This window comes from Schistocerca gregaria, chromosome 6 (genome assembly GCF_023897955.1).
Source record: "Schistocerca gregaria isolate iqSchGreg1 chromosome 6, iqSchGreg1.2, whole genome shotgun sequence".
Lineage (NCBI taxonomy): Eukaryota > Metazoa > Arthropoda > Insecta > Orthoptera > Acrididae > Schistocerca > Schistocerca gregaria.
In genome coordinates this window covers 413,982,954-414,055,042 of record NC_064925.1, presented here as the reverse complement: position 1 = coordinate 414,055,042, position 72,089 = coordinate 413,982,954, and positions in this window count along the sequence as shown.

The following is a 72,089-nucleotide window of genomic DNA, read 5'->3' as shown; positions in this document are numbered from 1 at the left end:
TGCCTACCTCCAATATGTGAGCCCAGTATTCTCTCTCATTGTTTTCCATTGCTGCTGTATGACCTCAGGTGTGACTTTGCCCGGTGAAAGATCGCTCAAATAGCGTAAAGTAGACAGTGGAGAATTCAGATGGTATCTCCACGTCAAGCAGAGGGGTGTTGCCTCACGTATCTCGTGAAGACCCGTATCAAAGGCTGAGTTGAACCTTGGAATAGAAAAAGTCCACTAGTGCTGAGATTCTGTGTCATACATGATCAGTGCACTTTTTAAATTACTGTTCATTGTTTTGACAATAGAACGCCGAGGGCAGTACAGTAGGGTTATGAACAGAAACGCTTAAATTGACTGGACAGACATGCTCAGTACTGTCACCAACCACTGTCTGAAGGAGGGGAAAAAGTGGAGAATAGTCTAGACAACTGGCGTATGGTGAAGGCTATAGTCATTCGACTGCACGGAACCCACTTTATACACAAGGTAATAGCGTCCCTGTAGTCTAGGTGTAGCGCGCTTGTGTAGCAATCGAAACGTTCTCGGCTCCCTGTGTGAAACCCGCAACGGGTTAAATTTTGATTAATAATAAATATTGGCGGCCGAAGACTTTCGGGGTAAGAAGATCCCCTCATTATGCCAACGGCCTTGTTGAAGACGGCAGAGGAGCGGACAGATGTTTATAACCCCACTTGTCCTCGGGGTGGGAAATACCCCTAAAGGAGGAAGAATCAGCAGTGGCCAACGGCATGTGGATGCGAAAGGCAATGGAAACCATTGCATCAGATCATGTACCGCTTATCAAGAGGACACATGGCCTGTAACTGAACAAGTGTCTTGATGATCTCTTCGTTGGAAAAAGTTTCGGGAACAGTCCCCCCTCTCCGATCTCCAGGAGGGTGCTGCCAGCACTAGGTGACCATGAGAAAAAGATAGAATACTCAGATAAGGGATAAAGTTTTCGAGTCATGGCGTGGAATGTCAGAAGCTTGTTCATAGTAGGGATAGTAGAAAGTTTAAAAAGAGAAATGCAAAGGCTTAATCTACACACAGTTAGAGCCATTGTTGTGTTCTGGAAAGAAGTCATGCATTTGTGGTCATATGAGTGTAGGGTAGTATCAAGAACAGTAAAAAATGGTTTAAAGGGAGAAGGATTCGGTATAAATAGGAAGGTAGGGGAGATAGACTGTTACTGTGATATAGTACTTCCTATCACCATCGACAGCAAACCAGCACCGACAACGATAGTTCGGATATACATGCCAACGTTGCATACTGAAGATGAAGAGATAGAGAAAGTGTATGATGATATTCAAAGTGTAATACAGTACATAAATGGAGATGAACATCTAATAGTCATGCAGGACTGCAATACAGTTGTAGGGGAAGGAGTAGAAGAAACGGGTATAGGAGAATATGAGCCTTGGTCAAGAATGAGAAAGGAGAAAGGTTAATGGAGTTCTGTAACAAATTTCGGCTAGTAGTTATCGAATACTCTGTTCAATAATCACAAGAGAAAGAGGTACATTTGGAAAAGGGCGGGTGGTACCGTAAGATTTAAGTTAGATTACTTCATGGTTTGACAGAGATTCCGAAATGGATTGTAAGCCATACCCAGTATCCGATATAGACTCTGATCACAATGTAGCAGATACGAAGAGTAGGCTGAAGTTCAAGAGATTAGTCACGAAGAAACAACATGCAATGAAATGGGATACGGAAGTATTAAGAAATGACGAGATACGCTTGAAGTTCTCTAAGGCTATAGATTCAGCAATAAATAATTACACAGTAGACATTACACTTGAAGAGGAATGGACATCTCTAAAACTGGAAACAAATAGGTACAAGCACGGTAACTGAGAACAAATGATGGCTAAGAAGGAAATACTTTATCTGATCGATGAAAGAAGAAACTATAAAAGTCTTTAGGGAGAGACAGGTATACAAAGATACAAATGGCTGAGGAATTAAATAAATAGGAAGTACAGAGAACCTAAGACAAAACTGCTGCATGAAAAACGTGAAGAAATCGGAAAATAAATGACTGTCAGAAGGACTGACCCAGCATACAGGATAGTCAAAACAACCTTCGCTGACATTAAAAGCAATGGTGGTAACATTAAGTGTGCACCGGGAACTCCACTGTTAAATGCAGAGGAGAGAGCAGTAGGGTGGAAAGAGTATATTGAAGGCCCTTAACGACTCGGAAGATTTGCCTGACGTAATAGAAGAGGAAACAGGAGTCCATTTAGAAGAGATAGGGGAAGCAGAACTAGAATCACAAGGGCTCAGGAAAACTTAAGATCAAATAAGGCAGGAAGGATAGATAACTTTCTATTAGAATTTCTATGATCATTGGGGGAAGTGGCAACGAAAATACTGTTCACGTTGTGTTTAGTAGAGTCTGTCGACATACGACCTGACTTCGGAAAAATATGATCCATACAACTCCGAAGACTGCAAGAGCTGAGAGATGCCAGAATTATCGCACATTCAGCTTCACGCCTCACGCATCCAAATTGGTGACAAGAATAATATACAGAAGAAACGAAAAGAAAATTTGGGGATGTATCAGATGATTATCAGTTTAACGTTAGGAAAATTAAAAGCACCAGAGATGCAAATCTGAGATTACAGTTGATAATGGAAGCAAGACGAAAGAAAAACCAAGACATGTTCATAGGATTTGTCGAGATGGAAAAGCATTCGACAATGTAAAATGGTGCAGGTTCTTTCGAAATTCTGAGAAGAATAGGTATAAGCTATGGAGAGGGACGGGTATTATTTCATATGTACAAAAGCCCAGAGGGGATAATAAGAGGGTAACTAAAAACGAAGGGGTCGGAATAGAAAGGTGTAAGGCAGGGATGTAGACTTTCCGCCCTACTGTTCAATCTGTACATCCATGAACAAGATCGGTGCTCCTGTTGATGGTGTCCATTATAATGAGGTATCTGTTAACATGGAGGGTGGGGAGTCGGTAACTGGATATACATGAAATAAAAACCTTTAATGTTTAAATGAAATGGTTGCTCGATCTGTATATTTACGATAGTTGCGTAATGGATAGCAGTAGGACGTAAAAATGAAAGTTTTGCGAGAGAATACGTGCTCTGGTAAAAGTATCACACTTATTGAAGACACAACGGAACAAGCTAATAAACTAAATGATTAACAAATGGGTGATTAAATGATGACTAACTGAAATCCTCTGCTGCCACCAGGTGTTCTTGATACACCTCGATATAGACAGCTGACAATGTTTTCCTCGACCGGGACTCTATCCCGGAATCTCTTGCTTACATGGCAGACGCTCTATCCATCTGAGCCACCGTGGACACATATGAATAGTTCGACTGCTGCGACGTATCCCGTACACGCTTCCCGTGAGACACTCATTCCAACTGTCCACAATTCTACATACGTAATGTACCTTATAGACATTTGCCCATTCACTGGTTACTCGCACACGCCTTCTACATCTACATCTACATCTACATCCGTACTCCGCAAGCCACCTGACGGTGTGTGGCGGAGGGTACCCTGAGTACCTCTATCGGTTCTCCCTTCTATTCCAGTCTCGTATTGTACGTGGAAAGAAGGACTGTCGGTATGCTTCTGTGTGGGCTCTAATCTCTCTGATTTTATCCTCATGGTCTCTTCGCGAGATATACGAAGGAGGGAGCAATATACTGCTCGACTCCTCGGTGAAGGCATGTTCTCGAAACTTAAACAAAAGCCCGTACCGAGCTACTGAGCGTCTCTCCTGCAGAGTCTTCCACTGGAGTTTATCTATCATCTCCGTAACGCTTTCGCAATCACCAAACGATCCCGTAACGAAGCGCGCTGCTCTCCGTTGGATCTTCTCTATCTCCTCTATCAACCCCACCTGGTGCGGATCCCACACTGCTGAGCAGTATTCAAGCATTGGGCGAACAAGCGTACTGTAACCTACTTCCTTTGTTGTCGGATTGCATTTCCTTAGGATTCTTCCAATGAATCTCAGTCTGGCATCTGCTTTACCGACGATCAACTTTATATGATCATTCCATTTTAAATCACTCCTAATGCGTACTCCCAGATAATTTATGGAATTAACTGCTTCCAGTTGCTGACCTGCTATTTTGTAGCTAAATGATAAGGGACCTATCTTTCTATGTATTCGCATCACATTACACTTCGCTACATTGAGATTCAATTGCCATTCCGTGCACCATGCGTCAATTCGCTGCAGATCCTCCTGCATTTCAGTACAATTTTCCATTGTTGCAACCTCTCGATACACCACAGCATCATCTGCAAAAAGCCTCAGTGAACTTCCGATGTCATCCACCAGGTCATTTATGTATATTGTGAATAGCAACGGTCCTATGACACTCCCCTGCGGCACACCTGAAATCACTCTTACTTCGGAAGACTTCTCTCCATTGAGAATGACGTGCTGCGTTCTGTTATCTAGGAACTCCTCAATCCAATCACACAATTGATCTGATAGTCCGTATGCTCTTACTTTGTTCATTAAACGACTATGGGGAACTGTGTCAAACGCCTTGCGGAAGTCAAGAAACACGGCATCTACCTGTGAACCCGTGTCTAAGGCCCTCTGAGTCTCGTGGACGAATAGCGCGAGCTGGGTTTCACACGATCGTCTTTTTCGAAACCCATGCTGATTCCTACAGAGTAGATTTCTAGTCTCCAGAAAAGACATTATACTCGAACATAATACGTGTTCCAAAATTCTACAACTGATCGACGTTAGAGATATAGGTCTATAGTTCTGCACATCTGTTCGACGTCCCTTCTTGAGAACGGGGATGACCTGTGCCCTTTTCCAATCCTTTGGAAAGCTTCGCTCTTCTAGAGACCTACGGTACACCGCTGCAAGAAGGGGGGCAAGTTCCTTCGCGTACTCTGTGTAAAATCGAACTGGTATCCCATCAGGACCAGCGGCCTTTCCTCTTTTGAGCGATTTTAATTGTTTCTCTATCCCTCTGTCGTCTACTTCGATATCTACCATTTTGTCAACTGTGCGACAATCTAGAGAAGGAAGCACAGTGCAGTCTTCCTCTGTGAAACAGCTTTGGAAGAAGACATTTAGTATTTCGGCCTTTAGTCTGTCATCCTCTGTTTCAGTACCATTTTGGTCACAGAGTGTCTGGACATTTTGTTTTGATCCACCTACCGCTTTGACATAGGACCAAAATTTCTTAGGATTTTCTGCCAAGTCAGTACATAGAACGTTACTTTCGAATTCATTGAAAGCCTCTCGCATAGCCCTCCTCACACTACATTTCGCTTCGCGTAATTTTTGTTTGTCTGCAAGGCTTTGGCTATGTTTATGTTTGCTGTGAAGTTCCCTTTGCTTCCGCAGCAGTTTTCTAACTCGGTTGTTGTACCACGGTGGCTCTTTTCCATCTCTTACGATCTTGCTTGGCACATACTCATCTAACGCATATTGTACCATGGTTTTGAACTTTGTCCACTGATCCTCAACACTATCTGCACTTGAGACAAAACTTTTGTGTTGAGCCGTCAGGTACTCTGTAATCTGCTTTTTGTCACTTTTGCTAAACAGAAAAATCTTCCTACCTTTTTTAATATTTCTATTTACGGCTGAAATCATCGACGCAGTAACCGCTTTATGATCGCTGATTCCCTGTTCTGCATTAACTGATTCAAATAGTTCGGGTCTGTTTGTCACCAGAAGGTCTAATATATTATCGCCACGAGTCGGTTTTCTGTTTAACTGCTCAAGGTAGTTTTCAGATAAAGCACTTAAAAATATTTCACTGGATTCTTTGTCCCTGCCACCCGTTATGAACGTTTGAGTCTCCCAGTCTATATCCGGCAAATTAAAATCTCCACCCAGAACTATAACATGGTGGGGAAATCTACTCGAAATATTTTCCAAATTATTCTTCAGGTGCTGAGCCACAACAGCTGCTGAGCCCGGGGGCCTATAGAGACATCCAATTACCATGTCTGAGCCTGCTTTAACCGTGACCTTCACCCAAATCATTTCACAATTCGAATCTCCGTCAATTTCCTTCGATACTATTGCACTTCTTATCGCTATAAACACGCCTCCCCCTTCACTGTCCAGCCTATCTCTGCGGTATACATTCCAATCAGAGTTTAGGATTTCATTACTGTTTACGTCTGGTTTCAGCCAACTTTCTGTTCCTAGTACTATATGGGCGTTGTGACCGTTTATTAATGAGAGCAGTTCTGGGACCTTTCTATAGACGCTTCTGCAGTTTACTATTAGCACATTAATATTGTTATTCCTTGTTGCATTTTGCCTACTCCTGCCTTGCCGCGTCTCAGGAGGCGTCTTGTCGGGCCTAGGGAGGGAATTCTCTAACCTAAAAAAACCCCATGTGCACTCCACACGTACTCCGCTACCCTCGTAGCCGCTTCCGGCGTGTAGTGCACGCCTGACCTATTCAGGGGGACCCTACATTTCTCCACCCGATAGCGGAGGTCGAGAAATTTGCACCCCAGCTCTCCGCAGAATCGTCTGAGCCTCTGGTTTAAGCCTTCCACTCGGCTCCAAACCAGAGGACCGCGATCGGTTCTCGGAACGATACTACAAATAGTTAGCTCTGATTCCACCCCGCGAGCGAGGCTTTCCACCTTCACCAACTCCGCCAACCGCCTGTACGAACTGAGGATGACCTCTGAACCCAGACGGCAAGAGTCATTGGTGCCGACATGAGCAACAATTTGCAGTCGGGTGCACCCAGTGCTCTCTATCGCCGCCGGTAGGGCCTCCTCCACATCTCGGATGAGACCCCCCGGCAAGCAGACAGAGTGAACACTGGCCTTCTTCCCCGACCTTTCCGCTATTTTCCTAAGGGGCTCCATCACCCGCCTAACGTTGGAGCTCCCAATAACTAATAAACCCCTCCCCCCGTGTGCCTGCTCGGACCTTGCTGAAGGAGCAGCCACATGTCCACTCACAGGCAGAGCGGGCGATGCCACACGGCCAGCCTCCACATTGACCCTCCGCCTCGTGCGCCGCGAACGCCGCTGAACCCGCCACTCCCCTTGGGGAGAGGGTGGCCCAACCGCGCCCGGTACCCGCGAAGATGTCTCGACAGCAGGGACAGTGGGTGAAGCATCTAACACCTGGGGTGCACCATGCGACGCACCAGACTCCCCACTGCCGCTACACTCCGAGGCAGCAGCCTGAAGACGGCTGACCGCAGCCATCAACACGCTCAGCTGTTCGCGAAGAGTGGCCAGCTCCTCCTGCGTCCGTACACAGCAGCCACACATCCTAGCCATCCTAAGAAATCAATTTACTATAGAGTGTTAATCGGCTTTTAACTAGACTGCTAATTCACTAAAGGCGGTTGATTATTGACTAAACTGTGATTGCTAACCACTTCTTGTAGAAACAAGGAAAATAGCACTACCTGTCTCTGGACGGTATTGAAAACAAACACTAGCACTACGAGCACTATGGCTGACTAAAGGGACTCTCTGACTGTATTCGAAACACACACGAGATCTATGGAACACTTAATAGCACTCTACTATTAAAGCTTCCTAAAAGCAAAAACACGCAGAAGAAGAAGTGACAAGTAAGAAAAATACAGATAATACTTAAATTAAGATAGCTCGCTGCACAGCAGACGTGAAGCAGACGGCGGTTAGGGCCTTGGCGATTCCCGTAAGAGTTTGGGCAACCTGTGCGCAATCGCACAGACGAAGGTCAGTGGCTAGGTAGCCTTTAACTAGTAAAACAGCACGCTCCTAATCAAAATTTCCACTCACTTCGCGTCTTGTGACAACACTGACACAGATTTCCCGAAAGTACAACAGCAAACGTCAAGCAGGCAGCAGCTAATCTAGATTTCTGTTTCAAAATGAAACTTCCAAACAATATTCAAACTGTTGCTTATCTCATGATGGAAGGTGGATAATGATTCACAAAGTGTACAATGATGAGAGAGAATTTATATAAAAATATAACAACTTAACCAATTGAAATCTTGACGTATGAGTCAAACTTATTGTGTTACAAAAAACTATTATGAAAAATTTGTATTTCTTTCACTTTTCAATGAATACATCATATTCATTATAGCTGTCCTCCTGTTGCAGCTAAGCGGTCCAATCTCTGTACCTTACCGAGTTCCCCAGCAACCACCTTCCACTTCATTCCGTCATAATGTAACCCCATCTATTCTCATATATCTAATTACAGTAGTGAATATCCAGAACATATTCCTAGGGATTTAGATTAATTCTTTCCACAGACACTTTTAGTGCTCATAGAAGCGCTTTTTGCCTCGTAACGTTTATTATTTACACAGTTTCGCGTCCATCTACTTCTAGAGCTTCATCGAGATACTTGACATTCCAGTATACGATGTATGTAACGGATTTGGTTCCTCATAAATCGTGCTACATCAGTTTTCTTGGACCTGACAACTAGATCCTGTTTTTTGCACCAGTTTTCCGAAGTGTGTTGAAAACTATCTGCTGTTGCGACTTGGAAAACTTTGTCGCGGAATTTGTAAATTTTCGCAATTTTGTTCGTACCGCGTCCAGGTGGTAGAGGCCAGCCCAGGTTATGCGGCAATTAAGTAAGGCACTGGGCGGTATTGTTGACATTATGACAAAACAGTGCAGGCAGAGGGGCATTTGCGACACCGATCAACGGCCGAGCGCAGGAAACGAAGTGTGAACAAGAGTGAAGTAATATTTTATTACATTTTATTACTCGAGAACGTACGTGATACCAAAAAACCTCACACTTTACATATTTAACTGGGTCTAGCAACCATTTCTCACTAGAGAACGAGCTATGAACAGCTAACGGGAAAAGTAATATGAAAAAACTACTCGTCATCCTCCAACAGGTGTACATCGGATGCATAGCTGTAAGCGTACAAATAATCGAACTGCACTGAGTTGCAAAGGATGCAGACCTGATCTGTGCAAGGACGTTGTTTCGACCAAATTACCCACCCTCGTACTGATCAGGTCTCCACCCTCCGAGAAAAAGTTTAACATGTCATGGTCGATCGGAGGTAGGCCATCCTTAGAGAGTTTGGTCTTTGTATTACAGTAAGCTCACAGGCGATGGGACACAGCATCTCTGAGGTAACGATGAAATGGAGAATTTCCCTTACGACCATTTCACGAGTGTAGTGTGAATATTAGGAATCCGGTAAAATATTAATGCAAAGCTTCACGCATCGTCTTGTCCGTCAACAGTTGGAATGATGTGGGACCCCTGGTGAGTCTAGATACAAGTCTGACAGATGACACGTACGTAAGCATACTGTCTGATAACATACATCCCTCCATGTCCATTGTGAATCCCGACAAACTTGGGCAATTCCAGCAGGACAATGTGACACCCCACACGTCCAGAATTGCTACAGAGTAGCTACAGGAATACTCTTCTGAGTTTAAACACATTCGCTGGCACCAACCACCCCAGACACGAACATTTTTGAGTATACTTAGGACGGCTTGCAACGTGCTGTTCAGAAGAGATATCCATCCCCTGTTACTGTTATTGATTTTTGGGAAGTCTTGCAGGATTCATGGTGTCAGCTCCCTCCAGCGCTACTTCAGACATTAGTCGAGTCCATGTCGCGTCATGTTGCAGCAGTTCAGAGTGCTCCCAAGGGGCCTGCAGGATATTAAGCAGGTGTACCAGTTTCTTTTGCTCTTCAGTGTATAGGAAAGAAAAACCTCGCGCGGTTCCAGAGTGAAGCGCCTAGAATCGCTAGTTCACACCGGCCGCCAATTACCTGTGTAATCCAGTCATCTATTTCCAGGGATGTCGGCTGGACAGGACGTGACACGTTGTCAAAAGAAAATACCAAAGTATTCTTCCTGAGATTTGTAGCTAGGCTTAATACAGGGACGAAATTTCGGTTAAACACCCAAAATTCCAATTAACATCATCACGACCAGAAGGAGCAAACAGATTACAAGGAATATGAGCCAACGCGGAGATGAACTGACGGATAACACTCAACGAAGCTCAAGTACAGCGATGTAAACACGGAATTGCAGAGCAGCAAAGAAAACAGTGTCCACTCGCTATCGCAGCTGAAAGTGAACTACCACTATACCACGAGCTGCGGACAACCTCTTTGCTAAGTGATATGTGCTGTATGGGACTGGCTCTTAAGCCACACTAGCAAATTACTTTTACTCTCACAGAGTTAGATATGAAATTTGTCTTGTACACTCTCATTCACGCTTTTCATTCATCAGGTTAGATGAGGAAAAGATGTATATACCTACATACTGCACATAGATGTATTGAATATGCGTAATCGTGCTCGGATAGTTACCAAACGTTAGTTAAATGTGAAGTGAAATTAAGATTATATACATTGTAGCCACTAAAGACGCACTTAGCGGCTCAGTCTTTTTTATTTAGTTTACAGTTTGCTCCCACATTTCAGGAGCCAGATGTACGTACATTAAGTTAAATGTTAAGTAAAATGACGAAGAGGCTCATGTAGAGACCCTACAATTTGATATGTTTAATGCATGTAGATAAAAACAGTAATGGTCTTAGCCCACTGCTAAACCCACGGAAACAATTCATTGTGCTGTTTCACCCCCTGTGGTTCTAGTAAATCAAACAAGTACCATTAAGAAGTGATACAAGACTCTTCACTAGATCCTTATTACAGGCGATTTCCTCAGGCTCTATCGAGTCGAATGTTGTGTGACTTTTGCCCGATAAAGCTCATATGTGGTGCAGTTTCATCCTCCCCACCACTTAGTCCACTCTCAGAGAGCCTTTCCTTCCGTATCCATCGTGAGTTGATGTTTTATGAAGTTCCCCGTCCAGTCATGAGTTCTACCACGAGTTTGATCTGTTTCCTGTTCAATTTCGACATTATAGAACATCTCTTGAAATATGGATTCAGCAATATTGTTATGCCGTATTTCTGATTTTGAGTCTACGCACCGTATTTCTGATTTTGAGTCTACGCACCCCTTCTGATTCAACAATGTAGTTTTGATTGTACCATCGCCTTAGGTTATGACAGGTTCCGGTCCAATAAATCGACAAATCGCGCCTGTCCTGGTCTTTCTATTAGCTTGTTCATTGCCATCAGCTCCTGAGTGACCAGGGATCCCAGTAATTTTCCCCTGTTCTTTCCCCTAGTCTCCGAAGGGCTTCATTGCTTTCTGCGATGATCTTTGATATCGTTCCAGGGGCTGAAAGGTATTTCACAGCTGGTTAGCAGTCTGAATACATGAGTAACATTCCCACTGTATCTCCGTTTCTGCGTGAAACTTAGCCATACTTTAATTTCCAATCTTAAAAAAAATACTTGTTACCAACACTATTTCTTTACAAACTGTTATCCACCTTGAGCTCGAATGCTAACTTTTTACAAAGTATAACGTAATTTGATCTGAAATGTAACTGCGCTGAATACAACCTCTCTTTATATTAAATGTGCAACTGAAGTAAATAAGTGGCATGCCTGTAATCAAAATTTAAACTTACCGCACGTCTTGTGACAACACTTTTGCAGATTTCTCGAAAGTACAACAGCCAACGGCAAGCAGACAGCAGCTGAGGTAGATTCCTATTTCAAAATGAAGTTATCAAATTATATTCAAACTGTTACCTACCTCTTGGTGCAATGTGAACAACGTACAAAAGAGTACAAAATTTACAGAGAATTCTTATAAAAATGAAATAACTTAATCAGTTGAAATTTTAATTCATGATCAGGGAAGTTGGGTGGTCTTTCTCTCAGCTCTGGGCAAATGCACGACTTTAACTATCTGGCAATAATCATTTCTACAAATTAGTTGCGGAGTGCTGCAGTCGTATCTGAGACTCCTTCACTTTTAAAACAAAAAAATCGTATCCACAATTTATATTCCATTCAATTTTCATCATATACATCATACTCATCTTTGTTGTCCTTTACATTGCATCTTTCTTCATCTAAAATATACAACCACAAGTCAACACAGTGATGTACTGTTTCTACGGGGTCAATCAATAAACTATTTTCCCAACCAATTTCAATAACAAGTGACAAACAGTTATCTTTAAAGGTAATGATAAGGGAAAGGATTAATTCTCCTCAACGCTTCTCTTCAGATTTTGCATTTATTGTCACAGCCTTCAGTGTAAACAACAGAACAAGCAAAGTAACAATGAGAGAATATTTGAACTCGTAATATTTGCTATATAACTTAAGAATTATTTAATAAGCAATAGGAATCTATGATTATTCCTATCTCTAACAAACATGTTTTTAAGACCATAAACGATAAAGATCAACGGTTAAGAAAGTCCAATAGACTTGAGCAAGGATCATTTTTTCAGTCTCTAAATGAAGTCAGTAGGTGACATAGGGGATAATAGGACTTACATTAAATGTTAAACCAATAAGAATGATCACTCATTAAGAATTATAAACACAAATTAAAGAAAATCCATTTAAAACAATTAACATCAATAGCAAATAACTAAGTCACGTCTCATCAAATGTATGAAAATCAAATCTTTCAGTTCCATAACACTGTTGGTTTGTGGAATACGCCGGATTACCGACACAGAAGGCTAAAGTCTACCAAACAACAATTTCTCCAAAGCTGGAACCATCTTAATAGTGTAAAATACTTAGGTTATCCAGAAATACTATAATTCGCCTTTATTGGGCAAAACGGTGGAGTTGATAAATAACCTCTTATTTCAAGGCTCCTAGAACATTGAGCGGCAATAGACACTCGGGCAACTCTTATCCAGCGTGGCTCGGGAAAGAGGATGGCTCCACCAGCAGGAGGAAACATTTACCCGAACTGGAAAGGGAACTCGTCTAACACGAGCCACTAGGTTGGACGAAGACCAGACGGCGAATTTTAATCATTAATCAAAGCTTGCTGGCCAGAGGACGAAAATTACAGAGGCAAAGGTATCTTTATTTGTGCTCACAAGAACTGGTAACTTCTGAAAATGAGATTCCAGCAGAACTACCGCCGCAGTATCAATACGGGACTTCGGAGCTAAGGAGAGCAAGTCATAACGGTCTCCACCCAATAGGCGTAACATTTCAGACAGATCGAGCAACCGACATCAGTCGTGGCTAGGCGGATTACCAAATAGAAACTGTGGCACTACCATAAATGTAATTACATAGAGCACTTAAATGCCACGGGGTATAAACTCCTTAACACAAGAATATACGCACAATAACAAAGACTAAAGTTAAATATACCTACGTACTAAAACACAACAAATATTGGCGAACATTAACATAATCTCGCAATTCAGACATCCATATAATTAATTGGCTACAATCCTCTCTGTCTCTCCGCCAGACAATACACGGTTATTTAATATCTTACAACGTGCTTATCCAAACAGTGACCTACGCCGTCCATGGTAAAATAACAGCTTGCAGGAGGGCCACAGCCAAAAAAATTTCCTTTTTTTTTTGGTTTTTTTCTACGCGCGCTTGAAGTCAGTATTGCGTTCAAATACACGATCATGCACGGGGCAGTAACACTCACGCAACGCAATTTCCGATCACAAACTCAAAGCAGAGAAACGTTCCACACAGTTATTAATAGCTCCGACAACACGGGAGTTTGGCCCCGCCAGACGACGACCGTTGCACTAACTAGATGAAAAATCTTACTTTCAGTGACGACACAACTTTCTGGAGGTTATTAGCAGTCGCTGACGGACTTCATAGCTTCCCCAGCCCATGAACGGAAACCAAACGTTGTCCACAGATTTCCAGCCTCTTGTGTCCTCACAGCCCTGGTTTTTGGGCTCATACAGACTTAGCGTAGAGGGACCTAGAGGGACCGAGCGTCCGGCCACAGAACAGTCGTCCAAGGCTGAACACTCATCTCAACTGCCTCCTCCGCCCTCGGCACGGCACACCGCGGCTCCTCCTAGAGGGCGCGCTAGCAGCGCCCTCGCGGAGGCTCCGCAACGTCCTCTACGAGAAACTCCAAACAGGAGTAAATCAAGGGAAAAACAGGAACCGTGCCAAAGACACAGTTCACACAGCACTACGAAATACGTCCCTCACCTACCCTACTTCAAATAACGTAGCAGAGCGCGCTGAGCCAAATACTTTGCCACTACAATACCAAACATTGTTTAACGTAAATTGCTCTCTCTCTAAAGTGCGTATACAAAAATGAAAACGACATGACCACCTTACAAAAATAGGTGCTACGATCTTTGTAGCACCAACGGAAATGCTCCTCCTTGTAAACCCAGAAAACGGGAAATTTCGCCTGTGGCTATCTCCCCTCGAGATACTGCTCTCTCTGTTCTACGCTGTGCCCCGTAAATTCTGGCTCCAGAAGGTTTATCTGTTTGCGACCTTCTACCAGACCAGATTATGTCTCCTGCAAGGTATTGTGGTTCATTCTTCGACTGCTCCCTTCTTGCAGTTGTTAGAGCGAAACGTTTATGAAATAGCAAAATGTTATTGTATGGTAAGTCGGCATTTCATAGACAATTCCTATATTTATCACACTCGTTATACTGATTCGAAGTTCTCCTTATGCTAAAGGAATCAAGTTATTTCTAGTTTTTTAACTGTATGTCCCTGCAGCTGCCTCCATTGTAATCAAAAGATGCAAAGGTGGCATGTCCACCACGGTCTCCATACCAGGTAGTGGGTGTGCTGCTGATTCCTGCTTTTACAGATAACCAGTCCAATGTCTGTACATTACTAAGCTGTGCTGCTGATTCCTCCTTTTACAGATAACCAGTCCAATGTCTGAACATTACTAAGCTCCCTAACAACCACCCTCTACTTTATTCCTCCATACTGTAGCCCCATCAGTTAGAAGCTAGTTTTTACAACTGGCCATTTTAGTGCTGCAAAGAGTGCATTTTGCGCAAAAATGTTGATTCTTTACGTGAGGGACCCGTGATAGTTTCGCATCCCTCTACTCGTAGAGTTTCATCATTAACCTTGACATTCAAGTATACGATCTGTGTGATGAATTTTCTTCTTCATAAATGGTGCTACATCAGTTTTCGTGGGTCCGACACTTACATTCTCTTTTCTGCCCCATTTTTTTCGAAATGTGTAGTACACTTTGTGCTGCTGCGCTCCTTAAATGTTCGGCTTGGGATATGTGAACTGTTAGAATTTTATTCCTACCGCCTGCAGGCAGTAGAGGCCTGCCCAGTCTATGTGATAACTAAGTAAGCCACTCGACGGTATTGTTACCACTATGATAAAACAGTCCAGGCAGAGGGGCGTTTACGCCACCTATTAACGGCCGAGTGCATGGAACAGTGTGACCAAGAGTGAAGTAATATTTTATTACTCAGGAACGTACGTGCTACCAAGAAACTCATACTTCGCAAATTTAACTGGGTATAGCAACCCGTGCTCAGTAGAGAGCGAGCTAGAAAAAGCTAACGGAACAAGTAATATAAAGAAAACCTACTCATAACGCTCCGATAAGTCTACATCAGAAGCATAGCTATAAGCTTGTAAATAATTGAACTTCGTTGCTCAAAGCATTGAGTAGTGCCGCCGTTCTGCCTGAGTTTGAACCTAACAGAATGATGTGCTTTTGAATTTCAGAGTAACCACAACACACGCTTCTTGATGAAGATCTGTTGACTAGCTGCCCAATGACTGACTCATACCCTCGTTCTTCACTTCTCGTGGGCAACTCAGCATCACGGTAGCTGCCACTCATGACTCAGGTCAACAGACGTCACCAACGGGAATGGGCGTCGAAGTATTACTCGATCTTCCGTGTTTTCAAGCACAAAACGCGTCCGTGAAGACAGCTGGAATGCAGTATAAGGCTGCTTTCATAAAGATCTGTCAATACTACAATCGTTTGAGTATACGACCCCGGGGTAATCTGCCCTCTCCCTCACCATCTCACCCATCATGAGGGGCAGAGGTCAGGAATAGGCGGTGGTGGTGGTTACGGTTTAACGTCCCGTCGACAGCGAGGTCATTAGAGATGGAGCGCAAGCTCGGGTTAGGGAAGGATGGGAAAGGAAATCGGCCGTGCCCTTTCAAAGGAACCATCCCGGCATTTGCCAGAAACGATTTAGGGAAATCACGGAAAACCTAAATCAGGATGGCTGGACACGGGATTGAACAGTCGTCCTCCCGAATGCGTGTCCAGTGTGCTAACCACTGCGCCACCTCGCTCGGTCAGGAATAGGCCCAACTGTTACAGTTGGTGTCATGAATTAGTCGTTCTGCTTCACGACGCGGGTTGTCTGGGGAAATGTTCTTCCAGCGTACAAACCGTAGAGTTAGCCGAGAGAGGTGATTGTTCGGTAACACTTAAGCCCAAATAACGTTTCTTGGAGTCGGGCAGTAAGACTGGGTAATTTAGTAAATTACATCCGAGCAGTGGTACTCGTCGTATCTCCAATTCACTAGCATTGGCTCAGTACAATGGGGTGGGTTGAACCACACGTTGTTTATGTTTGATTCAGTATTTTTCTTAGTTAAGAGACCCACAACGTCGAGTACTGGATGGAACTTGATAAGGTTACGTTTGCGAATTCATGTGAATCCCTGAACTTATCATTGTTTGTTTTGCAATTTTACAGGGCACGAATTGCCATGCACTACGGGTGTAGGAGGCACATTTTTTACATGTACACGTGTTGATCATTTGGCTCTCCATAGTGCAGACTATAGATGGGTGACGACACATGAGAAAAGGTAACTTATAAGGTTTTTCATCAGTAGTGGGTTACTTGTGTTTCTGGTACTGGTAGTGGTGAAATCAAGTGCTGGTATTAGAACAGAATCTGTTGCTGCTATAACAGAGCAATTGCGGATGTTAACAGAAGAAACGTTTTACCAAAAGTACGAGGATGAGGACCTTCTTCGTAGAGTTGTGGCTGTGGAAACCTTTGAGGTTCAGTCACAGCCTGTCGGGGGAAAATAGGCAGAGTTGGAGGTATATTCTTCTCCTTTTGATCCAGCAGTAACAGCACCTATCAGTCCTTTTCCCAATAGAACAGGCAACTCCAAGAATTTTAGTCTGATGGTCCCATCGGATCTTACACTAAATCCGAAAGACCAGAACCAAGTTGAATCTCACTCGTGTAATGAAGAGTTGTATGTTTCACATTGTTTTGTATGCAGAAGCGTGGCTCACTGAGTAATGTTAATGGATAATATAAGGGTTTCAGTTAGCGTAAATAATTTTGGGAGAGGAGGAGTTAATCTGTCAAAAAGTATAATGACACTACTAAATATGAAAACGTCGATACGTTGAGTTTGGACAGGAGTCATAAGCAAACATTACGCAAGAACCTGTGTCAGTTGTAGGCCAGTGATCGCACAAATATGGAAAGTGTATTATTGAAATTTATCAACTTGTTTTGTAGATATGGGGTGTTACCAGCTACTCTAGTAACTCAGCACTGTATAAAATTGTGATTTTACACCAATTTACAGCAAACAGTTCGTACAGCGAGACATTTACAGACATTAATAGAGAAGTTCATGGAACAGAAACTACGTGATTGGATCAATAATGAAGTAGTAGTCTCTGAAGTACACATGTCGTAATCATCCCTAAGAAATCATTGGATGGAACCAAGGAATAGATGTTTTTTCTGAGATAGTAGATGATCATCCAATCGCTAATTTTACTGAAATTTTGGATAAGTGATGAGTGCCGTTACTTTACTGCATGTCACTCAAAAGTTGTCATCAGTTGGAAGTAGCACTTGAGCATATGCCAAAGACAGCGTTAACCGCATCATGCGGACATTATCAATAGAAGCGAATGTCATTTGGTTTGGAAATCGCTCCTGCTACTTTTCAGGGGTTATTGGACGGAGTTTTAAGAGGGTTAAATCCTAAGGCCCATACATGATCTATTTGAACGAGTTAATAGTGTATTCTTCGGTTAAACCAGAACATGTGAGACGATTTGTGGATGCTTTTAGTAGGTTAAGTCTGCACATATGACAAGCAGATGCAGTCGTTTGTCGCTTCGAGCTATCGTAAATTCATAAGGGATTTCTTGAATACAACTGAACATTTGAACAAATTAGTTAGTAAGTTAGATTTATGTTCCATAGATAATTCTGTACAACAAATAGTAATGATGTGTAATCAGCCATTTCACATACACTTCGCCAATTAATTTGTAAAGATGGCTACATGCTAATCATTTATAACTGTAAAATTTACAGATTTAAGCTAGTAGCTCCTGTCCACCAACTTTTACCCATTAAATATAAATTCTTTTACTGAACAGAAGTGTCAAGAAGAAACTTTTTCAGATTGTTTTTGAATTATACTTTACTGTACTGTCGGAGTGCTCAGAATGCTCAATTCCTTAAACAGATGACTGTAAGATGATCATGGGTGACCGCCACATATCATTCGTACAGTAGGTTTTTGAACAATGAAGTGTTTCTTTTTTAAAGATGAATTGCCCCAGAACATTATCCCATTTGTCGTCACTGAATGAAAATATGGGGTATATAGCATGTTACTGATTTGCCTCTCCCCGAGATTTGCAATGTTTCTAATTCCAAAAGTGTCTGAACTGTGTTGTTTTAGGAGTTCCAAAATGCACTTATTCCAGTGTAAATGCTCGTCAATACTGACACATGACAATTTTGAAGTTTCACCCTATTCGCTATTTCCTTACTACTTGTTACCTTAACACTGATGTAGTACTCATAGATATATTGTGCCTTTTTAAAATTGAGTGTGTGATCATTCGCAGATAATCAGTGCTACTTTTAGAAACATCGTTTATCATTTGTTCTTTTTCTTGTGTATGCTTGGACTGGTTACACTACTAGTGTTATGTGCAAAAAGAATTATTTCTGCTTGTGGCGTATCTGACCACAGATCGGTTACATATATATAGGGAACAATAGTAGGCCTAATACTGAACCTTGGGGAATCATGTCCTTGGACTATACTGGTTGACTTATTTAGTACAACTTTTCGTATTGATTTGGTTACATATGACATTATCGATTGATTTTCTGTGTCTCCAGTCTCATAAATCTGCAATATATCTAGGACTGTACTGTGATTCACACTGTCAAACGCCTCAAACAGGTCGCAAGAAATGCCAAATGGTGCTATTTATCATTTAATGCTTCTTAAATTTGGGGAGTTAACGTGTAAATGGCGTTCTCAGTAGAGTAAGTCCACTGAAAGCCATACTGTGATTTGCTAGGGATATGATTATTTCTAAGGTGAGATATTATTTCACAGCAAATCACCTAATGTAAGCAGCGAAACAGGTCGGTACCTACTGACATCTCTCTTATCATATTTCTTAAAGAGGAGCTTAAGAACGCGATATTTCAGTCTCTCTGGAAAAATGTCTTGAGTTAGTGTCGCATTGCATATTTCAGATAAGGCCGAACTCATTATAGGGAAAAAATCTTTATTACTCTATCGGGAACACCATCAAAACCAGATAAGATTTATGTTTTAGAGAATGTATAATTTTCTTAATAGGTAATTCACAAAGAGAGTAATGTTTCAGTGGACGCGGGGCATAAGACACACAAATGATGTTACATTAAGATGCAAAACAGCCTTGTTTAGTGTTTTGGGCAAGAGTTTATTGGAACAGCAGGGTGTACAGGCAGACGATAACGATTATCAAGCCTTTAAGTTACAGCCGCACGCTTTAATACTTGAAGATTTGTTGTACAGACTTCCGAAATAGGGGCCACCTATTGCGGTCCCGAGAGTTCTTCAAAAGGAGCTGATATAACAGGCTCATGACCAGCTGTTATCAGTTGTTGATTGCCGACGGACAACAGACAGGCTTATTACGGAATGGTTTTGGTGGAGGAATAGGAAGCGTGTCAAAGAATGTCTCCCATGCCCTGAGGGAGGGGATATTTTGCACTAGAGAATCCCTTGGCTTAGGTCAACAGAGGCGTCGAATCCATTTTAAATGCTTCAGCTCGACATTTACTATCCACAGTACACCTGTACGCATGTGCTTACGGCTATAGACCTCTTTTGCGGGATATAGTAATAATATCAATTCCAGATCAACAGGCCAGTACAGTGGCACTAGTATTATATTGGATATTGGAGATTTTAGTTCCCAATAATTAATTGCCGACCAGAGAACGAGCTTAGTTTTGGAACCTACGAAGCAGATGTGTCATGTATTGCGTATTCGGATGTTACGAAAGAGCCCCTTCCACCCGCAAACCAAAAGTTGAATGGATCACCACCGTAAGACCATTTTCAAAATGCAAAGCCTTAATGATGACTGGGATATCTATTTGCAACTCGAAGGTCCACATGGTAACAGTCATGTCTCTACCTGAGCCAGTATACGGGCCGAAAATTCCGTCCCACTTTGAGGCTTTAAGTCCTAAATTAGGCGCCAACAGCGAACCAGTGAAGAAGTTTGTGAGAAGAAGTCGGGAGGTGTGGAAAAACGTACAAAAGGCGAACACGAAGGCCATGGACCGCCGAATAGGCCAATGGGCAGACTACCACGGTACCGTGTACGGCAGTGGGAATTGGTCGCTAATCCCAGTACACCAGAAGGAAAGACGAAGAAAATCTTGATCAAATATCGTAGACCATATCTGGTGGTGGGGATGAACACGCCGGTTAACGGAAAGGTACAGGTTCCTACCAAAATGTATGTCGTGCACATCAGGCTGGTGAAACTATTTGAAAGTATTTTGGATACTGTGCCACAGTTACCTGTGTCCTTGGTGGGATAGTCTGGAGAAGGCAGAAAGTAGGAACCTCGTCCGTTAGACAATTCGAAGCACTAGGATGCCTAATACCTTGAGGTCACGTAATTAATAATGTTGTTGGATTATTTAGTGTGGTATGTTAGTGTTAAATTTATACTTGATATTTCTCTTATGTATACTTTTTGCATTGTCTTGTGTTCGGGTGGATTTAGTGTTTTCGTATCATTGCAAGATATATTTTTCTTTTATTACTATACTATTATTGTCAGGTAGTTGTTACTATTGTTTTTTCTTTCTGCTTGCCGTTAGTTCTTGTCTTTGGAAGGAGAGCGATGATAGACTGTTTCTTTCCTCAGGTGACGATTTTGTGATGTCATCCTGAATGATGGAATGGTCCTGGGTATGTCATACATTATCGGGAGTGGAGCAGAACGCTTGGTTGACGGTCAACAACTGGTATGATTTGTGTTGTTCTCTAGGCAATCGGATGTCTTCCTTATGAGGTATCAGCGGATATTGAAATGTGGAATGAAATTCGTAGATTGAAAGATTTTCTTTCGGAATTGTTTAAAGAGATACAGAGAAGTGACGGTTATTTTGGGACTTACAAGGGAGCTGTGTTAGTCACAGTTTATCTACGGTAAATTATGAGCATAGTTATCACAGCTGGCAGATATTGTATCACTTACTATAGTTAAGAGGAAAAGAGGTTGGTTAATTGGGGGAGATTATTAATAAAAATATTGTTTTTCACACTAGAAGAGGCGGATGTTCCGAAATTGAATTATTCACTTGGTCATATTCAAAAAGCGGCCGATTCCAATGACGAGTGCCGTGGAATGGAACTCAACTCGGGGCGGATTTCCCTCTTCCGTTTACACTCACTGGTATGACTGTCATGACACTGACGCGGAATTACTGTATTGGCCGGAAGAGCCATTAAGGGCATTACCCTTCGGGAATTTAGCTCACCTTAATGCCTCCCTCAACCCTGAACTTACGCGTTCGTTAGACAAATTTATGGAATGACAGGAGGTGTAAATTTTAATAGAGGTGATATACAAAATCGTAAGCACGAGGTTATATCGATAATTATTTCATTTACCAGTTGTGCCTGCTTCTACTAGGTATTTGTCTACTTTATTTCTGTAGCAAATGCAGAAGGGGACACAGTTTACAGACAACCGCCACACCAGATTCCAGCCAAATGGTTAACCGTCATAGGCCATGGAACAACTGACGGGAGTAGAATCTCTATACTAGGAAGCATAAACATTAGACTGAGGACTGTATTGTAGTTAGGTCCTCGAAATCGCACTTTGAGAGTTAGTATATAAAGGAGAAACTCACATAGATCATCTCAGGACTGCATCTGGGTGTTGCAATCAGCACAGCACAGAATTCTTTTGGTTAACGCTAATTTTAATTGAAGATTCGTCTTGCAAGACACGGGAGCTCTTTCGAAAGAAAGTAGGTGTGTAGCAGCCGAAAAAAAAGTTCGGTACCCCAATTGTGAATATTTTAAACGTTTTATTTTAACAAGCGGCCAGTCTGTAGAGGCCAGCCCTGCCAATGTGCTAATCGAGTAAGCTTTTAGACAGCACTTTTGAAATTATGCTAAGACTTTCTGGAAAAAAGGCTTGACACACTAGACTTAGGGGAGTCACATTGAACCGTAAAATCCTCAAAACGTCGTGACCACCAGTAAAATGATGTATTATATCTACATCTACATCTACATGGATACTCTGCAAATCACATTCAAGCTGGCACAGGGTTCATCGAACCACCTTTACAATTTCAATTTTGTATAGCGCGCGAAAAGAATGAACGCCTATATCTTTCCGTACGAGTTCTGCTTAAAGGCGTTGACAAACGTCAACAGGGACAGATGAAAATTTGTACCGCGACTGGGACTTCAACCCGAGATCTTCTGCTTCTAAGGCAGATGCTCTATCCATCTGAGCCACCGAGGACACATAGGATAGGGCGAATGCAGTGATTTATCTTTGGAACGCCTCCCGAGAATCGCACATTTTCACATAATTTTCCCACACTTCATTCGTAGTGTCCCCTACTTTTATACTCATTATTCGTGGCGCGTTGCCGATTCTCGTAAAAGTTCGAGTATTGTTCTTGCATCCGCGCAGAGGAAGAAGATGGTCAAGTGGCCAGTGAGACTTAACTATATATATACTAAGATGCTGTAGATTCTTCCAAATTTGTGATATTTCTCCTTCACTATGTGACTGTCAATACAATTTCAATCACAGCTTTATCTAACACTGGACTAAGTGCCACTGAACAGGAAACAATAAAGAATCAAAGGGAAATGAACCAATGTTGAGATAATTGTTGATGTCAACCCTGAGAAATGGAATGTCCATGTGTTCTAAGGTCACGTAATGCTATTATTTCTGGAGTAAGGCGATCGTTATGGGAAGTCGCATCTGCTACCAAGCGGGGGAGACCTTATGACCAACTCCCTTAAACGTAAGGTTTCCGATTAAGCGTAAACGAAAAAACGTAAAACAATCATAGAATCTGGACGAAGACTGCATTTAAGAAAGTAAATATTTTCTTACGAAATTTGGAAGATTAAAGTACCTGAATAGGTATCAATATATTCAAAAGGTGGGCATTAAGTTCCGCTCCCCTCTCTCCACCTCCCTTGGTATCGCATGGGTTAATGATGTTACAGCTACTGCAGCACTGAGGGGTCAATCAGACGAAGAAATACATTGTGTGACTGAATTTGTGTTTAACATGAGAGGCCAGTTCGTATGTGGCATACCATGAGATCCATAGTAAGGCACAGTCGTTTCAGCAGTTGGTTGCTGGATTACGCCAGAGTTACAAAAAGAAAATACCATAGAAATTTTTCGCGAGGACATCAATACTTTTGATTTGAACTGTGATAAGTCCATGGAAATAGTAGTTAAAACTTCCGGGCTGAGAGGCCGTGGTCGAACAGTAGAACTTCTTCTCCCTGACGTTTCGTTGCCAGCTGCGGACAACATCTTCCGAGGCGAGTCTACGACTGGCTACCAAGCCGCGGAGGTCCTGTATATATAGAGCGGGTAGAAGGCACCACCACTCGTCACGTGATGTCAACAGTAAAACTAACTCTGACTGGCGTCATTACTCTCGATCGAAGGTAATCGATTGTCACATATTTGATGCAAGGTTGATCGCCATATTTTATCTAACTTCAAACCTTCTTCTTTCTTGTTAAAATTAATGTGGTGTTTAAAAATCTCTATCGCCTCTCTATACATACGTGCATGATAATGCGATGTCTTAGCTAGCACGCTTGTTTCGCTAAATTTTATCTCATGGTCTCCGTCTTCGAAAAGATGTTCTGCTAAAGCTGACTTATCCGTGTGTCCCAATCGGCAGTTCCTCTTGTGTTCAGTCAGGCGAGTATTGATACTTCTTTTAGTTGTTCCAATGTAAACTTTCCCACAACTACACGGAATTTTGTAAACACCCGGAGTAGCTAAAGGGTGTCGTGCATCCTTCGCCGATCTTAAACATTCACTAATCTTCTTAGTTGGTCCGTAGATTGTTTCAGTTCTAAACTTGGCTAGCACTTTTCCGAAAATATTAGCAGCGACTGGACTTTTTATGGAATTTTTTGAGCAACAGGCACTTCAGTCAGCCAGAAAAAGTCCTTTGAAGTGGCATCGGTATGTGGACGATACTTTTGTGATATGGAATCACGGAGAAGAGCAACTGAACGAATTTCTGAAGCATTTGAACAGCATTAATTCAAAAATTCAATTTACCATGGAGACAGAGAGTAATGGACAGATTAATTTTCTGGACGTTTCAGTAATTAAACGAGCAGATGGTACTCTTGGTCACAAAGTATACAGAAAAGATACGCATACCGACCGTTATCTTCATAAGACTTCAAATCATCATCCCAGGCAGAAGAGAGGTGTCATCAAAACACTGGTGGACAGGGCCAATAGAATTTGTGAGCCAGCGTATTTACAAGAGGAACTAAATCATTTGTGTACAATTTTTCGGAAAAATGGATATACTGCTAATGAGATAGATCGTGCACTCCATCCTAGAAATAAAATGTCCGAAAACATGGAAAAAAACAACCTTCAGCACGGAAAGTTTTTCTTCCTTACATCCATAATATTACGGACCGTATCGGAAAAGTGCTAGCCAAGTTTAGAACTGAAACAATCTACAGACCAACTAAGAAGATTAGTGAATGTTTAAGATCGGCGAAGGATGCACGACACCCTTTAGCTACTCCGGGTGTTTACAAAATTCCGTGTAGTTGTGGGAAAGTTTGCATTGGAACAACTAAAAGAAGTATAAATACTCGCCTGACTGAACACAAGAGGAACTGCCGATTGGGACACACGGATAAGTCAGCTTTAGCAGAACATGTTTTCGAAGACGGAGACCATGAGATAAAATTTAGAGAGACAAGCGTGCTCGCTAAGACATCGCATTATCATGCACGTATGTATAGAGAGGCGATAGAGATTTTTAAACACCACAATAATTTTAACAAGAAAGAAGAAGGTTTGAAGTTAGATAAAATATGGCGATCAACCTTGCATCAAAGATGTGACAATCGATTACCTTCGATCGAGAGTAATGACGCCAGTCAGAGTTAGTTTTACTGTTGACATCACGTGACGAGTGGTGGTGTCCTCTACCCGCTCTATATATACAGGACCTCCGCGGCTTGGTAGCCAGTCGTAGACTCGCCTCGGAAGATGTTGTCCGCAGCTGGCAACGAAACGTCAGGGATAAGAAGTTCTACTGTTTGACCACGGCCTCTCAGCCCGGAAGTTTTAACTACTGACGATGCCGGCCGTGAAAGCCTACACGCTATGATCCATGGAAATATTTTCAGGTAGGATTTGCGAAGTTAATCCTCAACATATGTTCGTTCCAAAAAAGCAGGAGCCAACGACGTGTTATCGCAGGAGGCTGCAGCTCTTAGGACTGTGGCGCAATTTGAGGAAATATATTTTGTCATGAAGCAATAAGTAGCTCACTGATTTATCCCTTCTGAGGTGAGGTGCTACAGCTGTGGGCGCAAGGGCCATACACAGAAATAGTGGATAATTGGTTCAAATGACTCTAACAACTATGGGTCCTAACATCTGAGGTCATCAGTCCCCTAGACTTAGAACTCCTTAAACCTAACTAACCTGAGTACATCACATACGTCCATGCCCGAGGGAGGATTCAAACCTGCGACCGTAGCAGCAGCGCGGTTCTGGACTATAACCGCTATAACCGCACGGTCACAACGGCTGGCGAAAGATTGGAAGCAATTAGAGGGTGGGAATGTAGGCTACCGAGTATCTGTATGATGGTAGAGGAAGAACAGGAAGCATCATTGTGGTAAACAGCTGCTGAAGAGAAACGGGAAAACTTTGATTATCGGAAGGCAGTCCTGATAGATTGTAACACTACAAAAGTTAGTGCCCAGTCGGAAAGATGCTTAGTGGGTGTAGTGGGTGGTGTGGAACAGAGGATTCTTGTAGACACGAGTGCACACGTTATCAGTATGAACATGGTAAACAGGGGGCGGAGGGACCACAACAATGTAAGTTACATGGGGTTGGTTCAAATGGCTCTGAGCACTATGGCCCTTAACATCTGTAGTCATCAGACCCCTAGAACATCACACTGATTTTGGTACCGTTGTCGTCTGCTACCAGACCTAATTCTGTTTGTTGTATATTAGATCAAAGACCGTTTATATATGTGGGGAACATTAGCAGACCCAAGTCTGATCGTTGGGGATTCATGTCCCTGGACTATAACACTTGAATTACTAAGTACAACATTCTGCATTTACTTCGATATATATGACATTATCCACTGGTTGACTGTACAATCAGTCTCACAAAATTTCTATTAATCTAGAAGAATATTGTGATTCATACGGTCAGAAGCTATAAGAAGGTTGCAGGAAATACCAACCGATGCTACTTCATAATTTAATCATTGTTAAACTTGGCGAGTTAACATGTAAATGGCTTTCTCAATAGAGCACCACTTTTGAAAACCTACCTGTGATTTTCTGAGGATATTTTCAATGCTAAGGTGAGATACTACCCTACAAAAAATCTCCTTCTCAGACATTTTTTTCAAATCATGTCAGCAGTGAAACAGGTCTATAGCTGAGTTAGTGATGCAATACGTAGTTCGGATAAGAAAGGATTTATTAAATTGGAAACAAATACGTAATACAGTGGAAGAAGGAGAGTCAGGTACTATCAGAGAAACTGTACGAAGCAATGAGTTCCGATACAGTATTGGTTATTTCAGATATTTGAAAATGGTTCATATTCTCTAATGAAGTTTGTAATGGACAGTCGGATGTATTCTGTGTCAAATGCAGTAAAATAATGCGTAAAGTAACCACAGAATAACCGAAAGCCAGCGAGAATGGCCGAGCGGTTATAGGCGCTGCTGCTACGGTCGCAGGTTCGAATCATGCCTCGGGCATAATTGTGTGTGATGTCCTTAGGTTAGTTAGATTTAAGTAGTTCTAAGTTCTGGGGGACTGATGACCTCAAATGTTAAGTCCCATAGTGCTCAGAGAAACTTGAACCATCAACCGAAGCGTTAACGGCCATATGCGATATTATACATTTCAGGTGTTTCATGTCTGGTAGACGATTTAAAGTTTAGGCTGATCTGAGTCAATTAAATGGTTGTTTTGTCTAAGAGACTCATCTTCTGGTTTGCCTCAGTGCCTTCTCAAGTTCAGGGAGTATGATTACGAGGTTGTCTACACAAATGCAGATAAATTAAGTCGCAAAGTAGCCATTCTGAGTACTCTGGACAAGATTATACTGAAAGAGCAGAAAGCGAAGGCAGATAGTAAAGGGTGATAGGCTTTTAAGTCAAACTGCACTTTATCATGCACGAGGATATTAGGTACACAATTCCAAAAGTAAGTGTTAAGTGTTACAACGTGCTCATCAGCATGTTACTTCAGATCGTGGCGACCTACGATCAACAGATAGGACTATTGCGGAATGGTTTCGGTTTGGAACAGGAAGAGTGGCTTGGTGAAATATGTGAAAGACTGTGCACCATGTGCTCAGGGAGTGAATACTTTGCACTAGAAAATCCCTTCGCAGAGGTTACCAGAGGCGTCGATGTCAATTTAAATGCTTATTCTAGACATTTGCTAACCATAGCCAGAACACCTGTAAACAATACGTATGTGCTTACGATCATCAATGTTTCTCACGATATCTAGTAATGATAGCAGTTCCAGATAAAAAGGCCAGTACAGTAGCACAAGTATTTATTAACAATTGGACACTGAAGATTGAAGTGCCTGATAACTTAGATATAGACCGGGGGTACGAACTTATTTTCAGTACCTACATCCAGCTGTGCTGTATATAGCATATTAGGAAGTTATGAACGAGCGCTTTCTATCCAGAAGCCGGCCGCGGTGGTGTAGCGGTGCTAGGCGCTCAGTCCGGAACCGCGAGATTGCTACGGTCGTAGGTTCGAATCCTGCCTCGGACATGGATGGAAAGTGAGAATAAGACCATTTCTTAACTACTAAGATTTTAGTTGAATGCCAGACACGACGACTGGGATACCCATTTTGCATTACTAGCGAACAACTTAAAGCTTTATATGGGAACTGTCAAGTCACTATGTGAAATGCGGGATGGAAATGCATACTCAATTTGACTTTTTGGGTTCCTAAATTACTATCGAATAGCGAACCAATGAATAAGAGAAGTAAGGTGCAAAACCCGTACACAAAGGTTCTGGATCGCCAGGAACAGCGAAATAGGCGCACTGGTAGCCTGCCTCAGTATCGTAGAGGGCAATGTGTGTTAATTACTAGCCCCTATATACCAAAGAGGAAGACAAATAATTTCTTGACTAAATATGATGATCCGCACCACGTCGTTGTATGACCTCAACTGTTAACGGGAAGGTACAGTCTCCTATCAAAACGTACAATGTCTATACTGCACGTCTGTCTGGTTAAACAGTTGAAGAGTACTTTGGACGCTTTGACCGGCCTGGTAAGATTAGGTGAAGCTGGTGCAAAGGAGAAACGTAATCGTCTAGTCAGCTTCAAGCACATGGCATGCCTATGGTCTGACGTCACTGTTGTTGTATTATTTGAAATATTATGTTGGTGTTGGATTTATTCTTGATATCTGTGTTATGGGTATTTCTTGATTTGTGTTGTTTTCATGTCTTTGCCACACGTGTTTTTTATTATTGTAGTTTCATTGTCAGGCACTTGTTACTGTTGTTCTTGTTGCTATCTGTCGTTAGTTACTCGTTTCGGAAGGAGGACGGGGGTGATAGATGGTTCCTTCCCTGAGTAGGTGACTTTGTTATGATATCCTGGATGATGGGAATGGTCCTGGGTTTGCCATACATCATCGGGAGTGGAGCAGAATGCTTAGCTGTCTTTCAGATGTTTGTTTCAGGTATATATTTCTCTAGGCAGTTGGATACCTTCCATATGAGACATCAGTGGACATTGAAATCAACACATCAGAGAAATGACATTCCGAGACTACTAGATTTTGTTTCGGATTGATATACAGATGCACAGGGAAGTAACGTTTTTTAGGGAGGTGCTCAAGGAGTATCATAATCACAGTAAATTAAGAGCACACTTATCACAGCTTGAATATGTTGGCCACAACCTGTTGTTTGTAGAAAGTGAACTTGGTTAAATGCGGGAGAAAAATTAATAAAAACGTTGTCTGCGATAGCAGAGTAGGAGAAGTTCCGAAATTAAATGATGTACTTGATCATTTTCAAAAAGCGGTGACTGCTGTGAAGAGTGAGGTGCTATGGCTTTCATCCTGGGGAGGGTTTCTGTCTTAGGTGTACACTCACTTGTGTGACTGTCAATACACTAACGCGGAATTCACTGCATTGGCCAAAGGGGCCATTAAGCGTGTTACACTTCCAGAATTGAGAGCATCTTGAGGCCACCCTCAACCCTGTACTTACACATTCATTACACATATTTATCGATTCACAGCATGTGCAAATTTCAGTGGAGCGGATGTTACATTATATCCACACCATTCAAGAAAATCGTGAAATCATGATTACATAGATATTTTTCAGCAACCACGATGTCGTGTCTTTACTAGGTATTTGCATATTAAATTTATGCAGTAATCGCAGAAGGGCACAACCTACAGATCAGCCGAGACACCAGTTGCCAGACGAGTTTTTAGCAGGCAATGGCCGTGGGAACGATTGATGGAAGTAGAAGTTCTGTATTAGGTGGTACAAACTTTACATTCAGGATTGTATTGTAGTATGGTCCTGGAGACCTCCCATTAAGAGTCAGCTCATGCTGTAAATGGGTAAGGAAGGACCCATGTGGTACAACTCAGGAATGGAAGGCTCGGTCCTGGAATATTCTGGACGAATCTTTCGAGAGAGATTATCTTAAACGTGTTATTCCCACTCGCGGCTACACAGTAGAGACAAGCCTGTCCGAAGTGCTAACAGAGTAAGCCTTTGGACTTGGACGGGCGAGCCACGTTGAACTACAATGCCGAGTCATAGTATGACCAAGAGTGAGGTGATGTTTTATAAGAGACACTTGCGCACTACCGAGAAACTAACGCGTTGCAAATTTCACTGGATGTAGGAGCCCGTACTCGGGGCACAGCAAGCTAGTAAAAGCTGAAAGCCAAGTAACATGAAATAAACATACTCGTCCCCCTATAATAGTACTAAGTCGGACTCGTAGTTGTATGGTTATAAGTGATCGAGCGTAGGAACTCAAATCATGAAGTAATGCCTCCATTCTGTCTGCTTATTAAACTGAAGAGAATGCTGTCATCTGTGTTATAGAGAAACCATGACCCAGCCTTGGTGATGGAAATCTGCTGGCAAACCTGGCAACGAGGCACACCATGTCTGTAGCGTGATGGCTGCGGGATTTGTGGGAAGTTTGATGATGTGGGGAGTTTGGGCTTAGTCAATCTCCACCCCCTGAGCTACTTTGGTCGATGGACTACCAGATGTCTACCGTCCCGCTGCGAGAGATGCTCACTCGCGTTCTCCTAAAAACCTAGACGTCTTTGGCCATTGGCGGCGCAGGATTAGGTGAGTGGTCTAACGCGCTGCAGTCATGGGCTGTGCGGCTGTTCGCGGGTGAGGTTAGAGTCCTCCCTCGGGCATGGGCGTATGTGTTTGTCCTTAGGTTAATTTAGCTTAAGTAGAGTTTAAAGTTATGGACTGATGACCTCAGCAGTTAAGTCCAATTAGATTTCACAGACATTTGAATATTTGGCCACCGTCTTCGTCTATCTCTGGCGAGTGACTAGGGCATCGCTGGTCATCATCAGGACATCTATCGTCATCTGCCACACACTAGCGCACGAGTGGAGACAACGAGTACGGGGGGCTGCTTAGCCGACACACTCCGGAGGGCCTGGACAGCCAGCGCTCATCTTTGTCGCTGGCGGCAACCACGGCGGCCCAAGATAACAGGTGTCAGCGCATTCTGCGTTCGGCTGAGTTTTCAAGCACATAATGCGACACTGAGGCTAGATAGAGTGCTGTGCATGGCTGCTTCAACAGATCTGTGTCGGTGCTATGACTGTTTCACTGCAAGTTCGGATTTGAATCTGTCCGCTCCTTCCCCATTTTTCTCACCCGACCTGATAGATAGCGACGAGGGATTGGCCGGGTCAATTCAGTACAGAGATCACAGTTTTCCTTGTTCTGATGAGGAGGTTTCTCTTTTACGTTTTTGACGTATATTTCAGCATAAAGGATATTTTTTTTTGTTTTATTTTTGAAGCCTTTACTCTTGTTACATGTAACAAATTAATTTGTTAATTCGTGTACACAGTTGTCTGGGATTTACGCTTCATAATGTTTTTGCTTATTCATTGGAACTGGATTTGCAATATAGAGTTGTGGTTTTTCTGCCTCCGATATAGGAGTCAATAGTTCAGATACTATTACAGGGAGTCATATCTGGAGTAGGAATAGTACCCTACAAACATGATGTCATTTTAGTGTAAAAAGGACATGAGTTTGCTTAATAAATTAGTGTTTGAAAATTAAAGTTTTCTTCAAACTACCACATCTACACTCACCTTTGTTTGAACAGGGTGAGATTGTGAAGAAGTTAGGGTCTTGAGTCGTTTGTGGATTGAGGGAGCATGTCCAGTATAATGGAATATAGGACAATTCACGTTAAAATTATTTGTTTAATTACTATTAGTGTGAATCTGTATTTGAAAAAATTATATATATGGAGTGGGCATGCGGTAGATTGTGGAAAGAGGCTGTCAGCTAGGGCTGATTGTGCTTCTGCAATCATCAATGCAGCTTTTCCAATGAATAATTAATGTTTGTGGAGCGATAATGTAACTTTTAGTACATCATTCCTACAAAGATTTAATGTTTTCACTGATGTGTTTAATTTGATACAATTTCTGAATCTAGTACTACTTGTGGTATTCTGCAAAATGATACTATAGCTCCTGTTGATGGTCTATAGAGACGTAATTCAGTTTCAAAACACAATTAAAAAATGAATAATATGCTAATGTTCCAAGAATTATGTGATTTGAGTCTAATGTGAAGGGGCCTAATTAAATGTTAGCCCCAGAACTAGTAGAAAGGAACGTAGAGTGAAATTACAAACTAGTACGAATTGGTTTAATGGTAACTTGCTGGATGTTCCCAGTCAACAACGAGGCAGTGCTATTCTACTACAGAGACGAATTCAGAATTTAGTGCATAAGTTTTTAATTCACTGTGGAAGACACTTCATGAAAATTTAGTGCACTTACCACTCGGTTAAGGTAAGAGCTGCAGAGAGGCTCTCTGCTGTGAAAAAAATAAGAGTGGTTTCTGTAGATGAGAGTCCAGTAGTTATCATGACAAAATTACTGTTCACTTTGCAGATACAAGTTATTTATCCTATATCAACCAGTTGTACAGAACTGTAATCATAATCCTAAAACTCAGTTTCTACTCTACTACTCTCGAAGAACTCTCTTGAACAGTAGAATGGATTGATTATTAACAACTTACAGAACTTACTTATACAACTAACTTATAAAATTGCTTAAGGCTGTTTTGATTGGACAGTATGTCAGTTTATTCAAAAAGTTCAAACAGTTTACTTTGCGAAAGTTACCTATTTTTGTGAGTCTAATCTAGGAATATCATAGCTAACACTTGGTTCAAGAATCATAAAATAAGTTTGTATACATGGAAGAAGCCTAGAGATACTGACAGGTTTCAGGTGGTAAGACAGAGATTTAGCAAGCAGGTTTTAAATTAGAAGACTTTTCCAGGGTCTGATTTGAACCCCGACCACTATCTATTGGTTATGAACTGTAAATTAAAACTGAAGAAACTGCAAAATGGTGGGAATTTAAGGAGATGGGACCTGGATAAGCTGAAAGAACCAGAGGTTGTACAGAGTCTCAGGGAGAGCATAAGGGAACAATAGACAGGAATGGGGGAAAGAAATATAGTAGAAGAAGAATGGGTAGCACTGAGGGATGAAGTGGTGAGGGCAGGGATAAAGGGAAAAGTCAGTATTGATTTTCTTTGTCAAGGTTATAGCTTCATCCGAATTTAGTAATTGTGTGGAATTTGGCTGGTGATGCGACTTTAGGGGCTGATTTCTTGTTGAAATACCAAGAAGTGATGGCCTTGGGCTGTGCTGTAGTGAGTTTTAAGTATAATTATGGTATGTTAAAGCATGAGGGAAGAGTTGCATTTCGCGACTGAGTATGGTGTTCAAGCATTCTTATTGCATCATTTGCCAATGAAATCGTTGAACTTCACAAGAAATATGGAGTTGGAGTATCTGTGCTGAAATGGTAGGCGAATTGCTGAAAGCCAATTTATTTAGTGTACTGCGACATAATTCTTCAATGTTTTCAGTGCATCCACAGACACAAAATTCTTTTGTGTGTGTTGTTGCATTATGGACATGATTTCCCTGGTTGTTATCATGTTTTCGATTAATTTTTGCGGTACTGCTAGCTCTCTTTTTCTACTTAGTGTCGATAAAGGGATTTTACTATGAGCCATCAGTTTAGCTCAGAATTTTCGATGAAGTTTTGTGTATCAATAAAAAATTCTCAGGCATAAAAAGTGGAACGAATGTACTAAAAGTGGAAATGAAGATTATAAAGATGTTCAGATTATGGGACGTGCTCAGAAGTAAAAGTGATATTTGAAAAACCTAACGACAGGTATGTAAATAGTGTGATGATTATCTCTTCATGCACTCAGCATTTAGCATGAATTGTTGTTTAGAAAGTGATGTACATGTTGACACTATAAGTTTATTGAACATCTGAGGTGATGTATAATGTGAGTCCATTCATAAATATTTTAATGTGAATGGATTAGATGTGGATTATGCGCTGAAGAGCCAAAGAAACTAGTACAAATGTGGAATATAGTGTAGGGCCCCGTGAGCACGCAGAAGTGCTGCAACACGATGTGGTATGGACTCGGCTAATGTCTGAAGTAGTGCTGCATGGAATTGACATTATGAATTATGCTGGACTGTCCATAAATCCGTAAGAGTATGATAGGTGGAGATCTCTTCTGAACAGCTCGTTGGAAAGCATCCTAGATACGTTCAGTAATGTTCACGCGTGGGGAGTTTGGTGGTCAAAGAAGTGTTTAAACGCAGAAGAATGCTCCTGGAGGCACTATGTAGCAATTCTAGACGTGTGGGGTACCACACTGTCCTGCTGGAATTGCCCAAGTCCATCGGAATGCACAATGGGCATGGATGGATTCAGGTGATCAAACATATTGCTTATGCACTTGTCATCTGTCAGAGTCGTATATGAGGTTCCATATCACTGCAAATGCACACATCCCACACCATTACACAAGCTTCCACCAGCTTGGACAGTCCTCTGATGACGACCAGGCATAATTTTTCCCGTGATCAACAGTCCAATGATGTGTTGATTGGTCTAGCCAAAGTGTAAAGTATTGTATCGTGCAGTCATCAGGGTACAGGAGTCGGCCTTAGCCTCCAGAAGCCCATATCGATGCTGTTTCTTTGAAAGGTTCGCAAGCTGACACCTTCAAACTATATTATTGTTTTTAAGGAATTATACTACCAGATTCCGTATATGTATGGTGTGAGGAAAGTAATGTCGCAGACAGCACTCGAACGATCTAGCAGTGCTATGTACACTGGCGTGATCGTTGCTTTCTGACAGTCTGAGTTTTCAGCTCTTTACATGAATCACGTGATTTTTGGTAGCCTCCATCAGTGAAGTTGAGTTTTTGTTTTGAGTTTACAGTAATGGAACAGAGGAATTTAGAACGATGTTATTCAGTCACGTTTATTGTTAAACTTGGGTATTCAATGAGTGTGACCATTCAAAAGTTGGAACAGGGCTATGGGAATCATTCCTTGTTAAGAGCACAAATTGTTCGCTGGCACAAATCATTCTTGGAAGGCTGATAGCCTGGTGAAGATGAATCTCGCTAACGGAGGTCTTTAAAATCAAAAACCGACCAGAACGTCGAACGTGTGCATGGTCTTTCGAGACCAGACGGACATTTAACAATAATGATAATGGGTGAGCTGTCAAACTTGGCACCTTTCACCTTAAATCAAAGATCTGACTGAAGATTTGCACATGTGGTAGGTTTGTGCCAAAATCGTGCTGAGAAATCTCACAATTCAGAAGAACAACAATTGAAGAAACACGTGTGTTGGTGTTCTTGAGAAGACTGCCATTAACTGCGAATGTTTCATTAGTGTGATCATCGGTGTTGAATTGACGATTATAGAGTATGATCCTGAGACAATGGGGCAAAGTGAGGAGCGGTATAGTGAGACATCTTCTCCACCAAAAGAAGCTCGAATGAGAAAATCAAATATAAAAAAAGCTTGTATTTACTTTTTTGACTGTAGGGACATCATGCACAATGAATTTGTTCCTTCAGGACGAACTGTCAACCTTGTGTTATGCAAGGATATCCTTAAAACTCTCAGGAGAAGATTAAATCGAGTGAGACCGACTGTACATACAGACGAAAGGACGCTGAATCATGATAGCGTTCCATTTAACACAACCATTTCCATCACGGATCTTGTCACCACAAAAGGTATTTCTGTTGTCCAACAGGAAACCTAATCACCTGATCTGAGTCCCTGTCATGCATTCTCTGTTCGCGAAACTAAGAATTTCTTCAAAGGACGTCGTTTTGGGAGTCTGGAAACATACTGAAGGCCCTAGGAATTAAAGCGTTTCGGCGCTGCTGCCAAGCCTGGGAACAACGATTATACCGACGTAAATTTGGCGAAGGAGACTACTGTGTAGGAACCAATGATCGAAAAAAAACCCTGGTAGAAAAAAAATCAGACACATTACTTTCCTAATATACCGAGGATGTTTCAATTTTTATTCATTTAATCTCAACCGAAAAATTTAAGTCTCAGTAGTAGATATCACTTCACTTTCTACAATGAAGGTCGTTTCCAGTATTTCCAAGTTGAGGGCCTGAGTTACACATCAGCATCTCTTTAAAAAGTATATTGAGAGAAAACGTCAAATACAATTACCGAAATGGCTTTTTTATATTTTTTGTGGTGTTCATAAAACCAGCATTACACCTTATTGAAAGTGTGTAGTAATTGCTAAGACTGTGCTAAAGGTATTTCTAATTTCCGGACCCTGATCGCATATCAGTTGGCTTTTAAAAAAACATGTTGTTAATATTGTTCAACAACAATTAACGAATTTTTAAAAAAAACTTATTCAGGGTGTTCAAAGTGTCGCCCCCCCCCTCCTCATGGTAATGCACATTATGTAAAATGTGTTGGCATTACGGGAGTTAATCAGTCTTTTAACGTAAACTTTAGTATCTACATTCTGATAATATACCTTTTAGGAATTCTGCATGTAACGATTAATAAAATCTTATTAGATATTTACCTTCGAATAATTGTTTGTGTTGCAATGTTCTATATGTGGCTTTATTGTTATTGTGGAACTAAAAAATTTATACTCATGAATTAGATTTCTATAATGTCAAGCATGCAGTTTTCCCCATGCCGTTACCATTAATAAAACCTAGCTTCAGTAGTATCACACAAACTTAATGTTCATTGCTAAGTGGCTTCCTTCCCTGATGTGAGTGTAAAGGATATTTCTCTCTTGTTTTGCATATGTTTATAACATCCCGAAATGTATCATTTCAGAACACATTGCAGAACTGATCACAGAATGAAATTTCAGTTAGGGATTTGGTGAGACGGCTACAGTTGTTTGCAGTGCATAGTCATTCACAACGCATTGCATACTTACATATTGTGATGATTACATATTTAAATTGTAATTGTTTTCTGTCCTGCAGTGGTGATTAATTCCGGCACGGTCTAGCGTTGAGTGACATGGTATTGAGGAGCCTCAGAGATCGATTATTTTTCGCACGTTGCAACATGACTACAGGATAGTATTTCAATTGTTCTGACTGATGTTTTATGCACTCCGTTTTATTATTGTCCCGTGCATTTCAAGTTACTTAATGCACTGCTGGAATATGTGCAGAGAAACCTTATCTTTCAGTGAATTCTAAAAATTTGGTAGAGGTTCACACTTAGTGTAGAGCCTATGTGGTGTATATGTAATATTCGATTATTTTAACCCTTTTAGGGTGTACTTCCCACTGTTGTATGTATTTACAGTGCGTAAGGGAATTTGTGTTATCGCTTGTGAACCCTCTTGGCATCTAGTGGAAGTTCACTTCACCAGCTGTAGTTTCAGTTTGTTGTGAAGTACAGCCTTCAGGACTGCGAGAGGTATATATCCCGACAAAAAGCGATGTATTAATAGATTATTCTGAATGATGGTAACCTCCAGTATAGTATCTGGAAGTGGCTTGGGAAGTATACTTCCTGTAAATTTAATCTGTCATTTGTGGTCCTTGGTAGCGTACTTAGCACCAAAAAAGGGGTATCCAAAAACATTTAGGAACATTTCTTACCACCTCTGTCTATGCCAGACATGTTGTGGTAGTACACTGCACAAGGTGTACTAAAACTACTACAACAATTAATTTCTGTATGTCGTGGGATTAATACTGTTGTCAGAATTCATTGCTTCCCTCCTGCAATATCCTTTATTGCATCACTTATCAGGTCGTAGCTTTATCCAGTGACAATGTTTCAAGGATTGTTTTCACATTGTGGTAAGTTAACATTAATATCGGTTACAAATATTTTCAAAACAAAATAAAAATAGAAAACATTGTTCATGATTTTATTTGCGTGTAGTGGCAACACATAACAGCACTCAAAAGGGAAGTGGAAAATCCATTTACAACCAATTTAAATACCTCACAAAGACGGGGTGGTGATATATGTACGAACATAGTTTTTGGTCCTCTATCTCAAAAATAAAGTTATTACAAAATAAATACAGTACGTTTACCACATTCATGAAACGATAGCAAAATATTATATTCGCTGAGGTGCTACAAAAAATGTGCCCGCGAAAGAGATAACACTGTGTATCAGTTAAATTTTATGGCTACTCATATAAGTTCCTTCGGTCAATTATTTAATTTTCGGGAATTATTTTGGAGCATGTGATGTCTGCGCTATCTGCAGCATACCTGTAGCCAATACCCACTTTGTGAATATAGTGATCATGTGTGATACAGATAATTAAATAATTCAGGTACATACTTGCTCTTTTTACTGTTATGTTTACCATTTCCTTTCAGATTACGCTGATACTATAGCTCCCTACTTAGCACTCATATACAACCGCTCGCTCACCGATAGATCTGTACCTACAGATTGGAAAATTGCGCAGGTCGCACCAGTGTTCAAGAAGGGTAGTAGGAGTAATCCATTTAACTACAGACCTATATCATTGACGTCGGTTTGCAGTAGGGTTTTGGAGCATATACTGTATTCAAACATTATGAATCACCTCGAAGGGAACGATCTATTGACACGTAATCAGCATGGCTTCAGAAAACATCGCTCTTGTGCAACGCAGCTAGCTCTATATTCGCACGAAGTAATGGCCGCTATCGACAGGGGATCTCAAGTTGATTCCGTATTTCTAGATTTCCGGAAAGCTTTTGACACCGTTCGTGACAAGCGACTTCTAATCAAGCTGCGGAGCTATGGGGTATCGTCTCAGTTGTGCGACTGGATTCGTGATTTCCTGTCAGGAAGGTCGCAGTTCGTAGTAATAGACGGCAAATCATCGAGTAAAACTGAAGTGATATCAGGTGTTCCCCAGGGAAGCGTCCTTGGACCTCTACTGTTCCTGATCTATATAAATGACCTGGGTGACAATCTGAGCAGTTCTCTTAGACTGTTCGCAGATGATGCTGTAATTTACCGTCTAGTAAGGTCATCCGAAGACCAGTATCAGCTGCAAAGCGATTTAGAAAAGATTGCTGTATGGTGTGTCAGGTGGCAGTTGACGCTAAATAACGTAAAGTGTGAGATGATCCACATGAGTTCCAAAAGAAATCCGTTGGAATTCGATTACTCGATAAATAGTACAATTCTCAAGGCTGTCAATTCAACTAAGTACCTGGGTGTTAAAATTACTAACAACTTCAGTTGGAAGGACCACATAGATAATATTGTCGGGAAGGCGAGCAAAAGGTTGCGTTTCATTGGCAGGACACTTAGAAGATGCAAGAAGTCCACTAAAGAGACAGCTTACACTACACTCGTTCGTCCTCTGTTAGAATATTGCTGCGCGGTGTGGGATCCTTACCAGGTGGGATTGACGGAGGACATCGAGAGGGTGCAAAGAAGGGCAGCTCGTTTTGTATTATCGCGTTATAGGGGAGAGAGTGTGGCAGATATGATACACGAGTTGGGATGGAAGTCATTACAGCATAGACGTTTTTCGTCGCGGCGAGAGCTTTTTACGAAATTTCAGTCACCAACTTTCTCTTCCGAATGCGAAAATATTTTGTTGAGCCCAACCTACATAGGTAGGAATGATCATCAAAATACAATAAGAGAAATCAGAGCTCGAACAGAAAGGTTTAGGTGTTCGTTTTTCCCGCTCGCTGTTCGGGAGTGGAATAGTAGAGAGATAGTATGATTGTGGTTCGATGAACCCTCTGCCAAGCACTTAAATGTGAATTGCAGAGTAGTCATGTAGATGTAGATGTAGATGTAGATAACAAGCCCCTTATAGAAAATAGTATAGATGACAATCCAATATGGTGAAGATATGATGCACGTGGTGGATACAAGGAAGGCTATTGAAACACTTACCAAGAGGGACACATTTTTGTATCTAGGTTCTCGACTACAGGTAAATGAATGACCAAGCATGAATCACAGTGATCTGGAACGATTCAGACACATCACTGATATTATTTGTGAAAACTAAATGCACATCCACGTAAATAAAGGATATAAGGCACAACGGTGAAGACAGTTGCATTATGTGATACTGAGCGTAAGCTCACACCAACGAGTTTTCAGGTTTCACTACATTATGAAAATTCGGATGCTGAGAAGACCATTAGCCACTTCCCGCTCGGCCACAGTAACACGACAACGATCTGACAACTAACTGGAGTGGCTCCAATCAACGAAAAGATCCAAAAATGGAGCGTTCGGTGGTATGGACACATTATATAGCACCTACTTTAGTCATCAGCTTAGCCTACCGTCTCACTGTTGAAGACCACAACCAACGCGGAAGACCTTAACCGCATCGCATAGGTACTATAAACGTATATCTAAACTCAAGGAACATAAACCCACAGGTAGTGTTAGAACGTAAGAGAAGGTGTACATTGTCCAAAAAAGCAGATCACGCTCCAATGGGACTACACTAAGAAGGAGTAGAAGAAGATGATGATGATGTTGGAAAGAGAGCACAACAGGATGGTCTCCATATTAATGAGTAGAACAGGGTCTGAACTAGAGAAATCACAAAAACAGTTTGTGAACGGCCAAAGCCTCAGAGGCGCGATAACGTTCTCCCACCGAAAAGTTTAATGACGGACAGTGAGAAGAACGAGGCAGCTGTGCGAAATGAGATTCCCGAGGTAGCGGTACGGGTCACAATAGTAAAGGCAACTTCGGAGGTGGCTTTCGCACGTATGAACAGGAGACGGGACAACTGTAGTGCGAAGGGAGTTTAGAAGAGCGCCACCAGAAATGAGGACGCTGCGTGGAAAGTTTATATGCGACGAGAGGCAATACGTGACACCGAGAGGGAAGGAAGTAATGCAGCGTATAATTAGCCTCGAAATTAGTTAAGGGAGAAATTGTAACCAAGGAATCAGAGTAGTTTCAGCTCCGCCCCGCAATGAAAGTAAGGTGAGGGGGAAAATATGGTGTGTTATAGACAACATACAAGAAGAGCTTCTGTGCTGCCACCTGAAGGATCACAGAAATATAATAGACGTTAATCCCCTGCAGGATGGTGTCAGGAAATGGAAAACCACCCATGATCGGTAAATCAACCAGTACATCCTGTGACCACCTCAGTCGCCAAGTACGTTATAGGCACCATGATATGTACATCTATGGCTTCTGATAATTTGTGGTGGTGTGCCCTGTTAAAATGAATGAAGCAGATGGACTGCCTCATATGTCTCTATAACAGACTACGAAATTGTTGGACAAACATTCAGATGCAACTGGAATGTACTTGAGAGAAAATCGGGACAGCCTGCCGGAGTGGCCGAGCGGTTCTAGGCTCTACAGTCTGGAACTGCGCGACCGCTTCGGTCGCAGGTTCGAATACTGCCTCGGGCATGGATGTGTGTGATGTCCTTAGGTTATTTAGGTTTAAGTAGTTCTAAGTTATAGGGGACTGATGACCTCAGATTTTAAGTTACTTAGTGCTCAGAGCCATTTGAAACATTTGAACCAAAATCGTGACAGATATCACCAAAGGCCTGCCTGAAGGATGCTCTTTGCGTCCACAGTTCTGAAATGTTGGCATAGAGTCATTAATAAACCAGCTTCATAGTACAGCCGACACTAGAGGCTGCGTAGCCTACGGAGTTGATCTCCTAATTGCAGTATCTGCCAGCACAAGCGCTAAATGAGAAGAGGATTTCAGTGAAGTTCTTGAAAGACTAAGTAATTGGTGCACACAAAACAGTTAACCGAAATCACCATACAAAAGAGATTTTATGTTAGCCCTCTAAATTTCGGACATGCGGCCGCTCATAAAATTTCTTCCGCCGATAGTTCGGGTGAATATTGTCCGGCCGTCCATAGAACGTGCGGTAAGGCTGACGACAATGTGCTATGCTCCACAGTGGCGGTGTTTCGTATGCGGGTCACAGACGCTGGTCAGCAGCATTAAGACACGCTTATATCAGCGCCCCTTCTGAGGAAGGCGTACAGAAATTCGATTCGCTTATTGGTATATGTTCGGCGTAGATGAAACCATGACGACTTCTCTGCAGTTTAGTTACCCCAAGAGCAGGGTTCTATGCTTTGTCCAAACAGAAACCACTATCTCCGTTTATTAAATTATTAGCTAATCTACATCGAGTAAAGCTGCAATCTTCGTGAGATAGGCTTAACACAGTTTTTCTCAAGAATATGACGGATTTCGAGGAAAGAGCACTCACATAGGGCAAAACAGTAATTGATCTAAAGGAATTACGATCTTCTTTCCCATTACATAGTAGGTGAATATGGATTGGGGGTAAGTAATGAAAGAGGAAGCCATCTGTTAGAATTTTGCACAGAGCATAACTTAATCATTGCTAACACTTGCTTCAAGAATCATAAAAGAAGGTTGTGTACATGGAAGAATCCTGGAGATACTAGAAGGTTTCAGATAGATTATGTAATGGTGAGACAGAGATTTAGGAACCAGGTTTTAAATTGTAAGATATTTCCAGGAGCACATGTGGATTCTGACCACAATCTACGGGTTATGAACTGTAGATTAAAACTGAAGAAACTGCAAAAAGGTGGGAATTTAAGTGGATGAGACCTTGATAAATTGACTACACCAGAGGTTGTACAGAGTTTCGCGGATAGCATAAGTGTACACACCGATATATCTAATACCCTGTAGCACATCCTCTTGCATTGATTCATGCCTGTAATTGTCGTGGCTACTATCCACAAGATCATCAAAGCACTGTTGATTCAGGTTGTCGCACTCCTCAACGGAAATTTGCCGTAGATCCCTCAGAGTGTTGATGTATCACGTCATTCAGAAACAGCCCTTTTTAGCCTATCCCAGGCATGTTCGGTAGGGTTCATGTCTGGAGAACATGCTGGCCATTCTAGTCAAGCGATTTCGTTATTCTGAAGGATGTCATTCACAAGATGTGCACGAAGGAGGGGCTACTTGTCGTCCATGAAGACGAATGCCTTGTAAATATGCTGCCCATAATTATGGTTGCACTATCCGTCGGAGGAAGGTTTTCACGTATCGTACAGCCGTTACATCGCCTTCCATGACCATCAATGGCATACGTCGGCCTCACATAATCCACCTCAAAACTACAGGGAACCTCCACGTTGCTGTAGTCAGTGGACAATGTGTCTAAGGAGTTCAGCCTGACCAGGTTGCCTCCAAACATGACTCCGACGATTCTCAGTTTGAAGGCTTACGCGATACACAACAGTGAAGAGAACATGATGCCAGTCTTGAGCGGTCTATTCGGCAAGTTGTTGGGTCCATGTGTACCGCGCTGCATGGTGTCGTGGTTGCAAACATGAACCTCGCGTTGGTCGTCGTGACTGAAGTTGTGCATCATGTAGCCTATTACGCACAGTTTGAGTTGTAACACGACGTCCTGTGGCAGCACGAAAAGCAGTATTTAACATGGTGGCATTGCTGTCAGGGTACCCCCGAGCCATGATCCGTACGTCGCGGTCGTCCACTGCAGTAGTAGCCCTTGCTCGACCTGAGCAACGCATATCATCGACAACTCCTGTCTCTCTGTATCTCCTGCATGTTTGGACAACATCGTTTTGTTTCACTCTGACACACCTGGACACTCCCCTTGTTGATAGCACTTCCTGGCACACAGTAAGAATGCGGACACGATCAAACCGCAGTATTGACCGCCTAGGCACGATGGATCTACAGACCACATGAGCCGTGTACCTCCTTCCTGATGGAGTGAATGGATCTGAACGGCTATCGGACAGTCTTCGTCTAATGGGAGCAGCTCATGCATGGCTGTTTACACCTTTAGGCACGTTTAGTGACCTATCTGAACAGTCAAAGTGACTATTTGTGTCATACGGAATCCACACTCAACGTCTGTCTTCAGGATTTCTGGTAAACGGAGTGATGCAAAACTTTTTTTGATGTATGTATTAGCATATGAACTGCAAGCATACATTGGCTAGAGACAACAAGGAAAAGGCCACATATGAAGACGACGAGTTGCACCATAGCAGAACATCCAGCTATAGCAACTTTTCACAAGGAGAAAGGAGATGAGCCTCGGGGATTATTCCCTTGCAGTCACCTCCCAATCTATACAACTTGGGTGGCAGTATCAGGGTCCCTATGAAACCTGAGCTGTGCCTCAGTCTGCCAGTGGTTACTATCAAGACAAATGAAAAATCTAGCTTGGTTGTATGACCGGTTAGAGTAGTCTAATCTAGTGTGGTGTTAATGTGGTATAGTGCTGCGAAGTGTACTGTTGTATAGTAATGCAGTAAAAAATCACAAATTACAAAATTTTTCAGGCCTCAAAGCAGCATAGTACAAAAGGCAAGTAGCATGTGAGTATGGATTCCAAACTAATATACGGTTAATATCTATGTAGCAAATGGCCAAATGGTAGCCGGCAGCTGTGGCCGAGCGGTTCTAGGCTCTTGAGTCCGGAACCACGCTGCTGCTACGGTCGTAGTTTTGAATCCTGCCTCAGGCACGGATATGTGTGATGTCCTTAGATTAGTTAGGTTTAAGTAGTTCTAAGTCTAGGGGATTGATGACCTCAGATGTTAAGTGACATAGTGCTTAGAGGTATTTTAACCATGTTTTAAGCCAAAGGTTAGAAAACAGATTTGAATTTCAAACTTATGATTTACTGACTTTCATATTTCATACAGACTTTCAATTAATATTTTATGCAGATTTTTTATGTAGATTATTCCAACCTACATACGACAATGATTTGTTACACCAACGCATCTGAAATTATGTTAAAATATTACGCGCTATGTTAATGTCAATTCATGTGCAACATTTGGTTCACTGTTGTATGTAGATAAAAGAGTAAAGGAAAATACGAGATAAATCAGTAAAAACAAATAAATAAGTGTCATCATTGTACTGTATGGAGATGAGCAAGTGGTACTCGGCACTGGTGGAGAGCCTACTCCTTCCTAATACCACCAACATGTTAGCAGTGGTTAACGTACCCAACCGCCATACGGTGGCGACCACAGCGCCATATGCTCTCACTTCATACCACTACATAATGTTTCACTATCCAAACCTTCAATCGTGTGTGTGTGTGTATATGGTCTTTACTATAGAGGGTAATTCGGGACCCAGTATGTACTACCGCATATGAATTTTGAAACTGTTTTGAACCGTAACTACACAGGCTACTTGAATTTGTTCTTACAATCTTCTCCATCGTCCTGAAACTGTCATCATTGGGAACTACAGTGCCACTTCAAACCATTACAGCCATTTCTTAGTCTCTTTTGACGCCCGAGTGATTCGGACATTATACTGATTCTTTCAAGATCTATAAGAAGCATCTACACACCGGAAAAAACCACAGATGCACAAAGTGCGTCGGCCAACAAATCTAAAAATGTCGTGGGAAATGTCTGATGCAAATATATTTCATCGAACTAGAAATTAAGTGTTATCAAAACTTCAAAAGAAGCAGATGTTTCAGATATGTGCATTTTCATAAGTAGCCCCCACCATCACTACACAGCTCATTACAAAATTATCTACCGTAACAGTAAGGTAAGCCAAAACGACGTCCTGTAGTCAGCGAAAAATATAACTATAGCGATAGTGGACTACGTGCCATTGGTTCAAATGGTTTAAAAGGCTCTGAGCACTATGGGACTTAACATCTAAGGCCATAAGTCCTCTAGAATGTAGAACTACATAAACCTAACAAAGCTAAGGACATCACACACATCCATGCCCGAGACTGGATTGCGACCGTAGCAGTTGCGCGGTTCCGGACTGAAGCGCCTAGAAGCGCTAGGCCACCGCGGGCGGTCTACGTGGCATTAAGAAAAACTTATTACCCCAATTCTTCGCAAATATGGTTGCAGATCTTCTCGTTTATAACAGCTTATACCACCTCATCATCTTCACTTCTAGGATTTTCAAAGAGATATGATTAGTAAATTTTACTAAAGAGGAAAACAATAATACTGAGAATGAACATTGCAGTAACTTATTTTGTATAGTTAGTACGATACTATTGTACTGTCAGAACAGGCCGTCGCTCTTTAGCTTGGGTACCAGCGGAATTTGTCAACAATGAAATATCCTAGGTCATCAGGCGAGCAGTTGCGTAGCTACATTGCGATTCCGAATCGTATTGCGTAAACACATTGTCTGTGCTTGCGTGATTTTTGTTGTGCTATTCGTTTTGTTCTAGAGCGTCTTCTTGGTGAGAAAAGCTCATTAACTGAATATCTGAAGCGCTTTCCGTGAACAGTCTTCCAACAGAAGAACTTCCAAAGCCAGCGTTGGGTGTGACGCAGTACGGAACCGTAAGTGAACATCGACATCTTTTCTTCTTCATCTCTTATCAAGACTAATATCCTTTGCCGTTAATGTCACTCTACATTACTGCTGCTGAGCGCTTTAGCACACACATGAAATCGCTTGCAGTTGATTTTATTTGGATGTTTAATGACACCAGCTACATTGTAATGAAAAATGGAAAAAAAAGTTTCCAGTGAACCGACTTGAGCTTTAGCCTATGAGAACAGTTTTGCAAGATCGTGGGCATGATTTCGGTAGCTGATGTAACCTGCTGAACTCTCTATATTCTTTAAATTGCGAAAGGTGTATATGTACATCATCAAGAGTGTTTAGGGGCTACGTGTCGGCTACTTCTGCGTCATATTACCATAATGTATCACGTTTTATGTCCTACATGTTCTAGAGTTTGCCAAGGTTCATTATATTGTTCATAGTCGACGAGAACCAAAAAAGCGAGGTGAAAATTGATATTGTTGAAAATTTGTGCTTGGTGGTAGCAGGGACTGATATGAATATTATACTTAAAAGTCCAGACCGGCGAGATGTGAGCTAGAGCGTATGGGAGGGAGATGGCATGCGATGTGGTGGGGAAGAGAGGGGTTTGGGTTCAAGATGAATTATCTTAAATAAATCGAAATGAGTTGCTTCAAGCAAAAATGTATTTCTGTAATCAGTAAGCTACATTAAATTTGTTAGGAAAATAGTCCTATTCAGTACTCTGTAGCAGGGTGGTGGTGGGTGTGTTAATGGCACACACGTGAGGGGATGCAGTTGTCTGGTATTTGATCAAACTCTTCCCTCTTCGTTAGTCTGCAAACTGAAGCGCTACCAGGTAATCCGCCACATTTGACCACGGTTTTATTACATCGCTTTCTGGCTCTGTATTTGCCCGTCTCTCTCTCTCTCTCTCTCTCTCTCTCTCTCTCTCTCTCTCTAATACACTTACAGGCACTTCGTTGCAGAATGAGAGCGAGGCATTTATTTAGCTAAAAGAGGCCTTGCCGCCAAAAGGCATATACCTAGTTTCTAATTTGTCAGCACAGATTCCGATCAAGTGGACGAGCATGTTTTCTCCTTTAAATAGTCTGTCTGTGTATCTTCATTACCTGCCCACTTTGGTACAAAAATACATTCACAGTGTAGGTAGCTCTGTGAAGGTGGTAACTGAGTAGTGAATGATGCGAAGTGAAGGCGACCAAACATGGGTTGGACGTCGACAATTGACATCGTACGAACAACGAAACGAAAAGGGAAACAGATTGCAAACTTCACAACGCAACATAGAGGCTGGAAAGAGTAAAATGAAATCCATCTGCTACTAAGGAAAATAATATTCTGTGTCTGTTCGCATACATCACGTTTTGTTCCAGTAGAATCCAAGCACAAGAAACGTGTTTCTGCTGTAAATGTTTTGACAATTTTCAAGCAATCAGGGCTTTCGTGAAATCTTTTATGTTTGCACGAAGCTGTGGAAAATATTGTATGGATAATTTGTTTAGAATGTGTTTTAGGAAGCGCATCGGTGACGTTGATGTGTGTTCCTGAAGTTTTATTACAAGGAAATGGTGTACATTCGTAAGGGAATTAAGGACTCCACTATTCATCTGTTGTGTAGCAGTGGAAATGAGTTGCAATTTATTGCTTCTAAGCTCTAAATAAGTATTTTTGGATTTTGAATGGTGTTAGTTACATTACTTGTTCACTACTGTATAGCTAATATCTGTGTTACGTGTCACAGATTTTTACGTTTTTTGACCTTATGTTCAAAAGTATTCTCTACTGACTGATTATGTCTGACCTCTGTATGCACGAATAATATTCGAAATATCCATTAATATGGATCAAACATTTGGCTGCCGTTATTAATATATTTACCCCATTTTGTCCCTCGTTTCCGAATATTTGATATACGTAACTGACCTACGAATAGTGTGGAAATCGTCAAGTCTCTGAGAAATTCGTGTCATCACACAATATTTCACGTTCTAAACATACAAACTTGTGTATATGTGTTTTAATAAGGACCTTAATGCTCTCAGGTGACGCAATATTTACTGCCCCACACGCATTACGATTTTGTTTCGAAACGCAGCTGAACATTTTGCACGTCTGTCATTGTATTAGATGTGTCGTCTTTTAGTATTATAGTTGCGTCTTGAAGTCATTGCATCTTATTTCACAGTTTCTTTTGACGATCATCGTATTCTGACTCCATCTTAATTTTATTCAGGCTTTAAGAAAGGGTCATCTGCACATCGCAGCGTACCATAGATGCACTCAGGGCGTCGGTTTATAAATGTCAAAATTTCGTGTTAAGCGTCTGACGCAAACATATTTGGCTGAGCTGCTTTCCCAACGTTATTCAAACTTGAAAAGAAGTTAATATTCGGATATGTTCGCATTCATAAGTACTTGCCACTATCATTTCACAGTACATTAAAGTATGATTTCAGGTACTCCTGTGGCTAAAGAGACACGTTGTAATCATCGAGGAAATAATTATGTGATATGTGCAAGTCAGCTGCTTGTTTTTAAACCAAACTTATTACACAGTTCTCCAGGCACAAACGGGTAGCTGATCGAAAAATATCGGCTTCTGCCAGCATATTAAGCTCAATTTTGGACATTTTCAATATTCTCAACATTTCTCGGCCCTGTCAGCAACAGTATAAATATTTACGGTAAATTAACAACAACCTCAGATGCAATGTTTGCCTAGATTTATCTAGGTTTCAGTTGGGATAACCCAACCTTCTTCAGAATAAAAGGAACTACGATTCGTCCGTAATGGACAACGTCAGAAACTAAAAACTATAATATAGTAATACATCGTCATATTGCAATAACATATTCGTTGTTGCCGTACTGCGGTCGCGAACTGCGGCCAAGGCTATTTCCTATATAAGTTATGGCAATATAACGATTAATTACTATTATAGTTTTTAGTTTTTGACGTTGTCCATTATGGACATGTCGTAGTTCCTTTTAATTCTGAAGAAGGTAGAGTTATACCAACTGAAGTCTAGTTAAATCTAAGTAAACATTGCAATGTAGGCTGTTGTTAATTAGAAATCAATATTTTCACTAAATGCTATTCCTTTACCTCGCTTAATAGGCAACGAAAAATTTGAGGGTGTAAGTTTAAAGCTCAAACTAACGTGGTCAGCAAGGAAAGTGATAAATTTCATAGCTTATAGGATATGCACTTTTGAACTGCAGTTGATATGGGAATTTGTGGGCTTGGCAGATCAGTCACGTATTATACGTATGGTCCGTAAACTCTCTGGATGCAGTCGGAAGTAATCGTCGCTATTGGACGTAGGTCCCAGAGTATTTTGTAAACAATGATATGTCAAACAACCACAGGTGAACAGTTGCATAGCAACATTGCGATTGCGAATCGTGTTGCGTAAACATATTGACTGTGCTTATGTGATTTTCGTAGTGTTGTTCTTTGTGCTCTAGAGCTTCTTTTTGGCGAGACAAGTTCATTAATTGAATATCTGAAGAGCTTGTCGAGAAGGGTCTTCCGACCAAACAAAGCCAGCGTTGGATTGTCGCAATACGGAACCGTATGTGATCAGTCTACATCTTCTGTCGGTCATCTCTTATCCAGGCTAAACGTCTTTGCTGTTAATGTTACTGTAATCTACTGCTGCTGAACGCTGTAGCTCACGCCTCAGATCACTTTTATTTGGTTTTACTTTGGATGTTTAATCACAGCAGCTACATTCTGACGAGAAAGGCAAAAGAAATCCTTTCCAATGCGACTTGAGGTTCAATTTACGAGAGTACTTTCACTAAATCGTGGGCATGATTTCGGTAACTCATGTAGCCTGCTGAGTTCTTTATATTCTTTAAATTCCGGAATTTTTTTAATTTCATTTTCGAGATGATTTATTGACTCTGTGCGGACTTTATTCTGCATCGTATTAGCATAGTGAATCATGGTATGTTTTACATCATATATTTATTATCAAGATTGTGTTTATTGGTCACAGCCCAGCCAACGAAGAACAGATATATCGAATGAAGAAAATAATAGTTATAGTTGATAATTTAACCTTAGTAGGACTAGGGACTGACATGAATATTATACTAATGGTCTAGACAGGTGCAATCCAATGTTCAGTTAAGCTGCATTATAAATTCCTAAGAAAATGGTCCTGTTCAGTTCCCCGGAGAAGAAATACTCGTAGTGTTGCAGCGGTTCAAAAAATCGTAGATAATTGAAAATAATAATTGGAGTTGTGAAATTAATGTTTATTGTTAAACGTAGGGGATAAAGGAACTTATTAAATGGATGTCGCTCGTCAAAGTGCAATATAACGTTGTTAAGTGATAAATTATGTTCTGGTACTGTAACAGGGTGGAGGAATGTGGGCGGATGGTACACACGCGAGGGAACGGAGGCCGCTGGCATGTGGTCAAACTCTTCCCTCTTCGTTAGTCTGCAAACTGAAGCGCGGCCAGCCGTTTCCCCATTCTCTCTCTACCCTACTATGTCACGAGTCATTACAGTAAAGGCCGCCACTTTTAACGATGGTTGTATTAGGTCGCTTCTACATCTACATCTACATCCGTACTCCGCAAGCCACCTGACGGTGTGTGGCGGAGGTTACCCTGAGTACCTCTATCGGTTCTCCCTTCCATTCCAGTCTCGTATTGTACGTGGAAAGAAGGATTGTCGGTATGCTTCTGTGTGGGCTCTAATCTCTCTGATTTTATCCTCATGGTCTCTTCTCGAGATATACGTAGGAGGGAGCAATATACTGCTTGACTCTTCGGTGAAGGTATGTTCTCGAAATTTCACCAAAAGCCCGTACCGAACTACTGAGCGTCTCTCCTGCAGAGTCTTCCACTGGAGTTTATCTATCATCTCCGTAACGCTTTCGCAATTACTAAATGATCCTGTAACGAAGCGCGCTGCTCTCCGTTGGATCTTCTCTATCTGTTCTATCAACCCTACCTGGTGCGGATCCCATACTGCTGAGCAGTATTCAAGCATTGGGCGAACAAGCGTACTGTAACCTACTTCCTTTGTTGTCGGATTGCATTTCCTTAGGATTCTTCCAATGAATCTCAGTCTGGCATCTGCTTTACCGACGATCAACTTTATATGATCATTCCATTTTAAACCACTCCTAATGCGTACTCCCAGATAATTTATGGAATTAACTGCTTCCAGTTGCTGACCTGCTATTTTGTAGCTAAATGATAAGGGACCTATCTTTCTATGTATTCGCATCACATTACACTTCGCTACATTGAGATTCAATTGCCATTCCGTGCACCATGCGTCAATTCACTGCAGATCCTCCAGCATTTCAGTACAATTTTCCATTGTTGCAACCTCTCGATACACCACAGCATCATCTGCAAAAAGCCTCAGTGAACTTCCGATGTCATCCACCAGGTCATTTATGTATATTGTGAATAGCAACGGTCCTATGACACTCCCCTGCGGCGCACCTGAAATCACTCTTACTTCGGAAGACTTCTCTCCATTGAGAATGACGTGCTGCGTTCTGTTATCTAGGAACTCCTCAATCCAATCACACAATTGATCTGATAGTCCGTATGCTCTTACTTTGTTCATTAAACGACTGTGGGGAACTGTGTCAAACGCCTTGCGGAAGTCAAGAAACACGGCATCTACCTGTGAACCCGTGTCTGAGGCCCTGTGAGTCTCGTGGACGAATAGCGCGAGCTGGGTTTCACACGATCGTCTTTTTCGAAACCCATGCTGATTCCTACAGAGTAGATTTCTAGTCTCCAGAAAAGACATTATACTCGAGCATAATACGTGTTCCAAAATTCTACAACTGATCGACGTTAGAGATATAGGTCTATAGTTCTGCACATCTGTTCGACGTCCCTTCTTGAGAACGGGGATGACCTGTGCCCTTTTCCAATCCTTTGGAACGCTTCGCTCTTCTAGAAACCTACGGTACACCGCTGCAAGAAGGGGGGCAAGTTCCTTCGCGTACTCTGTGTAAAATCGAACTGGTATTCCATCAGGACCAGCTGCCTTTCCTCTTTTGAGCGATTTTAATTGTTTCTCTATCCCTCTGTCGTCTACTTCGATATCTACCATTTTGTCAACTGTGCGACAATCTAGAGAGGGAAGCACAGTGCAGTCTTCCTCTGTGAAACAGCTTTGGAAGAAGATATTTAGTATTTCGGACTTTAGTCTGTCATCCTCTGTTTCAGTACCATTTTGGTCACAGAGTGTCTGGACATTTTGTTTTGATCCACCTACCGCTTTGACATAGGACCAAAATTTCTTAGGATTTTCTGCCAAGTCAGTACATAGAACTTTACTTTCGAATTCATTGAAAGCCTCTCGCATAGCCTTCCTCACACTACTTTTCGCTTCGCGTAATTTTTGTTTGTCTGCAAGGCTTTGGCTATGTTTATGTTTGCTGTGAAGTTCCCTTTGCTTCCGCAGCAGTTTTCTAACTCGGTTGTTGTACCACGGTGGCTCTTTTCCATCTCTTACGATCTTGCTTGGCACATACTCATCTAACGCATATTGTACCATGGTTTTGAACTTTGTCCACTGATCCTCAACACTATCTGCACTTGAGACAAAACTTTTGTGTTGAGCCGTCAGGTACTCTGTAATCTGCTTTTTGTCACTTTTGCTAAACACAAAAATCTTCCTACCTTTTTCAATACTTCTATTTACGGCTGAAATCATCGATGCAGTAACCGCTTTATGATCGCTGATTCCCTGTTCTGCACTAACTGATTCAAATAGTTCGGGTCTGTTTGTCACTAGATCTAATATGTTATCGCCACGAGTCGGTTTTCTGTTTAACTGCTCAAGGTAGTTTTCAGATAAAGCACTTAAAAATATTTCACTTGATGCTTGCTGACTGTCTATTTGTATCTCTCTCTCTCTCTCTCTCTCTCTCTCTCTCTCTCTCTCTCTCTCTCTCTCTCTCTCCCCCTCTCTCTCTCTCATACACTTACATATCTATGCAGAATGAAAACTTCGTCCTCGGTTTTACACCCTTTCCCACTGACGCTAAGGCAGTTAAGCATTTATTTGACTAAAATGAGCCTGGTCGCCAAAAGGCATATATCTGGGAATGCATATGTCAGCAATACACAGATTTAAGACTTGTTGCTTTATTTTATATTTACATACTCCTTGCAAGTGTAGTATGTCCCTGAAGTTCCGATAAAGAGGACGAGGATGTGGTCCCCTTTAAGGGTTTGTCTGTGTATCTAGATTATGTAGCCTCTTTTGCGTCTTTTGCATACAAATACTGTTACAGTTTACTGAGCTCATAGGTGGCGTTGTGAAGTTGGTAACTGAGTGGTCAATGAAGCAAAGCAAAGACGACCAAACATATGTCGGACGTCAGTAGCCAAGTGGTAAAGAGCAACGGAAACAAAAACGAAAAACACTGCAACCTTCACAATGCAACGTAAGAGCAGGAGAGGTTCAAAAAGTACCAACTGCTACCAAATCACATGCAAGCAAAATAATGTTCATTGTCAGCTAGGGCACATCACGTTCTTTTCCAGTAGAAATCGTGTATAAGAAACGTGTTGCTGTTATAGAAGTTTTGCCCATTTTCAAAAAATCTGGATTTACGTGAGATCTTTTAGGTTTTTAGGAAACTGTGGGTAATTTGTTTCAGAATGTTTTTAGACGTGCTTATGAACTCGGTGTGTCTTTCTTGTGGTTTTACTGCAAGAATATGGTGCAGATATGTAAGGGAATTGCTTAAGGTGTCTACTATTTACATGTCGTGTTGCAGCGCAAAGGGCTTGTGGTTTACTGCTTCTTACCACTAAATACATATTTTTTTATTGCGCTTGCCAATAATTACATTACATACTGGTACTATTGTATGGATAATATCTTGTGATTTCGCATCCACAAATTTATAGGTTTTCTATCATTATGTCAAAAGTATGCACCATTTATTAAGTCTCACTTTTGGGTGCATGAATAGTATTCGACATTTCCGTTAATTTGTATCGAATATCTCCCTCGTGTTATTAGTAACTCTGCACCTAGTTTCAGCAAATTTCATGAACTTAACTGACCTAGGAACTGACTCCACTGCCTCATGTCTGTAACACTTTCGTGTCATCACGTTGTAAGTGTTCAAACATGTGTGTACATGTTCTCTAGTAAGAGTCTTAATTCTCTTAGGGAACCATTATTTACTACAGTATGCGCATTTTGATTCTGTTTCGAAATACAGCTTCACCTTCTGCATGCATTCCTCCATAATTAATTCACCGTCGTTTTGAATGTGTCTTCCTTGCAAACTACGGTGGCCCCTTGACACCATCGCTTTCGTTTTTTAGTTTCTTTCGACGCTTACTCCATTCCGTCCTAATTTTATTCAAGGTCTAAAGGGACGTATTGGCATATCCTGACGACCCACAGACCCACTCAGTGCGTCGGTTCATAAATCTCAGAAGTTCTTGGAAAATGTCTGATTCAAACGTATTTCGTACAACTATAAGTTCAGCGTTACTGAAACTTCACAAGACGTGACTGTTTCGTATATGTTCATATTCACAAGTAGTAACCACTCTAATTTCACCGCATATTATAAAATTATCTAAGGTTTCGGTCTGTCAAAAATATATGTTGTAGTTGTGTAGGTCGACGTCTTGCTTTGAAAGCAAATGTATTACACAATTCTGTAGGCATCTGCGGGTACTATGTGCGGTTGCACTCAATTATAGGGACTTCTATCAGCACATTAGCTTCGATTTGGGACATTTTCAAATACACTTTATTCTTTTATCTTGCTTAGTAGGGAAATAATGAATCTGATTTTGAAATGTTTATTTCGATACTAACTTTATGATTGATGAAGGTTACAAAGACAGATAAGCCACGTATTACCTATGGCTAGTAAAGCGCTGCGTTCCAGTCAGGAGCTATCTAAGTTTTTTAGTGTGGGTCTTAGACGATTTTTTCAACAATGAAATATCGCACAACACGAGGGGGCAGATGAGTAGCAACATTGCGATGGCGGATCGTGTGATTTTTGTAGTGCTATTTTTCGTGCTGTAGTGCTTCTTCTTGGTGAGAAAAGGTCATTGACTGAATATTTGAACTGTTTTTTGAGGACGGTCTTTAGGCAGAAAAACGTAATACAATAGCGTTTGGTGGGACACTATACGAAACAGTAAGTGACGAGCCAACATCTAGTTTCCGTCATCTCTTACCCACAATAACATCAATTGCTGTTGACGTCTGGTGTAAACTAATGCTGCTGATTGCTTTGATCTCACATTTGAAATCGTTCGTATCCACCTTTATTCAGATGTTTATTCGACCAGATGTGTTTTACCGAAGGAACGATCCTTTCAGGTGATCAGATTTGATGTTCATTCTTCGAGAGTTGTTTTACAGTATTGTTGGACATGGTGTCGGTAACTGATGTACCGTGCTGAATTTTTTGCAATCGGTGAGTGCCGATAGTTTGTTTCCATTATCAAGTGAATTTAGTGGCTAGATGGCGACGTTGTTCTAGGACATATTAGAATACTATATCATGTTACGTACTGCATATAGTGTAGACCATAAAGGTTCTTTATTTTGTTCAGCGTGATTTACCAACAGCAAATATATGTACAAAATTAATTTTTTCTGGTCTGGAACATGGGTGTATCCTGCGAGAAGTAGATGGGGCAGCTTTGCCTCCCTATGAAGTAATTGATACCCTGTATCGCCAGCGAGACAGAAAAAAAAATTCTGAAAAAGTTTGAAGAAATACAGAACAGTTATTGGGTGCTGTGTAGTGAAGTCTGTCATGCCACAAACTACTATGAGTTGCCTACATCCCGTCCCCATGACCCTATTTTTGCAGACGTTCTACATACACATCTGTTGTGTAGTGTAAATAAATGATATTTGATTGTTGTGTACATGCAGCAAACGAAGAAACAAGGATTTTGTTCATGTAATGGTTACTTCCACGTCCAGACGGTTTAGCTGTTGCTGAATCTTACACCTTGTATGATCGCGGTCCATGAGACTTATCTGTCCTGGCTCTTAGTCCACAGGCAGCGTTAACATCAATGATGCTCCCGATTCCGCTGAGGCTTGCAGACACAAGTGGTCAGTCGCGAAAAGTCGCGGAACCACGAACCCCTCAATAGTTGTCCAACACAATTAGGAAGAAACGTAAGGAACAAAAGAGTTTCATGTGCATCGACATACAACATGGCATGTGTGCCAGTAGCTATTTACCATTTTATTTTACAGCGAGTACAGTTGCATGCGCTTTTTAGCTTTAGTAGAGAACTATCCTGTCTTGACAGTATATTTTAGTGGAAGGCAACGGTTAAAGAAGATGAAAGAATTTAATTAGAGATGCTATAATGTTCGTAGATTATGAAAATGCTTTTGATAAAGACAATACACGAGTGATATGTTACATCCTGTAAAAAAAGGCTACCCGGTTCGTCTAATTAACTCTTTTGAAGATGTTACAAAGGGCCAAAAATTATGATGGAGAATAAAGAACTTGTGTAAATAAGTAACTTCTACGTGGGTGACCTAGTCAATGCTTGGAAAGGCAGTATCAGCTAGGGCATAAAGATCAACAGGGAGAAATGTTTTAATACTCTGCTATTAACAGATGCTCAAATGACGAGAGTTCAGTAATGAAATTAAAAACTACGGTCCTAAATTAAACGCAAAATTATTTGAGCAAGCTAAATGAGATTTTTCCGTAGTGTTATAGCGTGAATCTAGAAATAGTGCCTTATAAATGTAGAGATTAAGAATAAATTACAAGTTGATTTAGTGTGTAAAAAAACAGACCTTGACAGCAAAAGATGGCGGGGTATGTTTCAGTACTGTTTATCTTAGCCTGATGTAGTAAGTTGACAGCAATCCAGTTTCCAGTTATGCTGAAGTCGACTGTTAAGCACTGACTAATAATCTCAGCTTGGGCTTTCTGGGGCAGAGATGCTGAGGGTATTAGATTAGGAAATGACACGCTTAAAGTAGTAAAGAAGCTTTGCTATTTGCGGAGCAAAATAACTGATGATGGTCGAAGTAGAGAAGATATAAAATGTAGACAGGCAACGGCAAGGAAAGGGTTTCAGAAGAAGAGAAATTTGTTAACATCGAATATAGATTTAAGTGTCAGGAAGTCGTTTCTGAAAGTATTTGTATGGAGTGGAGCCATGTATGGAAGTGAAACATGGACTATAACTAGTTTGGACAAGAAGAGAATAGAAGCTTTCGAAATGTGGTGCTACAGAAGAATGCTGAAGATAAGGTGGATAGATCACGTAACTAATGAGGAGGTATTGAATAGGATTGGGGAGGAGATACGTTTGTGGCACAACTTGACTAGAAGAGGGGATCGGTTGGTAGGACATGTCCTGAGGCATCAATGGATCACAAATTTAGCATTGGAGGGCAGTGCGGAGGGTAAAAATCGTAGAGGGAGACCGAGAGATGAATACACTAAGCAGATTCAGAAGGATGTAGGTTGCAGTAGGTACTGGGAGATGAGGAAGCTTGCACAGGACAGAGTTGCATGGAGAGCTGCATCAAACCAGTCTCAGGACTGAATTCAACAACAACAACGTACTTGCCAACGGCCTTATCGCAGTGGTTCCTGTCAGATACCCGAAGTTTACTGCTGTCGAGCTGGTCTAACACTTGGATGGGTGGCCACCCGGTATGCAGAGCGCAGTTCGCAAACGGGGTGCACTCAGCCCTTGTGAGGCAAGCTGAGGAGATACTTGATTGAGAAGCAGCGGCTCGCCGGCCAGAGTGGTCGAGTGGTTCTAGGCGTTAGAGTCTGGAAGCGCAAGACCGCCACGGTCACAAGTTCGAATCCTGCCTCGGGCATGACCGTGTGTGATGTCCTTAGTTCAGTTAGGTTTAAGTAGTTCTAAGTTCTAGGGGACTGATAACCTCAGAAGTTAAGTCCCATATGCTCAGTGCCACTTGAACAAAGCAGCGGCTCCGGTCTCGTAAACTGACATACGTCCAGGAGAGCGGTGTGCTGACCACATGTCCCCTCCATATCCGCTTCTAGCGACGCCTGTCGGCTGGGTGTGACACGGCGGCCCGTCGTTGACTTGGTGCTTCCTGGCCTGTTCGGATGGAGTTTAGTTTTTAGACCCCTATACTTGAATTGAGACGCGTTTATCAACTTATTGAGTATCTGAATGTTGAGTTTAGCTCTATTCATGGTTTCTTATGATTTACCTTTAACATCACATCACCAGAAAAGCACCACTTTCAAGCACGTTCCTGTTAGATCGCTTCCTTGTCTGTCAACCTCTTGGGTACAGGTTCCACAATTGATTCTAAATCAACTTAAAGGTGACGTAGAGTCTTGAACTGTATGGGACTGTGAGAAATTATTTTACACTTTTTAGTCCTATTTAATGATGTGGTAAATTCAAAAATCACTTTTGTTTAAATAATTATTTTTTGCTTATTTCCTAGTGCATGTGTTAAATTTTTGAATCGATTTAAGAAATTGGTAAGATCATAACATGTGGTATATTCCGGGTTATTTACATTGTCAACTAATTTATAGCATTCCCCTAAATATCTTGTGATAAATCATGTGTGTACACAGAGATTATTAGACGTCCTATTACACTCCCTTCGGATATTGGGTGCTAAGGTATTTTCATTGGAATGTTCTAAAAACAGTATATCGTGCTGCGTTTTGTTAGTCAGAACAAAGGGTCTAGTGTCCGACTAGCAATTTTACTCTGGGAGTGTCCTTTCCATCCGGCCTCGGTGGTCTCGCGGTTCTAGGCGCGCAGTTGGGAACTGCGAGACTGCTACGGACGCAGGATCGAATCCTGCCTCGGGCATGGATGGGTGTGATGTCTTTAGGTTAGTTAGGTTTAATTAGTTCTAAGTTCTATGGCACTGATGACCTCAGCTCTCCCATAGTGCTCAGAGCCATTAGAACCATTTTTTGTCCTTTCCAAATAGAGGTAGCTACTTCTAAGTTTGCAGGAAATAAAGGTGGATCGTTCACCCTCTCTCTCTCTCTCACTCTCTCTCTCTCTCTCTCTCTCTCTCTTTCTTTCTTCTGTTCTCAATCTGCTCGACACTTATGCAGCATTGCGAGTTAGGTGTACGTCAGCATCGCATATTTGGTTGCATCTGCGCGTGCATTCCTATGAGCATGAGTGTTACGTTTAAGAGCTTTTTCGTAGCCGTAGCTGTGGATCACCTATCATTCAATGGAAGCTGCTAAGGACACAAACCGTTAAAAACGAGATTCGTTTTGAAGCAATTTGAAAAGGGGCATGTTAAGTTTCACCTAGCTGCTGATGTGAGCATCACATGCTGTCTAATGCACTCGACGTGAAATTAATGTAACCAGGCCTCTCAATGTAGATGGAATAATCGAAAGTCATTAGCTGCTGAACGTCAGCCCTTCTCATTCCGTCCCAAGTGAAACAATGACTGCAAGGGACGTTAATATTATTGCACTCTCTGCTGCTCCTCCTCCAAATGGAGGTCTTTTTGCTAGCTTCAGAAAGGAGCAACGTTAAGCAACTAAGTTGCTAGTGAGCATACGACCCTTACAGTCTTAAACAATTACCATGTGAGTTTCTGGCAACTCAAGTCTACTTGTTTACGTACTGGACAACAGGGAGGGAAACTGAGCATACAATTTCGTCAGGGGCGAACTGGGTAACGACGTGGCATAAAGTCGACATTTTCTTTTCAGAAGAGTTATTTCAAATTTCTCCTCAGCAAGTGACTTCAGAACAACTTATGAAAATCTCTGGACTTGGCTGAACGGGTAATTTTAACTCTTTTAAAGCCATATAGAGCGCAAATAACTCAATACTACTTCACGCAACTATTCCTTCTAGTCGATAGATCAAGCTATCCGATACATGCTTTACATTCGGCCGTTTGCCACAAGTACCTTGCACTCCTTTGGCGCAATTTATGGGCAAATTGGTGGTAGACTCTTTACATGTGGAAGTGGCTTTAAAATGGCAGGGTAAAGAATTTGTGGAAATTTGCACAGAGAGCGCAAATAAGTAGGGCAACAGTAACTAGTGGGAACCGTTGTTTCTCCTTGTGTTATCAGTTGACGTGAATAACAGAGAAAGAAACGGAAAAGAAGAAGAAAAACGTACCACGTTGGTAAACTATAAAGGTGTGTTCTGTCCCATGATATCATGTGTACTCTACGTACATTGTTCTCAAATGCAATGCGAAACCCCTCACTCTTTACATCACGTATGATAACACTTGTTCGAAAACTGTGTACCTGTTTCAATTTGCACTGTAAGTCCCCATAACCCGACAAGGCTTCAATCATCAATTTGGTTCTTAGAACATGTTGGGTGTACATGTATTATTTTACTAACTAAAACCGTTACTTTGGTCAGAATTTGTAAATCATTCAAGAGCTAATATTTAAATTTCCTAAAAACACTCCATTATCAGACATTTTGACGTTTCTGTAGGTTTCATCTACTAGAATACTAATTAGTAAAACATCTTCGTAGGGACCTCTCCCTGTTCTCATTCCAATCATTCTGACTGTCCAACAGTCCATAATGGACGCGCTGTAATTCCGTATGATCAGTACGTGACGTGATATCAATTTTTTTCTTCACAGATGTTCCGAAGGCTTTTGGGCGTGTTCTGCCTCCGGTCTCGGCGGAAGACAGAGCAAGACTTTTACGGAGACCTGATAGACGTCGATTTAATTGGAAAGCCAGAGGTGAGAACCACCGAGATTTATTGGATAAACACTAATGACTCTAAGGTGCACCCACGTTTACTAAGATAATAACTTGAGACCTCTGATTAATGTAAGGCCTTCTCGATTTAGTAAATCTATCTTAGCTACTCGTAGTTATAAATAGGCCATCATAGAATAACAACTATTCCTTGGTGCCTTCGTTAAACGTGCTTGTAGCGCTAATAAAACGAAATATCCTTCGGCTTTCTATACGAGTACATCCGTTTCATAGGAACTCAGTAGCCACTGTCCCGCTAAAAATTGCACTTTGTACAAGAAGAATGTACTTGAAATAAAAAGGTAACGCATTGTAACAATAGTCAGAAATCGCTTAAGTTACTGAGTTTTAATAGTAGATGGAACTATTCGTAATCACAAGAGCTGGACAAGAATTTACGGAATGTCGAGAAATGTCTTCATAAAATGTTTTCTGTTGGTTCCAAAATCGGTAACAAGGTAGTTTACACTACGTGCAACTCCTGCTAGTACAGCATTTACCACTACTGAACATTCTCTATAAAATCTGATAAGTTTAATGCAAGAACTGTATCAGATCTCACTTATGCATGATGATGATTCGTTAGCTGATACCTGGACAAACTAAGTAGGCGATGATTTTAGGTCCGGCTTAGCCACTGGCAGGTTTTCAAGTCAACCGTTGTAACTGAATGTGCGTACATGTTCTCGGTATTTAGAGGTCTCAAATCAGTGAGTGGATCCATTAGCTTATTCTGTTTTGCTTATGGAGGATGTTATGAGTGTGAGATGTTAGGTACCAGTTGGAGGTAGTTTATGTGACTATTTGTACTGCTCGTACTTGGCTGGTTCTTGTGGTCAGACGATAGAAGTTCTTAAACTAATTGGATTTTCTACAGACTATTAATGAGGGACTTTTTCACTATGTGTCGCCGTCACAGGAGGGTTTCAGTAGGGGCCATGTTCAACGACTTAAACGTGGCCTCTCACGTTTTAGTCACGTAGTAGAGAGGTGGGACCACATCGTTTTAACTTGTTAAACTAATTTATATGCATAAAATGTAAGCTTTCATGGGCGGTATTGTCTTCACTTAAAACCACTGGTCTGGTAGGCCGTGGCCGATTTATAAAACTCTCCCCTGACGTTTCATCTCCCACTGCTAGAGACATCCTCGGAGGATATCTGTCGCAGTCGGAGACGAAATGTCATTAGAGAATTTTGTACAACGACCAGGGATTATCAGCCCGGATGATTTAAGCGAAGATAATTTAAAAACAGTTTGCTTCACTCCCTATTCTAAGTACAACACATTAACGATCCAGACCGAAGGTAAAATACCGACGTATTGTTACCTTACAACCGTCTGGAAAACCTTCCAAGTATGTGCTACCAAAGCTAAGACATTTCTGTCAAACTGAATAATGTTGTAAGGCTGCTGAATTTAATACACTAATATAAGATTAATTTAGTTTATGCTGCGATTAAACGCCCACAATATATTAGATGTTACATAAAAGAAAGAAAAATAAAACTAAAAATCAACAAATTAATGAATTGTGACGATGGACACAAACTTCCCACACAGGATGAGCGCCGCGCGTTGGCGGGTGCGCTCAGACGTGGACGAGTTGGTTCTGCTGGCAGCGCAGGCGGCGAAGTCCCGGCCACCGCCTGCTGCCATTGATGTAGCATGCGGCAAAGTCATCGGGAAGGTAAGGCGGCACTAAACACACAACTTCATTGATAACTTGCTGCTATGGGATAAGTTAGATTACATACAACGTACCCTTTTCTCAGACCAATATAAAGTGGCACAAGTTTAGTTAATACTGGAATATAATAATTATGATCCTTGTCACCGTTAATGGTTTCGCCTGAAGACCCTTCCCTTTCTTTCGATCACACACAATAATAGAAAGATGTTCTCTCTTAATGTACACTTTGTCCATAGAGTCACACTATACAATTATTGGTACTGTAGTTGCGTAAAGTAAGTCTTATGAATTTTAAAGGGAAGAATTGCATTGTGTGCAGGTGAACGATGGCTGGATGGTTGTGACGACTGCCGAGATCCATGAGCCGCCTGTGGTGGAGTGTGACGAGGACATCCCGCCGATCCCTCGCCGCCGGAGAGGGTGTCGGAGGTGCTGGGCGGAGAGAGTCGGGGAGAAGACCGTTGTGCGCCCACCTGGGGGCCGGGCACACCGCCTCACTACCCATTAAACGTATTCATGACGAGGACATCCCACCAGTTCCTCGTCGTCAGTGTGGGCGTTGGAGCTGCTGGGTGAAGAAAAGTCAGAGACAGGGTCAGGGATAATGACTCACTAACCAGTTGTCATGTTCGTGAGGAACTGATTACAGTGGGTATCCAAACAATGCCTCAACGTTGGAGATGTGTTAGAGATACTGGCCAGGGAATGTCACGGCTATGAGTCTTGGGTGACTGCAAATTGGATGGTGACAACAGCTTTTCTACAAGTCAGTGAACATATTCATGAGGAACTTAGAACAGTGTATGAGGAGGGCATATCACCGATGCCTCATATTGGACAGGGTGTTCGTCCTGCTGGATGGAGAATGTCATGACTGGGACTCTTGCATGTCTGCAACATGGATTAGGATACCGGCTCAATAGCCAGTGCACATATTCATGTGGAACCAAGTACATTGGCTCAGAAGGACATCCCACTGATGCCATGTCATCAGTGACAGTGCTGGTGGTTCGGGCAGAGAAAATCAGGACTAAATCTCTTGTTTGTCTGAAAGGTGAATGGGGACACCGACTCACAGATTTTGAAAGTGAATGAATTATTAAATGAATTGATAAAATGAAACTTTAAATGTATCCATGTAAAAGAATGTTAATGAAGCTCCAATATCATTGAACTCCATTTAAACAAATAATGAAATAAAGTTAAAAATATCTATAAAATATGTACGATTATTTCTATCTCTTTACATGTATGACTGCCTTTAGACAAATATTTGAGAATGTTATCTTTTTAGATGTCCATCTCCCACAGAAATATTATACACAGACATCCATACCTTTCAGTACATAGGATATCCTTCTTCATTATGAGAAATGACACATAATAGTGAGTTCATTTGGCTTACGACCAACTAACAAACAAATTACACACGTAGTCCATTTTACCTGTCTGCATTGATGCATAGTGCCGTTGTATTTTTACATAAATGCCTTTGTCTCTTACCTAATGGTAATGAAACAGCCATATAACATTATAACATAGCTGTGAGTGAAAGCGCGTCATTCGCTAGAATTCCAACGACAGAAAAGAAGTGAAAACAGAGGACGATCATATTGATCATCGATTGAAACTTGCGAGGAACTAAAGCGGGCAACGATTGGCTTAAAACACAATTGCTCTCCTCTCAACTAAAAGGGATTTGATTCTACATGTCAATAAAATTAATATTCCATACAAGTATCTAATGATAGTCTCTGATATTACACGGTGCCTAAGGGTTACAGGAGTCACATTTTTTAAACAATCATCAGTAAATGTAGTTTCTGGTTTGGAAGTGTGGGGCGCAACTTCCAGTTTTACTCAAGACTACTGAACATGTAATAAGGACAATATTCACACACACCATATTCTGAACACGAGAAGAGTTGACGTACACACAAACGATCCTACAGACACATAAGTAACACCACTGCACTACGTGGCGAAATTTAATAAGTGTAAGTAGATGAATTAATAAATACACACAAAGTATAAGCTAATTATGTACAGAAAAAATATTCATGTATTAGGAGTATTCCAAGGCCACCGGCCTTATCATTATACTCAACTGCTCAACTTTACTGCTTGCACAGCATGGATATAAATGTTGCGAGTGGGCCAGACAACTATGAAAAGCATTCGCCGGTGACAACACCAATGCTATTTTATTCAGTAGAACATTAACACAAATTCTTCTCCCCTTATTCTTACGAAAAAACTAAATTTTACCAAATTCTTAACAAGAAAAAGTTTCCCATATTAGCTAAACCATTGTTTTGTTTATAATACTTTGGCAGTGACCGAAAATAACATTTTTTTGTAGACTTAAAAATTCGTTAAAGCTACTAAAATTCACCGTAAACTAGAAGTAAACACACAACAAATGAGTTACGCCCGTCGGTGACGTAAGTTTAGAATAAGACGAAGCTATATGAATACAACTGAGACCTAGCTTATGCGGTGATAATGGAACAGACAGCATCGGTGGTGCAGCGCTGCCATCCACGACCGTACTGGTAGGTGGGCAGATCCCATACAATGTCAACTACAACAGACGCAAAACTAATATTAAGAACTTATAACAGTGCACTCCATTTACAGCAAAGTAAGGACAAATTCTGGTACATAACAAATTGTAAGGCAACATAAATTGATAAAACCATATCCCCAATGACTACACACGATAATAAGCAAACTATCTGCAGGCGCAACTCAGAATTGCAATGGGTTATACAGTCCTCTGCAACACCAAAATTACAGTAACACCAAAATTACAGTAAAAGGCGAGAAGACAAGTCTTCAACGCTCCAAAATTATTTTACTATATGAATGAACATAATGACGGCCTTGAAAATAGTAGCTTTTTTAAAAATGAATCTCCTTATTTTTATTGGGAGACCAGACAAACTTAAAATGCCCAAAAAAGATGTACTAAAGCTGGTCCGGAATAACTTCAATGAAAAGGGTAGCTATCCTTAAGATAAACTGCACTGCTTTTAAATAGGAGACACGACAGAATTTCAATCTCCAGAAGTTTTTCATCAGTAGTTGGCGATAATAACTTAAATGAAAAAAGCAGGACCTATTAAAAAATCTTCACCAATGAAATGAGCGTAAGTTATTTTGGAATGAACCGCGACAGGCAACAAGTACAGCGATACAGTTGAGGGGAACCTGGCAGGACTACCACGATTGTAGGGCGAAAAGCACGAAGTTTATCTTAACAAGCTCACCGAAATACTTCATTAATTAATACGGAAGGGCACACAAGGTATCATCAAACTTGGATTATTCAAATTTATGGAGTTTACTATCACCCAAAAGTGGCCAAAACGACGTCCTTGTACGGAACAGGACCCTAGCCGCCGATAAAGAGTTTAATACGTCAGGGCTGAAAGGCAGTAGATGAATTACCTCAAGTGGGAGAAGTTTTGTGAGTGTTGGAACATTGTGAGGAATTTGCGAATGCATTGACGTTCCACAACAGTGATACTTCAGTTGACGTATTTGTTGGCTAATGGTCTGTTCTGTAAGAGTGTGCCTGATGTAGTAGAGATTCCGTTAATGTTGGATGACTTAGAGAGGCAGGTTTTGTGATAAAGTTAATGGTCACGAGTTAGGGCCGAACTAGCGGTTTTCTGGCGTGATGACTAATAAACTCGGAGTCACCACCAGGATTCAGTATAAGATCGGTTTGATGGACGATATTCTGGTTTGCTAACGTCCATAACGGTTGCACCACCCAAAAAGAAAAATTTGTGACAGCTGATTAATTAGAGGCATCGAGTCGGCGTGATATGGGTTTTCACCTCTCCGTATGCGTCACCCATGTTTCAGGCATCGAAGGGTCTAGCATGTAGTTAGCGATCAGTAGTTGATTATACAATTCGTAACCAAAAAGCCGTCTTAAAATCTGTACCTCTCCTGGACTTCCGTACCTGTTCTATTTTCTTTGCAGGGGGCACAGTATACTACCGTCCTGAATTTGAACAAGGCGTAACAGAAGATTTCTCTCACTGAGGACTGTAAACGTGGTACAAGGTTTGACACCGTTTGGAACTGTACCAGTTCGGTAGTGTTCCTTTCAGTTTATACACCGAGACGGCATTACTATCATTTCTCTTAGACTCTGTTTTGGGTGAGGAGTGATTCAAATCAGTGTGCAGCAAAGTCCTTATTAGCGTGCAGGAAGTGGGTTTGGCCGTTAAACCTTCCATGGTAAGTCTGAAACAAAGGAAGCTTCCCTTTTTAGGACCTTGGTCTCAGGCAGTGTTGTTAAAATAGATCAGGGAAAGAGACGAGATTTTTAGAGAAGAGGGAAGTACCTCGCTTTATCAGTGTCTCACATTTTTTATAAGCTTTGTTTCGAATTTTGTCCAATTAGCAGCCACAGTAAATGGCTTGAGGAAGAAAGGGTTGAGTCTCCAGATGGGGGAAACGCAGCACGGGGTCTTTGAGACAATTATAGTATCTTTCAGTATTCTGCAGGTTTAGGATGTTCCGGATTTAGAACGAAACTTCATTGTGCAAACGTGTGCTTCTAATTCTAGCGTTTTTGCTGTCGTTCCACAAAAAAACGATGGAGTGCGATCGTTTAGCTTATGCTTCCAGAGCCATATCCCACACGTAACTGAAGTACTCCGTGTGAGTGGGAGGTCTTCTTGGTTTTGCTTCAAGTTCCACTTGGAGCTTTGCCATTTATTCTGGAAACAGACAATCAGGCTTTAATTTGGTGCTCGCGAGATCCACGAAGACAGGTCAAATCGCGAGGTGGGTTCGAGGTGGGCTGTGTATGTTTCCACCTTTCGCTTCCTTGTCAGGCAAATCCAGGGAGCAAATAATCAGGTAACGGTTTCACTTAGCCGTATGTTCCAGGAGCATGCAACGGAATAACAGCTGTAACATGATTCACTGGACACCAAATGGGTTTCAATCGTGTTTTCTGAGGTACATGAGCTTTTTGGGAAGTTTCTGGACAAATAGAGGCAGGAACCATAGATTCAGGGGATGAGACAAAATCCTGATACTGGGAAAGGTGTCAGGTAATGAACTGTGAAAAGAAGTATATGTTTTAAGACTAAGAGCGTTTACCGTGATTTTTTTTGAAAGAATATTCTTAAGAATTTATTTTATTCACTAGCGATTCATCAAGAACATTAGCACCCGCATCTCGTGGTCGTGCGGTAGCGTTCTCGCTTCCCAAGCCCAGGTTCCCAGTTCCATTCCCGGCGGGGTCAGGGATTTACTCTGCCTCGTGTTGGCTGGGTGTTGTGTGCTGTCCTTAGGTTAGTTGGGTTTAAGTAGTTCTAAGTTCTAGGATACTGATGACCGTAGATGTTAAGTCCCATAGTGCTCAGAGCCATTTGAACTAAGAACATTAAGTCATTTAATCGCACTACGTGAACATGTAAGTAGATGCCAGGCAGTAACTGATGACATGATAAACAAATTCCTTTTAACAAATGGCGATTTTTATACACTTTAATTGTTCCTAAAAGCATTTTGATTAAAGAAACAAATTTAAAATTATTATCAGAAAGCACCCTGTAAGTATCAAAGTTACAATTTATTCAGAGGCACAAAGAAACAAGTTTTGGCTGTATGACCTTTCGGACAGAGAACCTTGCCGCTCCCTTTTGACACAGCCGTAGTTACTACCGCTTACAACAGCCTCTGAAGACTACACTAGTGCAAATCTGCAGCACACCAGATAACTTTAAACTAAGAGTTTAAACAATTTACACACGCACACAAACTATGGACCCCCGTAGGAGAGATGGAAATGGTACAAAACCCTAACAACTAAAATATTAACCTTGCAACCGAAGGTGCAACTCTATTTTAACTTGGAAGGTGAAAGTGTGGCGACTTTATATACTAAAATGATCATTTAAATAAGAGCCCATGATATGCAATCTTATATAAAATTCTACAAGTCTGGCCAGACCATAGTTAAGATGCTCTACAGTACACAGATACCGCCTCTTAAGATCATAGGCAATAATATCAAAGTTTCCAAAGATCGAAACATATTTCAGATATTGGACCGTTACACTCCAACCAATAAATTCGTTAACACACCAAATCCGACAAACATGACAGAGGTAGTTGCTGACGTACGGTAGCTTGATTGGGAGAGTACCGCCCCCAAAGCAAACGACTGGTGAATTCACCAAGACAACATGTAGAATGTAACAAGAGTAAATCAAACAACATGTCACCAATCACTTAACTTTTAATAAACGGCGATTTCTCGAGAGGACCTGGCGCAGCACCCCCAAATCGCTCTCCCGAACCGTCCGCTGCCAGTCGCTTCAACGGACGCAGGAAGGCGCGCCGATCTCCCGTCTCACGGCGTCGCAGCTCACACCGACCAGACTCATGTCGTGGGTCGACTCCTGTTGCTCTCGTGTCGACCGCGAAATCACTACCCCTCGCTATACGCCGCGGCCCACTGGGCTCACATGGCGACCTCACATGCGCCGACGCTATAGACGGCAAGTCGTCTTGTGTCTCAGTGCACGACTGACGAACCGATCAGTCCAACCGCCAATTACCATTGCCTGAGCAAACTCGAGCAGACTGGCGGCCTAACGCGCAGACTCAGATGCAGCAAATAAGCCCCGACCGGACGACCACTCGCTGAGTTCTCTTACTGCCTAACAAACCCGGACGAGAGACACAGTGGCAAGCTGGAGACGAGAGACTGACCCAGACCCACGGAATGGCGAGCTCACAGCGCCCCTTAAATTCACGTGAAGAGGCAACTTTTCCCCTTTCCCACCAGAGGGAGACACCAAAGCTGCGATTGTCACAGCGGCGCCGCCGCCACCAGAAACGGAGGGCGACTGTTTCACACTACGCGCTGCAGCGCGCTCTTCAAAACAGCAATTTTTACCCCAGCTCAGAGCGACAGATCCTTTAAGATCTGTTTACCAGAGTAACTAGTATTGGCCATTTTTAAGTATTTTTACAACCCCCTTATTGTCGGTTATTTTGAAGTGAATAAAACCATTATGAATGCTTAAGATTATCTGTCTGGTCCACAACGAATAAAGATGTACGTAAATTTGTGGGTAGGTGTGAAGATTGCAAATGCGTCAAGCTCAAAAACAGTTTTACAGACGGCTTACTTCAGTCCACGCGAGGAAGTGATCCCATGGAGAAAATGTTCATTGATTACGTCGCACCAGTCATACGGCATAGGGATGGGAACCGTTATGGTTTTGTAGTGGTGGAGTCCATTTTTATTTTTAAGGTCATCAGGTTTTTCACTGGTTTGATGCGGCTCGCAACGAATTCCTCTCCTGTGCTTACCTCTTCATCTCAGAGTAGTATATCCAGCTTAAGTCTTCCGTTATTTGCTGGATGTATTGTAATCTCTGTCTTCCCCTACAGCTCCCTCTAGTACTATGATATCTTAACAGATGTCCTATCATCCCGTCTCTTCCCCTTGTCAACGTTTTCCACGTATTTTGTTCCTCACCGATTATGCGTAGAACCTTCTCATTCCTTACCTGAGCAATTCATATAATTTTCAACATTCGTCTGTAGCAATACATCTCAGATGCTTCGATTCTATTCTGTTGTGATTTTCCGTAGTCCATGTATCAATGCCATACAATTCTGTGCTCCATACGTACAGTTTCAGAAATTTCTTCATCAAATTAAGGCCTATGTTTGACTCTAGTAGACTTCTCTTGGCCAGGAATGCCATTTTTTCCATTGCTAGTCTGTTTTTGACGTCCTTGCTCCGTTCATCATTGGTTATTTTTTTGCCTAGATAGCAGAATTTCTTAGCTTCATCTACTTCGTGAGCATCAACGTTGATGTTATGTTTCTCGCTGTTATCATTTCTGCTACCTCTCATAGCTTTCGTCTTTCTTGGATATACTCTCTGTTCAGATCCTGTACTCAATAGATAGTTCATACCGTTTAGCATAACATGTAATCCTTCTTTACTTTCAATCAGGATATCAATGTCATAAACGAATCGTATCACAGAATTTTAACTCCACTCCTGAAGCTTTCCTTTATTACCAACATTGCTTCTTCGATGTACAGATAGAACAGTAGGCCGGAAAGTCTACGTCCCTACCTTACACTCCTTTTATTTCGGCCGTTTCGCTCTTAGTCACCCACTCATATTATTCCCTCTGGGCTTTTGTACATATAAAATATTACCCGTCCCTCTCTATAGCTTACCCCTATTGTTCTCAGAACTTCTAACAAGCTGCACCGTATTACATTGTCGAAGGCTTTCTCCAACTCGACAAATCCTAAGAACATGTCTTGGTTTTGCTTTAGTCTTGCTTCCATTATCAACTGTAGTCTCACAATTTCCGCACTGGTGCTTTTACCTTTTCTAAAGCTAAACTGATCGTCATCTAATACATCCCACAATTTTCTTTCCGTTTCTTCTGTATATATAAGTCTTGTCACCAACTTCAGTGCGTGATCTGTAAAGCTGACTGTGCGATAATTCTGGCATCTCTCAGCTCTTGCAGTCTTCGGAGTTGTGTGGATCATATTTTTCCGAAAATCAGGTCGTATGTCGCCAGACTCTACTAAACACCCATCATGTACAGATACCCTTCAAAATCATGTCTGAGTTACGGAGGCTCGGATAGATCTCTCAATCACGATAGCCACGCGGAATCTTCGACGGTTTTCCGTGCCAGGCCCTTTGACAAGCATTTGGTGAGACAATTGCAGATTGAAAGGGAAGATGGAAACAGCGGCTGAAGGCGCGCGCGTGGGCTACCGCCTTCCAGTCCTGATATATTGAACTTTGTCAGTCCGAGAGTGGTATTTTGGTCAAAACAACGTCCTTGTATAGATCAAGTCTACATCCGACGAGATAGAGTTTAATATGTTTTAACTGAACGCACTCATTTTTCTTTTTAGTTTTAGAAAGTTGCAGCTTGGTATCTTTGCCCATGACGATATTGTGTACCAAGGGGCTGAGAGGGTTGAGCATCTGGATTTTCTAGCTTGGACCCACAAAGCGTGAGACCAACTTAGAAAATTTGGCTTCTTCACCCTAAACTTGGCCACAAAACTGGAAAGAAAAATATGAACACCAACCCTCACCCTTCATACATGGTGACCCTTATTATAGCGCTGTGCCTACCTCCAATGTGTGAGCCCAGTATTCTTTCCCCTTGTCTTCCATTGCTGCTGTGTGACCTCAGGTGT